General features: G+C 30.4%; 2 protein-coding genes across 2 annotated transcripts in view; both read left to right on the forward strand.

Annotated features, from left to right (window-relative positions):
* The first annotated feature begins 1,536 nt into the window (after nt 1-1,536).
* Nucleotides 1,537-46,684, forward strand: Xpd (general transcription and DNA repair factor IIH helicase subunit Xpd). The gene is made up of 15 exons (XM_075357203.1): nt 1,537-2,065; nt 4,657-4,756; nt 10,808-11,059; nt 15,131-15,364; nt 17,252-17,375; nt 20,862-20,958; nt 23,075-23,208; nt 24,926-25,109; nt 28,781-28,954; nt 31,064-31,235; nt 33,556-33,834; nt 35,250-35,426; nt 38,763-38,873; nt 40,452-40,550; nt 46,454-46,684. Exons 1-15 carry the CDS (start codon nt 2,061-2,063, stop codon nt 46,577-46,579), a joined length of 2,268 nt encoding a protein of 755 aa, XP_075213318.1. The 5' UTR covers nt 1,537-2,060; the 3' UTR covers nt 46,580-46,684.
* Nucleotides 46,685-68,974: 22,290 nt separating this feature from the next.
* The window catches only part of LOC142319660 (pleckstrin homology-like domain family B member 1), a 615,345-nt gene continuing 612,230 nt past the window's right edge, over nt 68,975-72,089 (forward strand). Inside the window, exon 1 of the mRNA XM_075357205.1 lies at nt 68,975-68,993. The gene's annotated coding sequence lies outside the window, so the exon portion shown is untranslated. The remainder of the gene's footprint in view (nt 68,994-72,089) is intronic.

Here is a 72,089-nt window from a genome sequence, read left to right on the forward strand (position 1 = left end):
TAAACAAAAATATAACTAAATTGCGGATAATAATTGACTTACCCTCGTGAGTGTGTGTGTGTGTATATATATATACACGTGAATAAAAAATGAAAGTACAAAAAGTAATTAAGTTTTATAATATGTACTTGATATAAGTTTGTGGAATATTAGGTGTGAAGAATGAATTGATTAAAGTATAATTTAATTAACTAAGTTAAAAAATAAACTTATTAAAGATAAATAAAAATCGAGAAAAATAAAAGGAATTATAACAAGTCCCTTTGTTAAGCGCAAATTAAGTTTAACGGGGTTGTCCCATGAAGAATTATTTAAGGTCTTAACCCTCGGGTTTTAAAGTTAAGTACCATGATGACTTATAGAATAAATTATAATAAAAATAAAAAAAACCATGGAACTTCATATTTAGCATAAGCAGAAACTTTGTAATATCTCTAGTTATAAGAAGTAATTACTATCTGCTGATTAAAACTTAGTAAATTTTTTTTTAATTAACAAAATGTATTAATTAGGACTACATGGATGCATAGCTTAATTTGCTGGTATAAATCAATCTATCTTTGTCGTTATATGCTGGAATTATTTTTAAATTGGTAAAGGTTCAATAAAACCTTTTTTTTAAAGATGTATTTTTCCTTTACAAAAATGATAATTTTTAGCTATGAAGGGTGATACGCAATTATGAACAGTCTCTTATTTTTAGTTAAGTAACCCCTTTATTGTGCCGGTTGATTCACTTTTCTTTTTTCTTGTTTTTAAATAAAATAATTATAAAAAATTGTTATTTCAAAATATTTAATAAAAAATTATATAGCTATTGCATAAACATGCAATTCAGTTATCTAATTTAAAAGTAGAAAAACAGCTTAATAAGACAGGCTGTTTTTATTCATTTATCTTTTGATAAATGAATAGGGGCTCTTCTTCAGCCAAGTTTAGTGGTTCATCTCTTCATACTGCTGTTCGACTCAACTGGTGCATATATAATAAATGTCTTCGATTCTTCTCTTTTCAACTTTATTCGACTCTTAAGTAAACATCTGATTCTTTTTCAGTTGAATACGATTTTTAGTAGTCTATCACTTCTAATACGCATGCTCTGTTCCCTTCATCTACCCAACGATTCTCCTTATTTCACCTCTTATTCGATTCCTTTACGAAAACAAGGTTATATTAACAAATCTCATTTCTAAACAGAGAAGAGAAATTTTAAACTGTTACGCACACATTCTATGACATCATTATTCTTTTTTCTTTTAATTTCATTCGGGCGACAATAAATAAATAAAACAAAGGCAAGCTAGAATTTGGTATGGTAGGAGGATCCCCCACTACAAGCTATGCGTAAGAAAGATTGCTATGAATCGAATCGTAATTGAGAAAGATTTGGTTTCCCGTCGCCTATCCAATTGATTGTTAAGAATCGTAAAAAGAATCCGTTTCTCCTGCAAACCGATTCTCGATTCTTTCGTTCAGTATAAAGAATCGAATCGAAGTAACGACTCAAAAACGATTCTTCCCATTACTAATAGGTAGGGCTAGTATTAAAGTTTTTAGTAGTTGATAATTGCCCACAATTCGATGTTGTAAAGTTGTCTAATAGTTTGTTGATATTGTGTCTGTTGTTAATAATTGCTCTAATATTTTGCAGTTTTTTGGTGGTAAAGTAATAGAGTTTTAACACGGTTATAAAAATTAGTTTTGGGTTTGTTTTACTACTTTATTACGGGATTAAAAAATGATTGAACGAAACTGTTAAGGTTATGTACCGGCTTCATTGTGTTGTTTACTTTAGTGCACGTGTTGCTTGTAACGCATTAACTGAATGAAATTTATAACTTGACAGTTGTGTTATTCAAATTTACTGAATAAACATATAAATATTTCTGTAGTTCATAGAGAATTCTTAAACAAATTATCTTGAATTGTGCAATTATAAGTATGGATGTATCCAAGATGTAGGATTTGTTGTAAAAAAATTACATTTCCACTGTGTTGTTAAATAATAAAGTTTATTTTAATTATTTCGTTTGAAACAAGCAAAAACTGCCGCCGTAAAAATGAAGTAAGTTTTGCCGTATTAATATAAGGTTACATTTAAAGTAAAAGTGATTACCAAAAAAAATAGTCCAATATTTTTAAGAAGCTTTTTTTGCATGGTTCCTCCTTGCTACAGCATTTACCTTAGATCAAAACCGATTTTTGATATATTTATTGTTTTACCATTATATTTTAAAAATAAAACCAATTGATTATTGCTATTTTACATGTATTTGGTTTATGTGCAAAGTTGTGTAACACATTTTGGATATATTACTTTCATGCAGTTTCGGAGATATCGGGTTAACTTCAAAAATGTGTCAGATTATTATTATTGTTAGTCAGATTATTTAATTAGTCAAATTTTTACGTTTTTTAATAGTGTATTTGTAAATTTACTGCATTATTGATGAACTGGATTGTTTAGTTACTCCAGTATTATTAATATGAACCCACTGGGTTGGTCTAGTGGTGAAACGTGTCTTCCCTTATCAGCTGATTTGGAAGTCTAGAGTTCCAGCGTTCAAGTCTTAGGAAAGTCAGTTATTTTTACACAGATTTGAATACTAGATTGTGGATACTGCTGTTCTTTGGTGGTTTCAATTGACCACACATCTCAGGAACGGTTGAACTGAGACTATACAAGACTGCACTTCATTTACATTCATACATATCATCCTCTGAAGTATTATCTGAAAGGTACTTATCAGAGGCTAAACAGGAAAAAGAAAGAAAGAGTATTATTAATATGAAAGTGATTTAAATTACACTCACCAAAAAAATAATAAAAAATACTCCTAAAGGACAATAAACAAATATCTGTTCAAAAATTATTCATTGGATGGATGTCACCATCAAAATTGTAATGTAGATAAAACAATTGTCTTGTTCTTTTTATGTAAATGTAACAGACTAATTGCATGGATAGAATTCCCATTGATCATAATAATACTTTAGTTGTCCATAAAGTGAAATTCTGGATGCTTTATTAGATGACAATTTGTTGTTTTTTTTTGCAACAAAATCAATCTACTGTTTTACTCTGAAGCACCTGAATAAAACTAAGCATGTTATCATTATTAAATATTTGTTATTAACTATATTTAACTTATTGTCTAAAGTATAATATCTCTTAGGGCTCCCTCAAAAAGTCAGAATAAGTTTTCAAGGTAGAAAAGTTGGGATTAATTGTAATATTATTCTTTTTGTTATTTATTTGTATTATTGTTGTACGGCAATTCTTCAAGTATCTTATTATTTATATTATATGCTTGTATGAAATAAAAATAGAGATGTTTGTTTGATTTATTAGCTATGGATTTAATACATGGTAATGCAATTTTTTTTATCGATTTGTGTATTTTTATTATTTATTGCACAGAAATTTTTAAAATTATTTCACTTTTTCAAACTTGATGTAGAGTTGATGTAGAATTTGTTAAAAAATTTTATATCCACTGTGAAAGCAGCGCAGTGAAAGAATGAAGGGGTATTGGAAAACTAGCCAGAAGTTAAATATTCTGTGTAACCGTAGAATAAGCAGTGCCAAAAAAAAGAAGTGTCAAAATATAATGTCATTTCTTGGGGCTTTCAAAAAGTCTGAACAAATTTTGAAGATTCAAACATTGGCTGACATAATTTTTTGGTACCCATTAGTATGAATTATGTAGGAATAGTAAAATATTGTTTATTTATTATTGGGTTTATATTTATGAATATTTATAATATTTGCAAAAAAGAATAGTCCACTTATCCTTAAAAAATAATACCAGATCACAGAGATGATGTTATTTATATAATGTACCAATCAGAATAAAAAATTCTGATATGATATTTATCATATTATAGAAAGCTATTGTTTTTTGTTGATAAGGGTTATATGAATTATTATTTGTAGTTATAAATTGTATTTCTTTACAGTAAACATTAGTAATTTTTTTCTCTGTTTTTACCAAATTGTAAATTTCCACAATGAGACACTGAAGTATTTCTAACTATTACAGACAAATATTTTCGATACCTTCTATGATGAATGTAATTTTGTTGAAAATATTGTAATATAAATAAAAAAAGCCAGTTTAGAATTAAATTTGGTTCATTTTGTCATTAAAATAATCAATAATTTATTTTAATATTAAATATTATTTTGTTTTGGAGTAATTAATTTCTTGTTCAAGTTCTACTTTAGTAAAACTTAATAAACATTTTGCTTTAAATTCTAAAGACTTTAAAAGACAAATAGTATCCTTTAAAAAAGATATACATTAAATTTTATATGTAATGCTTGATCTTTAGGCCTATATGCAAAAGGCTATGTTATTTTTTTTGTTGAGTTAAATTGTGAAATGATAAAAGAGTGTAATGAAATATCATTTAATTGATATTTTATGTGTTGGTGTATGAAGATTTTGAACTAAGTAGTAATTTGTTCCTTCCATTACTAGTGAAAAAGACAATAAATCATTTGATCCAGTACTGGTATTTTGAATTTTATATATATGTATATATATATATATATATATATATATATATATATATATATATATATATATATCTTTTTTTTTTGAGTATGCAATTGCATAATATTAATAAAATAAATGTGATGTTTATTTTCAGGTTATATGTTGATGGTTTGGCAGTATATTTTCCATATGATTATATATATCCTGAACAGTATGCTTACATGATGGAATTGAAGAAAGCTATCGATGCAAAGGTACATCATTTAAGCAGATAAAAATAAATATTAATAACATTATTGATTTCAGTTAAACTGACCTTACCAGAAGGCCATTCAAGTTTGGCTGTCATAAAAAGTTTTGAGATGTGTGCACTCTGTAGTTGCTGGTAATGAAAATAACACTGGTTTAAAGAAAGATTATTTTGGTTATTTATTTTTATTTTTTTTCAGAAGGAAAGGTAATGTTACAAAATGTTTAATTTCCCATTGTTTATGAGAGTATTAGAGAAATTGAAATATTTTACTGTTGCTGATAACGTTTAGTATATATAATGTATCATGAAGTTCTCCTGGAACTTTCATAACCTATATTCTGCTCATGAAAATAGTGCAAAAAGTACATTTAACATATATCCTAAAATGCTTTATTTGCTAGTTACACTTAGTGAAAAATGTTTCACTTTGTTTTCAGCTACCCTTTTGAAATGAGGTCGAACTAAAATTTTTAGGACATTAATTAAAGGGCAGAATTAGTGAATTCCTATGGTTTATTGACCTGAAAAATTAAATAAAATATGTCCCAGAACCATATCAACAGTAGTTTTTGAAAAATCTGAAAACCAATAAATTTATGTTTGACATACAGTAACATTGTTAAATGGATAATAAACAAGTAAAACTTGTAGAGAATTTAATTCTGAACAAAATGGTATAAGATAGGCTGAATAAATAAATAGATGTGAGAAAAATTCAAATTTTTGTTTAGAAACACTACACTAGACCAAAGTGCATTATCCATACCAGTTTATTTATAAATGTTAAAAATTGAACCCTCCATTTTCAACATATGTTTTGCCACATTCCTGTATTGCTTTTTGTTGCTTTTCTTCAAAGCTGTCCTTAAGTTACTCAGCCATATCTATAATGTGAACAATTAATTTCTCACAAGAATGTATTTTTGTTCTGTATCCAATATTTTTAATCCATCCCCAGACACAAAAATTGAAAGGTGTGTGATCAGGAAATCTTGGTGGACCTCCATGACCAATCCATTTCTCAAGGAAATGATGATATGAGCAAGTGGAAATAGCAGAAGAGAAGTGGGGAGGCGCGTCATCATGCTGGAAGTATACTTTGCATCTCAACGCTGGAGTAACATCTTCAAGTAGCTGTGGTAGTTCTTAAAGAAACTTTAAGTAGACCCCACCATTCAAATGGCCAGATAATATGAACGGTCCAAACAACTGATTGTGAAGAAGGTCACACCATACATCGATGCTATTCAGAATTAGATTCTCTACATGTTGTGTTTAAAACAAAACACAAGTTTATGTGTTTGTTACCAATTTAACAAAGTTATTGTATGTCAAAGATAAAAAACAGGGTCTTTTACTTCAATTTATTTTGTTTCACTCCACATTTCTCAAAACCTACTGCAGATACAGTTGAGAGACCTACTTAATTCGATTTTTCAGGTCAAGATTCATAATTAATTACTCATTTTGCCCCTTAACATTCTAAAAATTTCACCGTGGTACTTGAAACCTAAGCGAAATCTTTCACTAGCTGCAACTCACAAACAAAGCATTTTATGACATGTTTAAAATGTAGTTTTTCCATTATTTGTATGAGTAGAATAGGTTATGAAAGTCCTGGGAGAACTTTTTGATTCATCTTGTATATTTAAGATGTAAATCCCTGTATGATAAAAACATTATAATTATTACAATTTCTGTTATTATTAATTTAATTTTCCTAGTACCGTTTTAATTTAATGTTAATTAAAAAATCATCCATTACAAATCTTGATCAAAAAATACAAGTTTTTTAAATTTTAAAGATAAATCCAATTATCACAATTTTTTTGTTGTGTTGGTACACCTGTTATTAAGGTATGTTTACATTGGTAGCCATATTGAATGCTTAGTTTACTGTTAGCTGTTGAAAAGGTTACAGTTTTTTTGGTACGGTTTTTTTGGTCGGCAATTGGGGAAAAAAGGATTTGCATTAAATTTTGCTTTAAAAATGGAATAAAGTGCAGCATCGCTCTGGAGATGTTGAATGTTGCTTTTGGTGATTCTTCTATGAGTACTTTCAAGAGGGCTGCAAAGACATTGAAGATGATGAGTGCCCTGGACACAAACAACAATCGATGATAATATTGACTAAGTGAAGAAAATAATTGTGGACAACCACTGAATCACTATCAGAAGTCAATAAAGATTACTACATGTAAGTTCTACGCTGTTTGCATGAAGAAAATTCCCAGATTTGTGGCAAAACAATCCATGGCAATGCACCATCATAAGTACCTTCTCGCACTTCACTGCTTATTCGTGAATTTTTGGTCAAAAACAACACTTTTTTGATGCCTCAGCCTCCTCATTTGTTAGATATGGATCCATGTAACTTCTTCCTATTCCTCAAGCAGGAAAAAACCATGAAAGGTGATGTTTGGCCAGTATCGAAGTGTTAAAGTCAGTTGCTGAAGGAGCTAAAAACCATATCAGAAATTGCGTTCAGAAGTGCTTCAAAGATTGGAAAAAGTGCTGGTACAAACGTCTTATGTCTGAAAAGGATTGTCTGAAGGTGAGAAAATCAATATTGATGAATAAGTAAAGATTTTAAAAAAATATTTAATATTAATATTTTAAAAAAACTTCATATTTAAAAAATATCTGCTTGAAACACTTGTTGATTATGTTGGTTAATTTTATAAAATTAAACTAAAAATGCTTTTTATGTTAAAGGGAATGGCGTTGTGCAAGTCATTAGTTTTGTATTTAATCTTCAGCATAAACTAACAAAAATATTTTTTGTATTTCCTAAAACATAGTAGAGGTAATTCTTTAAGATTGTAATACCAAAATTTCATAATTTTTTCTGCTTAAATTTTAAATCCTAATTATTTATATGGCATTTTGTATCCTGAATTAATTCACTTAAATGTATCATCACTTTTAAATAAAATTGAACACCAATGTTTGGTCATTAACCATATTGAAAAAAGCCAGCCAGTTATTGTTTGTTAGCCTGATGTCTATATTCTCAAAAAAATTTAGGAAGTTTGTGAAGTACAATTTATTTTTTTTATAATCAGTTTGGTTTTTGTTTGAGAAATATGTAGTATAAAGTGCCTTTATTTATTATTAAATAAACAATCATGTTATTTTTATGTAAGAATATTTAAATTGTACTTAATTTTGTTTGACTAAAGCATTTGATGTTTCTCCCTGTCATCTGCTTCAACTAATGATGTAGATTTGGTATGCTTGAAGTTGTTTCCTTTATCTTAATTAAAAAAACAAACTTTGTGAAATTATGTTTATTCTTATTTAAAGATGTAAGATACTGCTTCTTATGTGCAGTCTGATGTTTAGCAGGGCTCCATATGGAGCTCTTTTTGTTTTTTGTAATGATTTATGAATATTTCTGTATAGCTTTCCCCTGAACCAGTTTTATATGTTAGTTGTACAACTTTGGTAACTGTTCATAATTATATCTCAGAGCTCCAGACTGTAGTTTTCAAAAGAGTGTTTTTTTCTTTAATGAGAATAAAATCCAGGTAATATCTTCTTTTGGCAAAAAAAAAGATGTTTCAAGGGTACAGTTTGACTCCACCTTTATCCGAAAAACACGTTAACATTTGTATCTCAAACTTTATTGTTTTATTTATTTTTAAGAACATTAAAGCCACATATTTCATTAGAAGCTTTGCACATTGTTAATTTAACCTTTTCAGCTTAATGTAGTTTATGATACGTGTGTGCGAACTATGATCACATCATAGTTCTGACATTGTATAGATTCAGAAAAGGGCTATGTGGAATATACCATATAAGGGTCTCAAGGAGCATTGTAATTTGTTGATTAGCAGCTTGAAATTTATTACTGCAATATTAATCTCTGCATTTCTTATACAAAATGGATTTCTTCAACAGGCTTCCTCATCAGTTTAGAGATAGTTCATTTAATTTGTTTAAAAAACTTAAGCAGTTGGATAATTTAACTCATTTTATAAATATTTTGAGTTTCTTTAGTGCGAAGTAAATATTAATATTTGATATGATTCCAAGGTTTGTTAACTTGTTTAATCTTTCACATTTAACATTTTATGCACAAGGCTCATTCAAATATAAACTGGAATTTTGCTGTACGGATTGAAGAAGAGCAGTGAATTAGGTGGGGAAATGCAGATAGTTAGTTGGATGTGTGTGGAGGGGAGCAATTGGCCAGCCACACCTGTAGATCACATTTCCATATCAGTAGCAGAAGGTCAGCTGAAGGTGTAGATGGCTGTAGAAGGTTGTCTGTTGCACAACAAATTATCTGATTTCTTGTCAACAAAGGTGTTTAATCCTCTGAAATTTTGACTTGACTCCAGGTACAGATGCTCTCCGTCAAAAACCAAAAACTCAAGTGTTTGATTGGGTCAAAAATTTTGAAGTGGCTGTGATGCAGCGTAGAATGAAAGTCATGAACATCGCCCACAGACCAGCGTCAATAATGACAATATTCAGGCTGTTTGTGACCTTATGGAAGGAGACCACCATATAACCGTTGCTGAAATTGCATCAAAGGTGGACATAAGTGTTGGTAGTGTGCATACAATGTTGTCAGACACTCTTGGATCCGCTACGTGTCTGTAAGGTAGGTTCCACATCTTCTCATTGAGGCTTAGAAAAATGTTTGGAAAGACATTTGTGAATCACTTTTTAAGAATCTCAGAAAGCAAGAGAACAAGTATGGAGTGTTGGAGAAGTGGGGGAGGCCACCGATCAAGGCAAAGAAACCTTTGACAGCTATAAAAGTACTGGCAACTATGTTTCGGGATTCAAAAGGTATGCTGCTGCTTGAGTCCCTACTTGAACAAAAGATGGTAAATGCAGCCAGTTGTTGGATGATGTCAGATCTGCTTACCGCAGCAAATGATACTGACAATCAATTTTCAGTGTCCTTCACAACAACATACAATGGCTCAGACTCACAATAAACTTGCTAAAATTCATTGGACACCTCTTAAACACCCACTGTACAGTTCAGACTTGCTGTCTGTGTGATTTCTGCATTAGGTTTGCTGAAAGAAGATTTAGGAGGGGAAAGATTTGAAGACAATGCTGCAGTCAAGCACATGTGCACAATTGGTTATTGGGGCAGGCATCTTGTTTTTTTGCTGAGTGGATCAGGAAGATACCCAACTAATGGAGAAAATGTATTTCTGTTGAAGGAAACTATGTAAAAAACTAAGTTAATTGATCTGTAATTTTTCCCATTATCAATAGAACTATTGATAACAAATTTCAGTTTATATTTGAATGACTGTCTTTTTTTTATCATTAAATAATATTTTTATTTTATTTTTTGTGTAGATTTATTAGGCATATTTATTATCAACTCTTTTGGTAAGTAAATAAAGCCATTCTAGGGACTTAGTTAATGCTTGTGTCTTAGTATTGTTCTGCTTGATACTAGCCAGTGAAGATTATCCAAAATATTTAATCATTTGACCAGTAATGTAAGTTTAATTACAAGTTTTCGATGTTCATGTAAGAAATAAATATTTAATGATAACAGTTTTTTCATGCAATTTTGAAATCAGATTCCTTTGTTTATGGAATGAAAAAACCAATGACAGGATTTAAGCATTTTATTCTTGCTATAGATTTAAAAAAAAAATTTGGTGAAAGATTAATTCATATTTATAATTATGTGTATAAATTGACATATTACCTGATTTATCTCAAATAAATGAAATAAAATTAACTGAGGCTCTGAATCTGTTGGATGGTTATTTATGTAATAAATGTGAAAATAAATAATTTATAATCTTAGGAGTTAAATTTCGCTCTGTTTAAGTAAAAAAAAGTAATTGCCATGATTATTATGGCCTATTTTCAGTTAGCTAGATATTTGATATTACAACAAAAATAGTTTTTTAATTACATTTTAAAATTATTTTTAAAAATAAAGTTTTACATTTAAAAAAATAATTAAATTACATTAACACTAGAATTTTGTGTTTAAATAATAATAATGATAATAAAAATATTTGTACTGTTTAATGATGTCTTCGAATTATTTTTCTAGGGTCATTGTTTATTAGAAATGCCTTCAGGGACTGGAAAAACTGTTTCTCTTTTGTCTCTTATTGTTGCATATTTACATTACAATCCTCTTGAAGTAACAAAATTGATATACTGTTCTCGAACTGTACCAGAAATAGAAAAGGTTGTTGAAGAATTGCGAAAATTATTTAAATATTATGAGAAGAATGAAACGCCCCTTAATATGTTGGGTCTTGTTTTAAGTTCCAGAAAAAATTTATGTATTCATCCACAAGTAAGTTACACTTTTTATTTTAAAATATTGCCTTTTTTTCTATATATCTTTATAGTTAATTTTGATTTGTCTTTTGAACATTAAGAAGTCTTAAAAATTATAAGAAATCTTAGAATTGCTAAGTTGTTGAATTATTGACATGTTTATTTAAATTATCTGTTTAATCAAATTTTTTTTTTAATTTTTATTACATTCATGTAAAAATAATATTAAAAGGTATAAAACATTTTTTCTAAAATCTTAATCAATATAGGCCTTTTATCTATTAAACCTTTACAAACATTTTATTTGACTTGATTCATTGATAATTACAAGAGTTGTGTAAAGTAATTTTTGCTAAAATTATTTAACTCATTTTAATAATGATTTGGGTTTGTCAAAATGTCATCCTTTACAATGCAGGTTTTTTTTTAGTTATAATAAATTAATGAACCTGTTTATAGCCTCCTAATTATATAATTTCTATGAAGATTATTAGACCATGATTAAAATTTATATATATTTTTTTTTATCGTAACTATACCTTATTCATATGGCAATTGTAAACTGTGCCCTCATATTTGTGTGGTTGTAGAAATGATTGAAAAACCCTTCTGTTTATTTATAATTAACACTAATCTAAAGAAGCCAACGAAGAGTTGCATAGAAATTACTCAAATTACAGTGATAAATTTGTATTTTTTTGTAACGTTAGATTGATTATTAAATGCTCTGCTCATTAATTATCACAAAGCAGTATGCACAGTTGAGTGTATAAAAATAAAAACAATTTAAATGAGCTAAAAGTAAGTTTAAACAAATTTAGAAATGTATTGTATAGACCAATTAAATTAAAAGATCAAAACTGGTCAAATGCAGTTTTTCTGAAAATACTTTTAATTTACTATTACATAATGCATATTTGATATATTGGTTAGATCTGCCACATCTTTGAATTCATGAACAAAATATTCTGTAAAAAGTTCCAAGACCATAAAATACATCTTATAAATTGAGATTTGAGTAAAATTTATATGCATGCAATGTACATATATTGAACAAGTTGATAAATAAGGCAAATTAGTTTTTTTTTCATTATTGTTTGTCATATATGAGCTATGTTTAAATGGTCTCAGTTGTAAAAATTGTTAAAAGATATTGAATATATCTAGATTAAGATTTATCAATGATTATTTTAAGTATAGTGAATTTGTCATAATTTTTAGTGTAGTTTACTTAAGAAAAGTTGAAAGAATAGGATTTTTAACTAGAAAAGTATGCATTTTATGATATGATAAGTTCAAATAATTATATATTTATTTTAAAATGTTAAAAATAACTTAAAATTGCATCACTTAATTTAAATTAGATACCTAATATTAAGTTTATATAATGAAAAAAGAAAGTATAAATTTAGATTATCTCCAGGTATAAATGAAATTGATTTCTTGATTTTTTAGTTAAATCTTCCTTCTGGCATAGTCATATAAGAACAACATACAAAGCAGGCTGCACAAGCTGCATCACCTAGTTAACCAAACTTTTGACCTATCTGGTCAAAATATATAATTTTAATCTAGTCACTAGATGTGTATAAAAACATTTGTAAATTATTGTTAAAAAATTCTTACTACATAAGCCAAAAAAGGAAAGGAACAATATTCAGTATAGTTAAAAGCTGAAAAGTGAACTGGAACTGATGTAATCTTTTGGTAAACAAACTAAGTTTTTAAAGAAAAGTGTCTAATATAATGCCATACTAATTAATATTAATTTATTGTTAATGTTTGTTTCGTGTGTGTGCGCACATGTTTTTTAAAGATTGTTTTTATTATGTTTCAACTTGTATTCTTATATGCCTCATTCTCTGTTGATATGCATTTTTAACTAGTAAAACAATTTACCAACTGAAAAATAATAAATACATTTTTCAAAAATTGTGATACAGATAATTTTATAAAAGTGTAGTCACTGTGTATATATCTTATAGCATTAGCTTGACTACAAACTTATGTTTATAGTCAAGCTACTATAGGATTTTTACTATATTTTTATTTAATATGGCTTATTCAGGCTTACATCTCTGGTCAGTACACCATCAAACATCTAAAAAAAAATCCTCCAGTTGCTGTTTTATAAAAACTTAGTGTTGTCAACTTAGAAAGAATTATTGTTTCATAATGGGAAAAATTAAGAAATAAACTAAAAATGAATTAAATTTTCAGGAAAAATAATTGTTAATGTTTAATCTTCTAACAGATATTTTACATGCTGCTGTATGTTACTAAAATATCTTAAATATAGCATTTTATTGTTTAAAAATGTAAAAATAACTTTATTACCAATGAATGATTTGAAACATTAAGTCAATTATGATTTAAAATTAAAAATTTTAATATATAATTTTACATATTAGTTGCTACAGTGGAATTTTACGTGATGACAGATAATTTAATTAGACAGTTACAGCATTGAAGAGAAAAGTGATTAGATTCACTTTCGTTCTGGTGTCAGTTATTTATATACTAACAGGAAGAAAATATTTCATTCATAGAAGGCATGTTTTTAAAGTAAGGTTCATTTTGAATTTGCCACCTATATACGTGATTAAACAGATGACACTTACGTAGCTCACTTGTTTCAATCAATAGTCAGCTGATTCCGACAATAATAATTTAGTCATTTTGTTAGTTTATTCAATTTTTATGGCAAAATAACGATTCTGTGGCTAAAAGTCACTGGCAAATTTGTGATGTTTATGGACCAAATACTATGAATGATGCTAAAATAAGACAGTGATGCCATTCATTTCAAGAAAGGTAAACAAACAGTCATGATGAAGAATGTAGATGCTGGCTGTCAGTGATAGTTGGTGATTTGATTGAAAAAGTTGACAAAAAAATTCAAGAAAACTAGTGCTTCATCTTGTAACATTTGTCTGTGTTGTTTCCTGATGTTTCATAATCTTTGATTTATGAAATTTTGACTTAAAAATTGGGCTTTAAAAATTGTGTTCCAGATGGGCGTCAAAGATGTTAACTGACTTGTGCAAGGGAAAACATTGTGCTGTAGCACATGAATTACTGTGGCATTATGAAAATGAAGGTTTGAACATATTGCTACTAGAGATGAAATCTGAATTTATTATTTGTATTTGAGACAAAAGTAGCAGTCATCAAAGGCAGCATCATCACCTCATACATTGAAAAAATTCAAACAAAAAAAGTTTGGTAAAGAAGTTTATGACTACTGCTTTTTGGGAAAAAAAGATGTCTTACTTGACAAATTTAGTGATGCAGAACCACTGTGACTTGCAATACATATTGCAAAATGTTAAAAATCATAGAAGAGCTATAAAAAACAAATTATGTGGGATGCTATCTGCAGGATTTTATGTACGTATGACAAAATTTTGTTGGAAAATCTTCAATCATCTACTCTATAACCGTGACTTAGCTCCCAGTGACTATTTTATTTTTCTTTACCTTAAACAGAGTCTTGCATCACAAAGGTTTGACAATGATGACAAATTGAAAAATGGCATTACTGCATAGGTCATTACTGCACTGACAATGTAATTTTTTGAAGAGGGAATGAAGAAGTTAGTGAAACGCTATGAAAAATATGTTGATGTTGTAGGCAGCAATGAAGAAAACTAGTAAATAAATGTAGTTTTTATATGCATAAGTAATAAAGTTTGTTCATATTTCTCTCGTGTTTTTATTTCAAGATGGACCTTACTTTAATAATAATTTATAATAATCAATAACTAACCTTTAGTTAATTATTGTTATTTATCTCTAAAATCAGGCTTCTGATTTTTAGTTTTGAGTTTGGTTAAAAAGTGTGTAATAATTGAAAAGAGGGGTGAATAAGTCGAATAGTGATGAAAACTGGTCTTAAACTAGATGTTTGAAAGAGTTTCAGCTTGCTGACTGCTTCACTAACCAGCTGGATAGTTGTAGAGTTAAAATATTGTAAAATTTGTATACTTGCATCTGAATTGAAATTAGGTTTAAATATGTACTTTTAAGTTAATAAATTGTTTCTTAATATATATTTTTAATGCAATCTTAATTATTTATTGTGCAGGTTAGTAAAGAACGAGATGGTAAAATAGTAGACGGTCGTTGTCACAGTCTAACTGCTTCATATGTTCGTGAAAGACATGAACATGATGATTCTATTCCTATTTGCTCATTTTATGAATATTTTGATCGATTTGGTCGTGAAGCTCCAATTGCTCCAGGAGTTTACAGTATAGATGATTTAAAACAATATGGTAGAGAAATGAATTATTGTCCATACTTTCTTGCTCGTTATACTGTAAGTCATTTAAAATTATATTGTTTTACTGTAAGATTTTGATTTTGTAAAGAAATCTTATTATAGTTATCTAGAAAGGATCCAATTAAATTAAGTATTTAAAAACAAAAAGTGCTTGGTTTTCTATTAATTAGTTTTGTAGTAACTATCGCTAAATATTTAATCACGTTACTCTTGTGTTTTATTTTGTTATGATACTTGTGTTTTTGCATCAAACTCCTTTATTTTTTATTTTTGAACATTTCATGACCACTTAACAAATCATCTTCATCAGACCTTTTTTCCTTCACACTTCAAAAAACCATATAGAAAGATTTTTACTGGCTTCTTCAATAAAAATCCTATAATAAAGCTTTATTAAAAATTGGTCCTTTTAAAATTTGTTATTTTTATAAAATGCATTTTGTTACTGTATTTTAGACAGTTGCATTCTAACCCCCCGAGTTGGTCTAGTGGTGAACACGTCTTCCCAAATCAGCTGATTTGGAAGTCGAGAGTTCCAGCGTTCAAGTCCTAGTAAAGCCAGTATTTTTACACGGACTTTAATACTAGATCGTGGATACCGGAGTTCTTTGGTGGTTGGGTTTCAATTAACCACACATCTCAGGTATGGTCGAACTGAGAATGTACAAGACTACACTTCATTCACACTCATACATATCATCCTCATTCATCCTCCGAAGTATTGTAGTTCACAATAAGATCTACTGAGAGAGTTTTTCCCAAAACAGTAGTAGTCTTAAAGAAACATGCCTTAAGATACCAGTTAATAATAACTATTTATACTGGACTCTTCAGATTTAGAATAAGGCTTTTATTTTGATCAATCTGTAAGCCCAGACCATGGGTGTGTAAGATACCATTAATAAACAAATAAATTTTTATTCTGATTGGTACATAATAATACATTATATAGATCATGTCAATATAAGGTAAATTATTAACATAAAAATAAATTATAAGATTAAAAAATAGATGTGTTTAAGGTCCATATTAATTATTTAAATACAAATGTATAAAATAATATTAAGGTACAGATATATATGAAATATAAAAAGTAATTCATAATTCAGAAGTCCCTATTAATTATTCAAAAACTGCTTTATACACTACTTGTAGGTAACACAAAGACAAGCCCCATTCTTGATATGATTATGCACTTTAACTTTGTGCATTGTCATGGTTGCATTTCTAACTGTCTGCTTCCTATGATTAATAAATCGCAATCTACCATGAAATACTTCCCATGTCACGGACCCTGTTTCCACTTATTGTAGTTCTTTATATTTTATGCAAGGATTCCAATGAAACTTAATTTTGCCTTTCTAAACCATATACTCCAACTTAGGCACAGATATATTTCAGTTTTGGTAGTCCATCCATCCCTGCAAGACAACCAGTCTATCTGTGTTATGTTCTGTGGATGTGAATTACCATGCAAAAATAAATTAGTAGTCATCTGCAACAGCTTCGATGATAGTGCCCTTTGGGGCTATAAGCTCCAAAAGTCTTTGAACACCTTGTTCCAGAACAGAGGGTCCAATCTACATGACAGATATTTGGACAATTTGGTATGTATGAAAAGTAAGTTAGTTAATCTGGAGCTACAGTGCCACAACGTATACACATTCATACATCATACGTGTACATTGTTCTCTGTCAGCACATTACCTATGTACTGCATCAGCTAAAATATATCTTTATTAACTGATCATAAATGTGGAATCCATAGTTATACTATATGTGCATTTACTTTATGAAATCTTGTAATTTAAATTAAATAATATGATATTGCTATTTTACTCTTTAGAGTTTTAAAACAAATTTATTCTACTAACCATTGATCTTAAAATTATAAACCTTCTTTCAAATTTCTTTTTGTTACAGATCCAGCATGCAAACATTGTCATTTACAGTTATCATTATTTATTGGATCCAAAAATTGCAGATGTTGTATCAAAAGAACTTTCAAAGTCAGCTATTGTTGTTTTTGATGAAGCACATAACATTGGTAAAACACTTAATTGGTTTTTCTGTTTTACTTTAATCTTTTGATGAACCTATTGTTAATATTATTACTTATTTATTAATAAGTTTCACGATTTTTAACAAATTACTTTTTAAGAGCGTGTACCTATTCAAAATCATCAAAAAGGATATAAACTGTAAACATTAACAATATGAAAAACAAACATACTAACCATTGTAGAGTGAATGTTATATATGAAACAGAGTTCAAATTGAGACATTATCTTTAAATTCATGTCAAGTTTTTGGTTCCTTGTCAAAACCTAGAATCTTTTTCACTAGTTGATTCCATCAGTATAGTGTTGTTGTCGAAACAAGTCTTTGAAGGTTATATATATCATGTTCTGGATTGAAAAAGTTAAATTTTATTAAATATTAAAATTTTCCCTTTTCTATATTAATGATCTGAAATTCAGATCATTTTTTATTGTTTTTTTTTTTGAAACTAAGTAGAGTTACTTATATAGAGTAGTACTGTCCTTATTGCTTATTTTCCTGGTCATGCAGTTTCAGCATTCCACTATGAAATTTAAAAAAAAAAAAATTTAATTATATTTAAAAATACAATTAAGTATTAAAATACCTGTTTAAGTATTTAAAATGAAATTTTGTAATGTTAGTTTCAATAAGGTGATAAGTTTCTTTTAAACTTTCTCTTTCAACTCTCAGTTAAGATAGGCATTTTTTTTATTGAACTGTATTTTCTAAGTCAATATTAAGTAGTATATTATACATTGTTTTGTAATTGTCATTAACGTGGGATATAAAACTGATTGTGAAGAAATAAAGGATTTCTATTAAAATCGATTTGGGAATGTTGGCTGTCTGTTATAAAAGAATACTGTCCCTTCACAGTGTTCAAAAAGGTTTGACAAAAAAGATGTAAAAGTCCTGTACTTTATTCTATACTTGCATGAAAGCAATTCTATTCTAATCGTTGGTTGTGATTACTGTAATAATGTTGTTAATACACATGATTTACTACAAAAAAGCCCTATCTTTACTAAGCACCAAAATGGCAGTTTAAAAATTTGCACCACATTGAAATTGACCATTAGAATTTATTTTTTAAATACTTATTTAAAAAATGTTATAACAATTGTTAAAGCTTTGTTCTTATATATACTGAAATTCTATTTTTTTTTTTTTTTTTATTATCTCTTGATCCTCTATTTATCTGTGAAATATTGAAATACCATTATAGGGAAAAATTAAGATAACCTTAGTAAATTAAATAATTTTCATATGAATTTTTCCATAATTTCTACATTTGTACTTTAAATAATTTAAAACAAAAAACATTAATGTAATAACTAATAACAATTTTAAAAGGCAAATTTTTCTTTTGTGATGCTTATGAAAACAGTTGGTGGTAAAGATTTTCATAAAAGTCAAAAGATAATTTTAGAGGTAAGATATAAGCAATATTATTTATGGGTGGGATGGGGGTTTGTGGGTGAAAAACACTTTTGTGTTATCATCGCCCGGAATAAAATTTTATACGAGAAAAAAAAATAAACAGCTAAAAAAAAAAACTAGAACTAAAACTAAAAACGTAAAAATTTAACTAAATAAAAAGAATGTAATAAAGTCCAAGAGGGGTGTAAGGGTCCCAACTCGGATGATGGAAAGACAAAAATTAGCATAAAAAACTAAACCTAGGTTAAAAACTAAAACATTAAAAAGCCAAAACATAACAACTAATAACAGATAAAATATCACTAAAAAAACTTTACTAATATCACTAAAAAAATTAAATATAACTACTATCATAGATAAAAAACTTAAAAATAAATAAAATCAACTCTATATATAATATATATATATATATATATAAATAAAATAAATTTAACGAATTCCGAGAGGAATATAAAAGGCTCCTTCTCAGATAACAGAAGAAAATAAGGATTTAAAATGAAACACATATTAGTAAAAAAACACCTAACACTATTAAAAGGTATGTAAAATACTAATAGTTCTAAGAAATAAAAATACCTGGTCCAAAACTTCTGTATCATTCTCCAGGATTGATATAAGCAATGAGCATAGTACTACTTTATACAAGTAATTTTGCTTAGTTTCTACAAACTTCCTTAAAAAAAATTGAATTTGTTAATGTAAACTAATGTTTGTCATAATTCTTAACAGTTTTTTTTTGTCTTCAGTCATTTGACTGGTTTGATGCAGCTCTCCAAGATTCCCTATCTAGTGCTAGTCGTTTCATTTCGGTATACTCCCTACATACTATGTCCCTAACAATTTGTTTTACATATTCCAAACATTGCCTGCCTGCAAACTTTTTCCCTTCTACCTGTCCCTCCAATATTAAAGGGACTATTCCAGGATGCCTTAATATATGGCCTATAAGTCTGTCTCTTCTTTTAATTATATTTTTCCAAATGCTTCTTTCTTCATCAATTTTCCGCAACACCTCTTCATTTGTCACTTTATCCACCCATCTGATTTTTAACATTATCCTATAGCACCACATTTCAAAAGCTCTTAATCTTTTCTTCTCCAGTATTCCAATCGTCTTTGGAATAAGTTTCACCAACATATAAGGCTATGCTCCGAACATATACTTTCAAAAATCTGACGTTTAAATTAATTTTTGGAGTAAAATTATATTTCTGACTGAAGGCTCGTTTTACCTGTGCTATTCAGCATTTTGTATCGCTCCTGCATCATCTATCTTTAGTAATTCTACCTTCCAAATAACAAAATTCCCTACCTCCATAATCTTTTTTCTTCCCATTTTTATATTCAGTGGTTCACATACATTATTTCTACTATATTTCATTACTTTTTTTTTGTTATTATTGAATTATTATTCATTGTAAAAATTTTTTTATAATGAGAGGTTAATAATTATTAATAAATCAATATATTTAAATTAAAAAAAAAATGTAAATGAAGTCGGATTTGAATCGATTTGCCTTCCCCTTGTAAGATCCAAATATTTCATTAATTAAAATTTTATGTGGCTATAACTCTGAAACCAATGAAAATAAGTACTATTTATGATATGTTGTTGAAAAGCTCTCAGTGAGGACTTATTACTGTAGTTAAGAAAAAGTCCAAAATCCAAATTCTTTGAGATTTTGGGCTTTTATGGACACTTTCGGTTCAGTTGGTCGCAATCAAAAGGGGAGGTGCACAACTAGACGTTATAACAGTCCTAAATCCAAAATTTCCGCTGGGGGGTGGATACCCAAACCTTCTGGTAAGTTCCTCAGTGTAACGGGGGCACCACGCCTACATTATTTGTTGGAGTTTTAGTAAGAGAAGTTATGAGAATGCTTTTATCTGAATTCTTATATTGCCATCACTCCCATTCACCAGAGCCAGAGCCATTCCCATGTAAGCTCCTGAGGGTCTTAATTCTCAATAAATAATTTATTACATATAACATCATTAAATATATTTTCAGGTATTATTTATAATGTTTGATTTACTGTATTTTTTCCAGATAATGTATGTGTAGATTCAATGAGTGTTAAAATAAACCGGAAAATTTTGGACAAAGCTGGAAATAATGTACAGATACTTGAAAAAACTGTTTCAGAGTAAGTTTTTAAATTAGTGAAGTATATAATTCGATCATTAAAATTTTTACTGGTTCATTTATGATGTATAAATTAGATATTTACCATTTCCAAAATTTCATTTAATATATTCAGTGATTTGATATTGTATTGTTGTATCTCTAAATTATTATTATAAGCAAAAATAAAGAATGAACCGGACTGGCATTCAGGCTTAAATAAGGAAATCAATCAATTTACACATTGGCTACCATGAGGATCACCGGTGATCCTCACAAAATTTAACTAGCAAGCCATGAGATCCATGGTGGTTACTCAGTCAATATCTAATTGTACGTGTTATAACTATTAAGTGACCTTTTTGGAAAGATTAGAAAAAGTTTCACAGTACATGGGAAAAGTCAATTAATGTCCCTATTCACTGTTGCCAAATGCTAATAGGTTATAGGGTAAATCACTTATAGAGTAGAACCTGAAAATCTATGGCATATAATATTGACACTGCAAAACTACCCTTGAACATTAGGTTTTGTGGAAAAGAATGTTGTAATAATAAAAATTATCTTTATGATAAAGACAGAATTATTGTTCTTGATGTGCAAGAGCTATCCAGAAAGTAACTTACATTTTGAAATAAAAAACCAGCCAAATAAAAAAAAAAGAAATTTATATACATTTGAATGGGACAATCTTAAACTATTTTTCTATATGTCGCCATTTAAATTGATGTACTTATCATAACGACGCACAAGCTTTTAATTCCTTCTTTGTAGAAATCTACCACCTTAAAATTTTGGCACCCATCTTGCACAAAACTTGTGACAACCAAGCTTTCCCAATACAATTTCATGCAGTAAACTTCCAAGTGAGAGTTCCATAATCGAATTTTATCGCTGATTTTCATGTCAGTTCATCAGTCATAAGGCTAGACTGACTATTGCGATCCTTATCATGAACATTGATGCGGCCATGTTTAAACTAAATGCAGCACTGCCTCACTCCACCTTCACTCGTTCCATCTCTGTACACCTCACAAAGTTGCTAATGAATTTTAATTGGTTTGAGGCTTTTTGCCAGTAAAAACCTAATTACTGAATGCACCCCACAAGTTGCGAGATTTTCTATTGAAGCGCACATTTCAATAATTCATAACAAACAAAGTAGAAAAATCAGTCCACATGCTACAACAGCTTGATGCGTACTGAGTGTAGAAATGTTTTGACACCAAGATGGCGGCTCTATCCCCACCTATCTCCTTGCTAGGCACAAACATAAGTGCTTTCTGGACCCCCCTCATAAATAAGAGGTTTATGGACAATGATGTCTGAAACTTATTGTGCTACAGATAAATACAAATTATGTTAATATTGTTTTACAAAACAAAATGGGAAGTTCATATAGAGTCAGCAAATGGGTTGATACAACTGAGTCTGAAATGAAAAAGTTTTTTGTACTCATAATTTGTATGGGTTTGGTAAAATATCTAAAAATCAGTGATTATGGAACATTAATATACTGTACAGACATTCTCTTGCTCCTAACGAAATGAGTTGCAACAGGTTCCAGTCATTACTGAGACTTATACATTTTGCTGATAATGATTTGGCAAATAGAGATGATAGATTTTATAAAGTTAGCGACTTCGTTTTATGAAAAATAAAAAAAGTTTTACGTTCTACGGAATGTAGGTAAAAATATTGTAATAGAGTTACCAGAATCTCCGTGCAGAAACAATTATAGTAACAGATAATTCTTATACATCTGTTCCATTAGCCATTAAATTACTACAATGAAACGCATGTTTATTGGGAACTTTACATAAAAATAGAAAATACTTACCCGAAGGTATAATGCAACTTTTCTACAGACTCTTACATACTGTTGTGAGTTGTGGACCCTGCTGAGAAGTTCATCAAAAGCGCAGGATTCAGGTAAACGAAATGAAATTTTTAAGAAGGATTTTGGTAAAGACAAGAAGGAACAGACTGCAGAATAACTTTATAAGGAAGGTGATGCCTACTGTCAAGAGTGTGAAATATATAGTAATAGTTGATTGTCACTGTGCTTCATATGTAAAAATTTGTTAAAAATAAACAATTTTAATGAGTAATGTAACAGGATTTTTTGCACAATGCAGTATGAAAGAGGTCGATGCACAAAAACTGAGAGAAGAGTATAATCGTTTAGTTGAAGGTCTTAGAGATGCTAGCGTAGCTCGAGAAACAGATGTCATTCTTGCCAATCCTGTTCTTCCAGATCAAGTTCTTAAAGGTACGTTGCCATTTACTTTTTTATTTTTTCATAAAATTGTTTATACATTCTATTATAATGTTTTATTTTTAAGGAATTTTTTAAAATTTAGTTTTTTAATAGTTATTTTGTGACTGCTGTTAGATATAAAACTCATTAAGCGGTTTGGTGTTGGATAGTGAAATATTGTTATTATGTTTTATCACTTCCTATGATGATTTTATGTGTTTTTTGTTATATGCTATTTTTTTTTGTAATTTTAATAAAAATGAAATAGAAAAATTAATACAAAAGAAGAAAAACTTATTTTTTTTATTTATGCATTTATATTTTGATTATCAACTTGCACAGTTAAACATTAAAAAAATATTTAATTAAATTCTTTACTATTCATTCATATCCTAAATATTCTTGTAATAAAACTAGTTTATTTATATTTTGCAGTTAAATTTATTTGATAAGCAGATTTCAAGGTAATTAGATTTAAATAATCAAATTATTTTAGTAGTGGAGTGGTAGCTTTCAGCTGAAGGTCCCGATTAGGCATGACATTTTTCATTCACTGCAAAATTCCATTTCCATCTCCTACACACAAGCATAAAAAAAATGACGATACTGATACTTAACCTTGAATTAATACAAATTATATTGAAATTTATAGTCTGTTCTTTTAATGAAGAAAGTGAAGTAAATATCTGCTTAAAAGAATATATTGGTTTTAAAAGAAGTTTAGCATTAGAGGTGTGATCTATTTAGAATTTGATTGTTTGAATTGTTTTTCTAAATTTTATACTCAAACTAAATTTATATATAATTAATTATTACTCTGAATTGATTACTAGTGGCATTTATCAGAATTTCTTTTTCTAAAAGTAAGGATGTTAATTATACAGTCAGTCCCTGTGGTTAAAAGAGTAAAGCTGACTATTGTGAAGCTATATATTACACCTGCTGAATATTGACCACATTTCTGCGAGCTTGGCATGCTGTTATGAAATAATGTATCTGGCTCGTCAAAGAAAATGAGCTTTCTACAACATACCTCCTCATTTTCATAAGTGTGGCAGGGGGATGTTTGTTATTCTTGGAATTGACTTCCATGTTTGGGATCTACTTTGTGTCAGTTGCTCACATCATTATGGTTATTGTGCTTAAATACCTATATTTATATCTGTTGTATGATTAAAATAAAATAAATGTAAAAATAAGAGATTTTTTTAATAGAGTATTTAATTTAATCTCTTAATGTGCATAAATACACAGAGAAAAATAATTTTAGAATTCTCATTTGCTAAATATTTTCTTGATAATTTTTCAAAGTATTTATAATATATATTATTTCAAATTGTGGTAAAATGTTTGAGTCGAGTTCATTTTTTGTATTAAATTTATGTTTGTGGAGGTTTTGTTTAAAGGAATTTTGCTTTACCTAATTGTCATCTTACCCAGTTGGCCTATTTTGTAGCCAGCAGACAGGAAAAGGATCCCAGTCTGCAGGTAGCTCTACTTGTAGATAATATCAAAGATGTATTGGCTCTGTCATTGTGGTCCCAGTATTCTCAGCACAAAGGCTCTAGCAGGTTTCAGCCTACACCCACAGAACCAATAATGAGAAAGAAAGTGATGGGCAAAAGAAGAAGAACAATCAAATTAGTTAACTGTCTTGTCCAGGATCCATTGCAGCAGGGTGTACAAATGTTTTAAAATGCTTTAGAAATTATTTTTTACTTTTTTTTAGAGGTTGTACCTGGTAATATTAGAACTGCTGAACATTTTATTAGCTTCTTGAAACGGTTTCTGGAATATTTAAAAACAAGATTACGTGTACAACATGTTATTCAGGAATCTCCAGCCGGATTTTTAAAGGATGTTGCACAAAGAGTCTGTATTGAAAGGAAACCTTTACGTTTTTGTGCTGAACGGTAAGAATTTTTATTTGTTCTTATATATTAAATTTTAATTAAAACTTAATATGTTTTAAATTCTAATCAGGTTTATATACTTTTATGTTACGTGAAGTTTGGTTATGTTTGTGTATATATATAAAGTTTGGTTATGTTTGTAAACTATTAATTTAGAATAAACATGGTCTACATCCATTGTGTAATTCTGCATGTAAGTTTATAGGTCAATATAATGTGTAAAAGAAATTGACAATTTTTTAATCAAATTTATATAATTTTAAAATTTATTATATAGTAATAAATTTTTTTATTTTTGTAATGGGAAATTTCCAATTTGTTTAGTGAAATGTATATAGTTTTAGTACTGTTTTATTTGATGAATTATGTATATAAGACCTGAATTGTGTGGTTTTTATTTTATTTAAATTCACAAGACCCAACTTTCCTTTTTCCTGTTTAGCTTCTAGGAATTACTGTTCAGGCATTATTTCAGAGGATGATATGTATGAGTGTAAATGAAGTGTACCTTATACAGTCTCAGTTCAACCATTCCTGAGATGTGTGGTTAATTGAAACCTAACCACCAGAGAACACCGGTATCCACGATCTAGTATTCAAATCCGTATAAAAGTAATTACCTTTACTAGGACTTGAACGCTGGAACTCTCGACTTCCAAATCAGCTGATTTGATATCTACCACTAGACCAACCCAGTGGGTTACACAAGACCTAACTGAAACTTATGAAATGGTTTGTGTTTGTGACACCAGTAAAGACAATGTTTTTATTTTGTTTATAACAATTTATACATTTTAAAACAAATCATTCCTAAAGGTTTTTTTTTTTTTTATAATAAAGATAATTTTTATCAGAGTCCTTAGTGTTGGATGTTTGTACTTACAGTATTTAATGCACTGCCATTTTCATAAATTTTTAGGAAAAAGGAGAATTCATTCTTCTTTTAATTCAAAAAATTTTAATTAAAAAATTAATTAAACACATCACTTTTTACTAAATGAGTCTTAATTAATATACTAATAATGTAATATCAAATATTTGCATGAACTTGAAATTTACAAACTCATAGGTAGTGTTCTTCAAGTAGCCTGGCCCTCCATTTCAGGGCTCATGTGCACACACATATATTTTGTTGAAAAAAATTGTGAAAGCTCAATATTACCTGCTGTAGTAAAATCATTTCCTGAAATGTTTTTAAGTTCTTTCTTACATGATGTATTTGTTGAGTTCATTCAGTTGTACTGGTTTTCTAATGTACTCAACATTTTTTTATTTTTAATAGCATGACTAAAAAAAGTCTGGAGATGAAGGTTAGAAGAACAGGATTACTCGTTCACACCTTTAAATTATGAAATAAGCCATTCAGAAAGATCATACATGCTCACAACCGTTATTTTGTTGTAATCTTATCTTGCTTTTATTTGAAGATAACATAATTTAGATTCCAGTTTATATAATATATTTCTTAGATGAGATTTAAAAGAAAAAAGAAATCAATGATGTTTGAGAAAAATTTCTATTTAGGAAAGAGTCAAATAAAGCTGAAAGTCTTAAACAAAAATGAGGGATTAGGACTAAATGATTAGTGATCTAAATTTTTGACATCAAAAAGGAATACAGAACTGAAGAGAATATATAGATATAAGAATATATATAAGAGAATATATAAGTAGAGTTTATGAAAATGGAGATGTACTCACAGATCTAAAAAAAAATACTAGTATACCAAAGAAAGTGAAAGCAGATAAGTGCAAAATTTGAGAGTGCCATACTTATCAGAGAAAAAAAAATGTTAAGATTTTCTAATGATATTACTCTTTTGGCAGAAACCAAAAATAAGTTATAAGAAATTTTCAGGGGGATTTATTTATTACTTGGAAAAAAATTCATTTTTGAAAATAAACTAGAATAAAACAAAGCTAATAAAATGTGTCAGAAAGGAGGTCATTATTCTTCCCTCTTTAGAATTAAATATTAAGAGAGGGGAACATAATATACCATAAATTACAGAATTATATTATTTCAGTCATATAATAACAAACGATGCATAGAGTGTTAGGTAGAGATCAAAGGCAGACATCAATCTACCTTTAACCACTTGAAGAGCTGTTGTACTGATAATAAGCCAGTCAGTATCAAATATAGATATAAGATTAGAAAGATATTCATAAAAGTACGTACATGAAGTACAGCAATAAATAATAATGAAACATGGAAAACATAAAGGAATAAAAGAAGCCATTGAAATGTTATGTTACTGGAGGATTTTAGAAAGTTTGATAAATGTTAAAGTACAAAAAATGAGTTGAAGAGGACAGAAATTTACAATAGAATCTAATAAAGAAATGAACTGGATTGCTTAGATTGACTGAATATTACGATATCAATGTTTAGTTTATATGATATTAGAAGGTAAAAATATGACAAAAAAGTTGTAATACTTTCCTGGGATTAGTTATTTATTTTTTGTATAGTAGAAAAATATAATGATACATGAAAAAAGGTTACCTTAAAATATCTTTTCTGGGGTATGAGTAATTTATAATGAAATTATATTGTAAGATTGTTAGTATGTTTTTAAGTAAATGAAAAAAAAATGTTTAACAAATTCAAAAAAAAGTATTTTTTTCTGCCCTTCCTCACCTTCCAAGAAGATGTTTTAGTTTTTCTACATTTACCATTTTAAATGGAAGAAACTAAAAAAATTCCTCTGAAAAACCAATAAAAAGTTACTTAATGTTTATTATGATGAAATTTTATTATAATATTATTTAATATATTTACTTGCACTACTATTATCTCTGTGAAGACATAAAAAAAATGTGCAATAAATAAAGAGAAGCTTTTTTCTGTTTCTAGGGAAGGGAAGAATTTTAAGGCAAACTTTGTTTTAAATGGTAAGATAAGTATGCACACATGTACTGAGCTTAATATAAAGTGAGGTGTTCAAATTTTGAGAAAATTGGCCCAAAAATTTTACATCAAATTGCCCCACATACATGAGTCTGTACAAAATTTCATCAAAATCAGTTTATTCAATCAAACATTTTTTAGCTTCAGATATGCCAACACACATGCAAGTACACTTGTACATACAAACATTGACTCTTCCCTTTTTTTGTTTTTTGGCATTTCTGGGTTATGAAACATCAAGAAATGAAAAACCCCATACCTCTATTGACTTATTATCATACTTTCCTTCTTGCAGCTCAGCTCTAAAGCTATAATGCCAGGAAAGTAAAAACTGAAGAGGAAAACAAAATATAAAACATAATGAGGATGTAAAATGTTATCAAAGTTAAAAGGTTGTCACAGTACAGAAATGAGTAGAGAAAAATATTAACTAATCAAATAATTGTCCAAAAAAAAACTGTCTTCATTAAATAAGCTGGATTGAACTGTTAGGTAATCAATACTGTTGTGATGTTGCCTTATAAATTACTATTTTTTGTTGAATGACTAAAAAACTAAGATGAGTGATTTTTATGAGTGAAATAGTTTTGTTTTCATCTAAGTTAACCACTCCAGGACTGTGTTGTAACAAATTTTAAGTTTGGTATATTTTTTTTTAATGTTTACTCTTAATTCCAAAATATCTAGGACTTATTTTTCTATCATATGTCTTATTCTTGATATTCTTTTTAAGTAATATGTTTTTTCTTTATTAACAGTTTAGCTTCTCTTTTGCGAACTCTTCAGATTGCAGATCAGACTGATTTTTCACCACTTATTCTTATAACACATTTGGCCACACTTGTTTCAACATATACCAGAGGATTTACAATAATTGTTGAGCCGTTTGAAGATAAAGCACCTACTGTTATAAACCCTATATTGCATTTCAGGTATGAATACATTTATCATTAAAATGTGAATTTGTTAGATCAGTTTGAGATTTAAGATATGAATCTAGAGATAATGTGATACCGGGTTTGAAATAAACTTGGCAGCTGATGTTAATCAGTATGTTTTGAGAGTTAGAGGTAAAGATAAACATGTTTTCGGGTGTCAGTTTATATAGATTCTGAATTTGGATTTTTTTTCCTATGACCACTGTAGTTATAAAAATAAGGGAAATGTCTATTATTGATATCAATCAGTTTGTCTAGTGATAAACAGTCTTGACTTCTTGTTCTCAGGTTCAGTTAACTGCAAGGATCCTGCATCTTTAGTTATCACATCATCCTTGTCATCCTCCTTGTTAAAATACAAGGAGATCTAAATATCATCCTCCTTGTATTTTGTCTGTTATCATAATAATAAAAATAGACAGTACAGGACACTTATTTATAACTAATCAAAAGGTTCTATGAAAATTAGTTGATCCACTATATCGGTCCCTTTTACAAGACTTAAATCATCAGTGTAGCAGCTCTTTCTAAATTAAAGTAGGTTTGTTGTAAATGCTGTGTGTGGGTTATCTTGATGTTTTCTCCAAGGATTGCATAAAGGACTAAAATTCTTGGTAAATTGCCCTTTAGTAATAACATGTCTTCTCCTATTATCCATTTTCTGCTAAAAGCCAGGTAATTTAGATGAAAAAAGTATATATACAAGGGTCAGTCAAATAAATATTAATTAAATTTTTGTTACAAATTTTTATTCAATGAATATTTATTTATATGTATAAAACATTATGTATGTAATTTCTGTTAACATTTTAACATTTCTGTCAGTAAATAGGTAATTTTTTTATATTTTGCAGTAAAAAATAGTGAAGGGTATTTGAAGACAATTATGCATAGTTTTCATCTTTTCACTCCTTTCTTATCACTGAACTCCCATTGCATTTTGAATGCATCAAACGCTTGTGGATTGTTACTTAGTAGTCACATCATGATGCTAAGTCAGAAGTGATCATGGTGCTAATATGGTGTCAATTAGCAGGAGAACAATTATCACTTTTCACTTTATCGTAGACAACAGAGCATCTGCTTATTTATTAGAGATCATAGGGAGGCATTTCTGCCCATAGTATTGTCCAGTGACTTTTTCCTGTCTAAGGGTTGCACAAAATCTAAACTGTTTCGATTGGCTGTGGTTTCTATCAGTTAAGCAAGATATCCTTCTCCTAAAATCTTTTTACAAGCAGAGTTTCTTGATCTAATCTACATGACATTCATAAAGTAAGGGCCATTTGGTCATTAAACAAAATTAACTCATGAGAAAAGGTTTTTACTTACGGATTTAGTTTACTACATATCTACTTCACTTTTTCACATAATCACCATTCAGTTCTAAGCACTTTTCGTAATGCCGCTGCACCAGTTTCTTTAACCCCTCTGCCTAGAAGTTTGCTGCCTGGGAATTGAAGCAGTTGACAACAGCAGTCTATAGTTTCTCCTTGTTTATCACTGTTCAACCAGTGTCCACCAAGCCACTTTTTCAAATGCAAGAAGAGGAAGTAGTCGCTAGGTGCAAGGTCAAAACTATATGAAGGGAAGTTAAAAGGTTTCCAATGAAAATCTTGTATCTTCTTCTTGGTTAAGGCAGTTGTGTGAGAACACGCGTTATCATGAAGGAGGATTACACTTTTTCCCATGTCATCAGTTTTGGATCACATGTTTCAGTTTGGTTAGTGTTTTGCAGTACATTTCAGCTGTAATTACTGATCCACGTTGTTCCATGAAATCAACCAAAATGATGCCCTTTTTGTCCCAAAAATGGTAGCCAACATTTTTCAACTCATTACAGAGATTGCTTAAACTTTTTTGGTTTTGGGGAACTTGAATGGCACCACTGCATTGATTGTTGTTTCAATTCTGCATTTGTGTAGGATATCCACGTCTCGTCACCCGTAACAATGTGGGAAAACAAATCATCTCCAGCTTGTCGATAGCGATCCAAAAATACTTGTCCACAGTTTTGGACAATAAATCAAATATTATTTATTCTTGATTTTGTTTGTTATTTTATAATTTCATTTTCTTGATTATTTGTTATTTTTCTTTCAGCTGTCTAGATTCATCAATTGCAATCAAGCCAGTATTTGACAGATTTCAAACTGTTGTGATTACGTCAGGTACATTATCACCTCTTGATATGTACCCAAAAATTCTTGATTTTAATCCAGTTATAATGAACTCATTTACAATGACGCTAGCCAGACCTTGCCTCCTACCTATGGTACGTATTAATCTAAATTTATCATCATTATTATACCGTTCTGGAATTATTAATTTCCAATTTCAAGAAAGATTATTTTTTATTTCATATCATCATAAGAAAGACTTATTTTTAGCCTTATTTGTTTTAGTTTTAATGAAGTTACGTTTGTAAGTTTGTTAATATTTTTTTGCCAGATAATAGATAACATTCCATGATTACTGAAATTGATAATTACTGTTTTTGATCATCCTATTTAGCTAAAATTTAAATAAAATGAAGGTATTGACTTCATTTATTTGTGTCTTATCTACAGTATATGTTTTTCTCCTGTTTCTCTAATATCCAAGGAAATTTTTAGAGATTTGATTTAAGTAAATGCAACATTCTACTAACAAAAATTAAATATATTCTTTGTAAGTATGTCTGTACAAGAGGATACCTAAAAATAAGCAATTTGCTAAAAAAAATTACCTTTATATTTTTTATTTAATGAATCTTTAACTCCTTCAAAGTACTTTCATGGGATTGAATTTTCTTGTTCTAAGAGTTGTGAAAACATTTTTGGAATCTGAAGAACATTATCAAAGGCCTGCAGTGATTTTTCATATTCAGAAAAGAATAAGTTGGGGCAAGTAGGAAGAGTGAGAGGTAATGGTCTCCTTGCTTTTAACAAAAATTGTTTGATACATTGGTTGCTATAGAGGAGGACACTGTCATGGTACAGAAGAAAATCTCCACATTAGCAGGTATTTTCATCTCGCACTCATGTAATCCTCTTAACACAACCAGGTAGAAATGCTGATTTACCATCTGTCCTGGAGAAACAAACTCTCTGTGACAATCTGTTCACAACAAAAAGCAGATCAACATTTTCTTTACATTTGATTTAACTTACTGTCCTTTTTTTGGCCTCTGTGATTTCAAAGTTCTTGTGATCATTTTGAAGTTGTTTAAAATCATGGTACCCAATGCACAACTGGTTTTCTGATTTGTGAGCAATGGAGATAAAAATTTTGCAGCAAAGCATTTTTTGTTCAAATAATCTGTTAAAATTTGTTGGTAAGAATTCACAATTCAAAATTCAAAAATTTCTTCAATTGTCCAGTGACAGTCTTCATATTTATTGCAACTTTTTCTTATTCCTAATTCTAGCTGATTGGCCAGATTGTGGTTGGTCTTCAAGTGAGTTTCCCTTCATTTAAAATGTGAAAACTACTTGTGGACCTGTGTTTTACTTAGTATCCTTTTTAAAAAGCATTCAACAGTCATTTGTGATGATGATTCTTCAAAATGACCATCACATCACCACTCAGGTAGGCATTAGGCATATCAAAAAACAAGTTGGACACACTACTGCATATTGGACTACCATAAAATCTGTTCACTGCAGGTGCCACAAAAACTCATAGAAAAGAACAATCAACAATGAAAGAAATGCTGTGAACAGCCTCTGAAATTTAATCATAACAAGGGAGATGACTTCCTTTTCAATATTGTGACAGGAGACAAAACTTGGGTGCATCATATGAGTCAGAAGAAAAACAGCATAGCATGGAATTTTGGCACTATGGTTCACCATAATCAAAAAAATTAAAAAAAAAGCAATCATGCAAAAGAATTCTCTTGAGTGTTCTAGAATTCTAAACACATGTATGTGGCTGACAACCTCAAAGCTGGGTTGACCAAATACGTACATATGTGGTACATAGTGACATTAAACACCGTAGGAGATGTATGTATTTGTTTAACAATCCACTGAGGTAAATAAATCTTAAGCATTCACCAACGTTCTCATGAAGTTGCAATTTGAACCTATTCCACTCCTCTATAAGCACCAGATTTGGCACCATGTGATTTTCACTTTCTGAAATTAAAGAGGGGTATAAGGGATAGGAATAGGGATAAAAAGGGAAATTAGTGAGATATTAAGACATTTCACCACAGATGATGAACTGAAGGATACAGTGAGGTCATGGATTAAAACAAGACTGCCAACATTCTTTATTTATTGAATGAGAAAACTGTTTCAGTCTGTGGGGAGAAACAGTATTTGTAAATATTGATAACATGGAAAAATAAATGTAAGATTTTGTAGCAAATTAAATTTATTTTTATGCGATATTTATTCTATTTGTCTGTCTTTTCATTTGCAAGTTATGAGCGGCTATCCATTCCTTTTCACCCATCCCTCATGGTATGGTTTATTTCATCAGATTTTTATAAATTCTTGTATTATAATTAGACATATAAAGCATTGAATATGATCTGTATTTCTTTGAATATGACCTGTATATGATTTTTGAGACATTGTATATTGACAAATACATTTTTTTTTCAGATAGTAGCAAAAGGAAGTGATCAGGTTGCAATTTCCTCCAAGTTTGAAACTAGAGAAGATGTATCTGTTGTAAGAAATTATGGACAACTTCTTGTTGAAATTAGCTCAATTGTTCCTGATGGAGTTGTTTGTTTTTTTACTTCATATTTATATTTAGAATCTGTAGTAGCCAGTTGGTATGATCAAGGTGTCATTGATTCACTACAGAGACGAAAATTACTTTTTATTGAAACACAAGATGCAGCTGAAACAAGCCTTGCCCTTTTAAATTATATAAAGGTAAGTAATTTTTTTTTTTTTTTTTTTTTAATTACTGCTGTTTTCTCTTGTTTTTAATTTTTTGGACATTGTTTGAAACTCCTTAATTATATGCTATGCTAAATGATTATTATCTTTTATGACCGCAAAGGATCACTTTAGTCAGTCTATTATCCAAAGAAACCTATTCTCCTCTTATGCATGTTATCAGTGATAGGTTCTAACTCTTTGTACATGACATTTTTGGGTACAATTCGCCATTGCCTATCGTTCTAGTACTTTTTATTGATGCAGATTCTTCCAATTCTTCTTTCGATTTTCTGGAGTCTGTCTGTCTGTCTGTCTTTGATTGTTCGTTCAAATGGAAGAGTGTTTCTCCTGCATTATTGGCTTCTGGTTTTATAACTCTTGTAGTGTCTTATTTTTGCATTTATAGATAAGAATTTTTTATTGTAAGCAAAAAGTGTTTTTATTTTGTTCAAAATTTTGATCTTATTTTAAACTCAGTCTTTCTGGAATTATTTTTTTTTTTAGAAACAACACAACCTTATATCTACGAATGTATATGCTAGTATTCTAAAATTTGTAATATTACTTAATTTTATGGTAAGTTGTTTACTGCTTAAATGTTGTTTTTCCATCACAAAAACTTTCTTTCTTTGTTATAGACTCTCTTCTCTTGCAGATCTCCTGCATTCTTTCTATAAATTCTTTGCCCCCATGTATTCCTAGAAAGTTCTCCCTTTCTCCTTTTGATTGGAACCTGATTCCATATGCTCAGTAGAAGTCTTCCTTCAATAATTTTTCTCATATAACCATACTATTGAAGCAATCTCTTTCTTATGTTATCTACAGTATAAGTCATTCCATAAAAAATTTGCATAACTTATTCCATAAAAATGTTAATTGATGGCACTGCCTCTGTATACTCATCTACACTATATTTAAACACTTAACTCTTAATAATGAATTTGAATAATCTATCCTTGTATACTCTTATTCAGTACCAAAGTGTGAACCCTCTGTATCAACCATTCACATCTAATCTCTTCCACTTCATAACATACTTATGCCTATGTATACTCTTAATGTACGACTCTCTTAATGATTCTTTTCATATCAAAATATGTCGACTCTCTTGATCACATGATACTTCACCTTATTCAGAAAAACTCCATTAATGGAACACATCAATTAGTCTTCTCATCTTCTACCAGTTTTCAGCTGTGATTAATTGATTATTAACATACAAGAAAATGAAAATTTTAAGTTAAAGTTGTTATGATTATTTTAGGTTTATTATTGATCAAATAAGCTACAAAGAAATAAAAACAGAATTTTACAAAAATGTTCTGAACAGTCTATATTTTAGTGTTTTATTTATGAAATGTTTTAATTATTATTATTTTGATTGTTTTTGTTATTGCAATCTATAGGCATGTGAAAATGGTAGAGGTGCTGTTCTGTTGTCAGTTGCTCGTGGTAAGGTATCTGAAGGTGTAGATTTTGATCATCATCTTGGAAGAGCAGTTCTTATGTTGGGAATTCCTTATGTCTACACGCAGTCAAGAATTCTTCGAGCTCGTCTTGATTATCTTAGAGACCAGTTTCAGGTAACTAAATATACCATGAGATAATTAAGAGATAATGTTTTCTATATTCATTTCTTTATCTGCTTTAAAACATAAAACTTTCTTATTAACAGATACATACCATGCTGATACTATGCTTTGTATACTTGCATGTATTTCACAAATGTACTTTGCATGCATTTCTGCAATAATGTGATTCACGTTTTGTAATCTAACAAAGGATTTTATAAACACATAACATGTATGCAATACATGAAATTTCATGTGAAAATTGGGTACTCAACAACTGAAACACTAAAATTATTCATTAAGGTGTTGAAGTTGAAACAATCGTTGTCGGTTTAGGTTTTGATTTTATCCTTATTACAATAATTGTATCGCTATGCGTCTTGAAATACTCCACTCTCCTCCCTATCTTCTTGTTCATCACGAAACCTACTCCTGCCTGCCCATTATTTGACGCTGAGTTAATTACTCTAAAATCACCTGACCAAAAGTCGCCTTCCTCTTCCCACCGAACCTCACTAATTCCTACTATACCCACATTTGTCCTACTCATTTCCCTTTTTAAATTTTCTAGCCTACCAACCTTTTTTAAGCTTCTAACATTCCACGCTCCGACTCGTAGAATGTTATTTTTTAATTTTCTGGTGACCCCTTCCTTAGTAGTCCCCACCCGGAGATGCGAACGGGGGACTATTTTACCTCCGGAATATTTATCAAGGAAGGAGCCTCCATTATTGCTATGTGAAAATGCAGAGAGCCACATTTTCTTGGAAAAAAAGCAGCTGTAGTTTTCCATTGCTTTCAGCTGCGCAGTACTCAGAGATCTGAGTGATGTTGATACGGCCATTTAAGTCATTGTGACTCACGCCCCTAACAACTACTGAAAGAGCTGCTGCCCTCTTTCAGGAATCATTCCTTAGTCTGGCTCTCAACAGATACCTCTCCGATATGGTTGCACCTTCGGTCCAGCTACTCTATATCCCTGAGCACTCAAGCCCCCTCACCAACGGCAAGGTCTCATGATTCATAGAGGAGGGGTCTGACACTGAGATGACAATATATGACCAAATGATTATGATATTTGTCAAATATTATCCTTTAGATTGCTTTCTTCAGAGTTTCAGAGAAATGCATTTAATTGCTTGTTTATGGCAGTTGCGTTTGTAATTGAAAGAAAAAGATTGACATTTTTAGATTGAAGTTCAAGCTGTTGTAAAGGACCTTTTAAAAGGTTAACCTGCAACAGATGTACAAAAAGAGTTAGATTCCTCTGTAAAGGATTCTTCCACTTTGTCTTTGGTGGTAAAAAAGTGGGCTGCTAAATTTAAATATTATCCATTTAAGATGATGAATTCTCAGAATGTCCAAAAACCATTATTGCCAATATAATGTCACAAAAATCCATAGTGTCCATTATGATTGCCAATTGAAGGTACACAAACTTACTTGCATTGCAAACATCTTGATAGGTTGTACCCATTTTACATGTTTTCATATTAAAAGTTTTCCACTCTGTGGGTGTTACATTTATTAATAGTCAACCAAAATTGCATTCAATTGAACACTTCTCAAGGGTGTGTAGACTTATTTAAACACAATTCCATTGAGTTTCTTCAATGTTCTATAACAATGGATTAAATATTTATTCACCATTACACGCCAGAGACTGAGCAGCAGTCCAAACAGTGGGTGGGAGCAGGTGAAAGTACACCAAAGGTGAAAAATGGTCCCATCTTAGGAAAAAGTCATGGCTGCAGCTTTTTTTAGAATTCTTGTAGTGTGATCTCATAAAATACCTGGAAAAAAGCAGGACCATGGCTGGAGAGTGTTACACTTCACTATTGCACTGATTGAAGAGTCTATTTGGACTAAATGTCCAATGTAGCCAAAAAGAAAGCTCTCTTTTGCCATGGTAATGTGCCTGCATACACACCTCAGGTTGTTGCAAAACTCCACGAACAAGCTTGAGAGTGCTGCTGTATAAATGGATTTGGCTCCAAACAATTACTTCCTCTTCCCAAATGTGAGGAAATGGCTTGCTGGACAAAAATTCACTTCAAATGATGTCAAAGACAACTGCTTGTTTTTCTGAGTTGAATTAATCACATTACACTGAGTATATTAAAAAGTTAGTCATCGGTCTATAAACGTATTGAATTGCAAGTTAAACTTCATTGAAAGATAAAAAAAAAAATTCTGAAAAATCTTGTTTTCTGTGTCAAGCCGAGAACTTTCCAATTGGTTCTCATAAATGCTAAGTTCCAGAGTAATAGCGTGTGTTTGCGGTTCGACCAGGATATTGAGATACTTAAAAATTAAAAATGTCTTATAAATACAATTTATTACTCTAAAAACATAGTAATAATCAGTATATGATATATAAATAGTTATTCAAGTAAGGACTAGATTTGTTTAAACACAGTTAAATTATAAAAACCAGAATACAGTCTAATTTATGAAAAACATTATTATGACTGCTAGAACCTGATATTGCATTAACAAGGTAACATCAGAAAAGTCTAAAGTTCATACAATTCAATTCTCTGCAAATATTATTACTTTTAATGTTTACAATAGAATTACTCTACACATGAATAAATGTAATACTGTTACTTTCACTACTGTTTATCAATGCCTCATCAAACAACTTCCTGGATTCACCTACTTATCACTCACTTACTGATATCGCTATCAATGTAACTGTGTCAAATTCGATCTTACAAAACTACTCTGTCATCACATGTTATCACAACTACACCAAACACAGGCTTGCAGAACTACTGACCCTCTCCACTGTTCCCTGGCAGTATTTATATCCCTAGTGTGCAGAACCAGTACCCACCTCATCCCTTAACTGTTGAAGCATAATAGTTTTCATCGTCTGTGCCCTTACATTTTCCCATAAATTCTTATTCTGGTTTAGTAACCCTTCTGGTTGAACAACAGCTTTTGGAGATGGCATTGTCTGTATTACAAAGAACAGATTGTTAAACGGGCCTGTTAGTCTGAGAAAAGAATCCCCTTAGATCCTTCTGGATTCTTCTTTTCATTATTTTCTCATTCTTTCTTCTTAATTTGAAGAAATCTGTTACCCTGGTCTGTTATACTGGTTTTGTTACAATGCAGTGTTTAGAATCCAAAAACTGCATTCTAGAATATGTAATATCCAAATACTTACCATTACACACAATATTCAGATTTGAATATTGTAAAATTATGTGTGTAGTATCACTAATGAAGTTATTTAATTCTTAAATAAATCTCTGAATTACATTGCGGCTTTATATTTTTATAATAAAATATTTAATGAGAACTGTTGTAATTTTATAAATTTATTATTATTTGTTTTAGATTAGAGAAAATGATTTTTTAACATTTGATGCCATGAGGCATGCCGCTCAATGTGTTGGCCGTGCATTGAGAGGAAAAACTGATTATGGCATCATGATATTTGCTGATAAGGTAAAAACAAGATTTATAATTTTTACATTTTTTATCATCTTATTTCAGTTTTTATTTATACGTATAAACAGTATCATCATGTTTGATTGTTGTGATGATAAAAAAATTATTAATATTAGCTGTTAACATTTGATCAGTCAGTTTTTTCTAATGTTGTTTGATTTATGGAAATCAAGAATTTCAGCATTGCAGAATGCATATCATTAATTCAAGTGAACTTGTTAATCCAAATGAAACCTTAGTTTGTTTACAGGCTAAATATCAATGAAGAATTTTTTTTATTCTGCTGTGTTTTTAAGGCTAATACTTGAAATGCAAAAAAATTATTAAAAAGTAAAAACAAAATTTACTCAATATTTTTTTGATTGAGTAAAGGAACAGAACTGGACACAAAAATAGCAGGGGATACATATCCCCTATTAATCGCAAAACCTGGACAACAATCCCTTGCTGCTAGTTCTTTCTTATTATCGGTCGTATATTTGTTTGTTTAATGTCGATTATTTATTGGTTTTGTTTGTGAATGGAATTGTGGATTGCGTTCCAATTCTACACATCAGTTTGAAAATCAGTACTTGGGCTGACCTTGGGAGACTAGCAGTGATTTATGTCCTTCTCCTGGCACAATTCCCCTTCAGTCAATCTACTGAAGGCCTGTCAGTGTTAGTAGCTTTTAGTCTGGCCTGATGGGACCCTAGTTACTGGAGGATGTAATGCACTCCCTTTCCCGGAGGGAGCCGCATGTGTTGACAATAGGCCAAAATTGTAAGGTGGAGGAAGAAGGATGGTAGGTGAATTAAGGTTTTGTAGATAATTGATTAAAGAAATAATTGTTGAGTGTGTTTCATTACTGATACTACCTTGGAACATAAAACATTTTCCATTATGACATTGAAGTTTGTAGCCCTGGTAAATTTTAAGAGTTTAGGACATTAGCAGGTTTATTAGCTGTACTCGCATCCTATTTAAATTAACAATTTGTCTTATATTTCAAAATTTACATCTGTATGTTCCAGGTTTTTTTAGCCTGATGAATTAATTCACCACAAAAGCTTACAAAGAAGCTTGTGCATTTTTTAATATAAATATGGAAATTGTAGCATATGAAAAATGCCTTGCCTGACTGGAATTCGAACCTGGGACCTCTGGATGAAAGGCTGAAACATTATCATTCTGCCATGGAGATTGGCAATTAATATTGATTTAATATTATTGTAAGCTCATTCATCTAGCTTAAATTATGTCTCAGTCAGTGTGCTTAAGATGGTGTTAAGATGTCAATATAACAAAACAAACAGCATCAGTATGAAATATATTAACAGTAATTTCTGATTTCTTAGTCTACTCTTGTAAAATGAGAGTTTAAATTTAAATAGAAGCTTTTCAAAAAATGTTAAAATGTATTACAGAAATTTTAACCTTTCAGTAATCATTATATCTTACTTTTCCCATCAAATTTTTGATATGATGTATTTAATCCCATAAAAAATAAGCCTTTATAAATTAGAAAGAGTATTTAATGGAATAATATAATTTTTATGATTAAAGAATATATATATTACCTTTTTTTTATTTCAGAGATTTTCTCGCTCAGATAAACGAAGTAAATTACCAAAATGGATTCAAGAGCATTTGAAAGATGCTTTTTGCAACCTTTCTACTGAGGAAGCTGTACAAGTATGTAGAAGTAGATATTTTTTAACATTTCAGTTGTATGGTTACTTTACGTGGTTTTTGTGTGTAACTTTTACTTTTTCCTCCATGCAAAGAAATCTGTAAATGAGATACATATTTCAATTCATTACTTTCTTCAGATTTCATGTAAATGTAACCTTGACATGTCCATGACAAGTATGTTTAAAGTGTATTTTTAAACAAACAGAAATTTGTCTCCAAATTTATTTTCAAAATTGGCGATCATTCTTTTTTTTTTACAAAAAAGATTATTTAGGAGCAAACATAACTGTCTACATGGAACTCTATAGACAATTCCATCTACAACTCTATACAAAAAATGAAATGAAAACACATTCTGTCAAGCTTAAACTTTCATTCGATCATTTTCATACTTCATGGAGTTTCTTTTATATTTCAATATAAGACTTTTTTTTTCTACATACAACTCTACGCCTAAACATATTTATGTTGAGCTGATATTTTTTGCAATCCATTTATACACTAGATCTTAACAAAAGAGATGTGATGAACAAAATGTATCAACTTATTTTTAAATAGTATTCTTAATAGTGTTTTGTATCTTACTAAATTCATCCTGTAGAATTTGTTGTAGGAGAAAAACAATGTGTCTCATATTTAAATGGGATCCCTATAGAAAAAATAGAATCAATCATGTAACCCGCATTGTTACTCGATTTATTTTCAATTGTAAACACTTAGGACTTTGACCATATATGACCAGTCCATCGAAAGAGATTGAAGCATCTAAAAATATAACTATCCAACTATGCTAAGAGATTTTTAATGAATTACTAATTTTCACTTTTATCTTTCATTTGAATAGTTCAAATTTCATACATAATCGGAATAAACGAGTTCTTCCACTAACACTGGTTCAGTATTTTAACTTAAGAAGATTGAGGTTCTATATTAGAAATGAACTCGCAGAAAAAATGCTTTTTACTCGGGTAATTTAGGTTGCTCAAGATCTTGTGTAGTTTAAATGGAGCTGAGGCAACCTAAAGTTAAAGAAAGGACAAATATTGGTCCAAGTGAGCATATATGAACTTTCATGCAATCTGAAATTAGCAGAGGTGACAAAATTAGTATTAGCTTGGAGTAGATACCATATGTTAGAATGATTTGAATCTAATTTTTTTCCCACATTTGTAAGTTATGTTTCTAAATGAAAATATAAAATATATACAAGAATTTTAAAGTTATACTGTACTAAAAAAAAACATTAAATATCCAATCAGCCCAATTACTTCCAAATAAGAATATAACATACTCTGAAATATCTTTAGATTGACCAGCCAAATATGGTCAAAGTCCCATATATTTTTGATTGAAAATAAATTGAGTAAAAATGTGGGTTATATGGTAGATCACTTCTATCTCTGTACTCACCCTTTACTTTACCCTTTGATCTTTCCTCCATAATAGTATTCTTTTGGAGCTATTTTACTAGAAGTATTTTTTTACTAGAAGCTATCAGCTCTGTGCTAAAGATGCGGGGACTTGCCTCAGCCTTTGGATCTATTCTTGAAAATATGTTTCCTATCCTATAAAGTTTAAATAATTAAAAAAAGTAAAAGTATTTCTTTATTTTTATTTTTTTTTTGTAACTATCTAGTACAAAAATTCCAATCTGGATCTGAGCTGTTTAATAAATTAACTGGGTCAGTAATAATAAGTTATAATACAATATTTTCTTTCACTTTGTGACTTAAGTTAAGTTAAGTTGGGTTTCACTTATTCACATTTTATGAAGTAAAATAAATAAAAATTTAATTTTGAAATCGAGAGTTACACAACTGTTGGTAAAAAGTAAACGCAAATTTCAATTGTTAACCATAATTAGTTAACGATTTATGATAGTATTTTAATAAACCGCTTGGCATAGCATGTAATAAAAGAATTAATTATAAAATTCTATAGACTTAAGTCAACAATTAAATATTGTAACAAACTGAATACGTGATTTATAAAAGGAAGAGTTATTTCCAGATTCATTCTATACTCATCAATTTTTGCTGATTTTAATTAATTTAATTTATTTTAATTAATTAGTTAAAGTTAATTTTTGCTTATGAGTTTTACACTATCAATGTTCAGCATATTTTCCAATAGGGAAAATATTAGAACTGTTAAAATTTGGTTTTCAAAAACTTTTTTCGACGTAAAATTTTTACTGTATGAATAACTATTTTTAAAATCTACCGTACTCAATAGTCATACATTAATGTAAAACTTACTATTCAGTAGTAATATGAATAACTAATTTATCATACTCTTGAATTATTTATTTTTATCTATTGTTAATATTTTTCTTAAATTTAATGAATGTTAAGTAATATTTATTTGCCTTAATTATTATGTCTTATAAAATTCATAAATATTGCTATTAAATTATGTTTATCTTAAATTAGTTTTGCTATGAAGTATATGTTATTTCATTATTTTATCTACAAATCATAATTTTTCTGTTATTAGAACTACCATATCCTTCCTGTTAGTATAATTAGGAACAGTTGTTTAAAGATATTAACCTCTGTGTAAATATGTTGTCGGTTAACCATATCAATCAAATTTTTTAGCAATAAATAAATATAGAAATTACATAATTAAAATATGTAATAATGACTTAAATTTAGCTCATAATTATTCATTAATTGAAGAAAAAAAAAATTAAGCAAGTCTGTACCATTAATTACGCTTGTATTCAATCAATATGAATTATGCTCAAAATTTTTCCCATTAATTACTGGCAGTAGTTTTTGAATGGAGTTTGAAAACATTTCGTGTTTATTCTTCAACTCTTCTCATTATTTGCCAAAGTATATTTTGTATTTGCATGTGATCTTGTTATAATAATATTTTTCTTAAAAGTTTAACTTAGCTTAAAAATTATTCTTAGAAACTCATGATTTAATTTTCATCTCTTAGGTTATATTTCTCTCAGATTTTGCAAATACAGTGTCATTCAAATATAAACCAGAATTTGTTTACATACCTTTATTTACCAATATTAGATAAAATTACAAATAAATTACCTTATTTTTCTACATATTTTTTCTTTCAGACAGGTAGCAGATTTCTCATCAAAAAAACAATCTTCAAATCTTTCTCCTCCCATAGCTTCTTTTAGCACAAACATGTGGAAATCACATGGAGGACAAGTCTGGACTGTATGGTGGGTGTTCAACAACAGATGTCCAATGAATTTTAGCAAGTTTATCATGAATCTGAGCTGCTGTATGCGGCCGTGCATTGTCATGAAGGAGAATGTTACGAATCAGTTGCCGGCATAATTTTTTGTGATAAGCAGCCTGAATATCATCCAAAAACTAGCAGTAGTATCCCGCATTTACTGTCCTTCATTTGCGCCAGAAATCAATCAGCAGCACACCTTTTGAGTCTCAAAACACAATTTCCAAAACTTTTCCAGCTAACAAGCATTTCGTGGCCTTGATCAGTGCCCCTACCACGCTTTTCCACCATTCCATACTTGTTCTCTTGCTTTCTGGGGTGTAGAGGTGGATCCATGTTTTGTTGCAGGCCATAACACGATTTTTGTTGCAGGTTCAATACAACTTTGAAGATGAGATGCCTCATCTTCAAAGTGATTCAGAAGCCACTGACTTATGTCTTTCTGGATATTTCTCTGTGCCTTAGTGAGAAGCATGGAACCCACCTTGCCAACACTATTGTATCCTTTTCTTTTTCCTTTAGCCTCCGGTAATTACCTTTCAGATAATTCTTCAGAGGATGATATGTATGAGTGTAAATGAAGTGTAGTCTTGTACAGTCTCAGTTTGACCACTCCTTAGATGTGTGATTAATTGAAACCAAACCAACAAAGAACACCAGTATCCACGATCTAGTATTCAAATTCGAGTAAAAATAAGTGACTTTACTAGGACTTGAATGCTCGAACTCTCGACTTCCAAATCAGCTGATTTGGGAAGACGTGTTCACCACTAGACCAAGCCAGTGGGTAATACTACTATATCCAAGAATATCTGACAACGTTGCATGCACATTCCCATCACTTATGCTCACCTCTGATGCAATTTCAGTGAAAGTTAATGTGGCAATCATCTTTTGCAAGGTCAGAACGACCAAATGTTGTCATCATTGATGCTGGTCCATGGACAATGATTGTGATTTATGTTCTCCATTGCATCACGACCACTTCAAAGTTTTTTGGCCCAATCAAATTAGTTTTTGACAGGGTAGTATCACCAAACTGAGCCTGGAGTTGAGTAAAAATTTCAGGGGTTTAGACTAGACACCTTTGTTGGCAAGAAATCAGATAATAATTTTTTGTGAAACGGACAGGGGTACCTCTTGCTCAGACATTCAGCTACAAATTGGAAACGTGACCTATGGGTATGACTGGCTGGTTACTCCCTTCACACATATCTAACACTACCTGCAGTGCCCCAGTTACTCCCTCCACACATATCTAACTCTACCTGCAGTGCCCCACCACATACATTGCCTTTTCTTAGTCCACACAGCAAAATCCCGGTTTATATTTGAATGGTCGTTGTAGAGGTGGTATCTTTGGTGTAATGTTTACATGCAGTCAAAACAGCTAAAAGAATTGTATACCAAGTTATTTTGTCTTTATTTCTCAATGGCTACTCTTGAAAATGTTATTTTATAAAGTACATTCTGAAAAATCAAAAACCTTTTAAAAAATAAAATAAGTTTTTCATCAAATTGTAAAGCTTTTCTATAAAACAACAACTTCCTAATTCCTTCTTTTCTCTGTTAACTCTTCACTTTACAACTTTCCACTCCAACATTTCAAATTTTTATTTAAAAAAAAAACCAAACAAAAAAAAAATGAAAAGTGAGAAATCAAAAATTAACAAGTACTTTCAAAAAACAAATTTTAAATAAAGCAACTTTTGTTATGGTTTTGGCAAAGTGAAAGTTATAATTAAATAGCTTTTTCATATTTTGTTATTAAAATTTTGTATTTAGTGGATTAAATCATATTTTACTACAAGAGCTTCTTAATACAAATCGTGGACACTACTTAAGACAGATTTGAGCAATCTTTAAGCGTTCCAAATGTGATGCCTACGCCAGATCATCACAGTCTCACTTCGTGATCACATTTGAAAGGAAGATATCTGCCATCACCAAGAACAACAGCCAACAATCAAGGAATAGATTCAAAAACGAAGACTGCAATGGTTTGGCCACGTCTACAGAATAAGCGGAAACTCCTCTGACATGAATGACCCACCCATTGTAGAGTTCAACGAACAGCTCCAAAGAAAACGTGGATCAAGCAGATCAATGATGATATAAAAAACCACAGGCTAAACCTTAATGAGGCAAGGACAATGGCCATGGATCACCACTCATATTAGCATCTTGTTAATGAAATCAGACAACCATTGGCACCCACAGCAGCGTACAGGCTTAGGAGTCGATCTAACCCAACTGCCAGCAAAAGATCAAAAAGAAAAAAAAAGAAGAATACAAAATGTTCATGAACATTCATTACATTTACAAAAAATATTTTCTCTATATATATATATATATATATATAATAATGTAGGTGCTTGGGATTGATTACATATGTATAAAAACTGAGCATCATCAATATGTCTCTAAATTTTGTCAGCATTTCTTAAAAAAACTTGTATACCATTTGTTAAAAACTTTATTTTTATTTTATTTTAAAGTTTATTCAAATTTTATTTTTCCCATTTTCAGTATTACCATTCACTCTGAAACTGAGATATTTTTTTTGTCATAAAACATATTAAAGTTACTGTTGAAAGGAAGTTTAAAGTAAGTACTGAAACCTAATTGGTCAAGTTTTATGCCATAAAATTCATTTATTTTAATGAAGTCATTTTACTTTAATCTTTCAGATAGCAAAGAGGTGGTTGAGGCAGATGGCACAACCATTTAGCCGAGAAGATCAGCTTGGAATATCATTACTTACTTTAGAGCAGTTAGAACAAGATGATATTGAAGAAAGAGCTCGTCAAGCTTAAGTTAGCTGAAGGTGTTTTTACAGTATTAATAATTTTGTAAATATGTATATACTGTTTTAATTTGGAATACATTTGTTATGCAGTGTTAAATAAAGTATTTCTTACAAGTAATTTTATTTATTTATTTTTACATTTTAATATTTTATATTTTCTGGTGATTATTCTTGCTTCTGGTTACAGTTAGACAAATTAATTTTAATTCAGTTGAGAATATTTCCACATCCCATACAATTGTGCTTTGGGTGAGGTTGCTTGTATCAGTTTACAGACTGTATGTGAACATTAGTTCATCTCTGCCTTACTTACTATCCATTTCTCTTTTCCTTGATACCTTCTTTCTCAGTACTATCTGAGGATTTTGACTAGAAGCCCACAGAATCTGTGTTTATGAATTATACCAGTTTGAACTAATATTTCCTTTGTGTTTTAAGCTAGTTGGTAGGGGTCAACTGTCATTAACCAATCCCTGCTTCCTATCAAATGCAAATAGCACTATCGATTTCATCCTGTAAGAACCTCCTGTCCTTTATCAGCTAAACCTGGGCCTCCTACTCTCTCACATTACATATACATAAACATCAAAATTTTGTTGTTATTGTTACTGAAAGCACAGTCTTACAAGTTTCCCTTGTACAGTGACAGTACGTCGTATGAAAAACTACCTAATCCTTTGAGAATAGTCTTGGATTGACTGTTGATTTATCTGTGTATCATTGAATCCAAGTTTGTACCAAATTTGCCACATTGTGTCAATATGTCTTGGTAAATTGACATTATATCTTGGTAAGTCACTGTCCATTTCTTACTCTTATTTTGTTATGAAATGCAGAAGAATAATTCATTTTGTTCACTAACTGATATTCCAGCTGTAAATCATCGACCATTAACATGCCTGTTCAAAAAACTCGAAACTACTATCACTTGCACCAATCCTCGTTTAAAGCAGTAGCTTTAGCCAAGTGTGTATTAGCAAGTCCAGTACTGGTTTCATTCAGGCTGACTCATTCCGTGATCCATTGCCAGATCATTCATAACAATTACCATAGGAACCTAACCGAGCCTGAGTTCAGCTGTAGCTTAGGAGTTCAGATCTGCGTAGTTGATATACTATTATACGTAGCCCGTGCAAAGATTCCATTTCGTCTACACATTATATCACCTTCATTCTTCTCTTTGGGGAATGACTAAAAAATAGACATCTATCTATAATCAATAGAGAAGGATACTCCAAATTACTAACTTGTGACTTTTACCTCAAATGTTTATTTGTGTCAAAGCTAATTAAGTGATTTGATAGGATAGAGTAAATCAATAAGTTTTTTTTTTATCATAAAATGGTGCATTACTTACACTTCCTGTATTCAATAGTGAGTAGTTTTATATCTATAATTACTTTAAAGTCAATATTGTGCTCATGCAATAATTTACATCAGTATATATTTTTTCCAGATAAAATAATTTGATTGATGACAATCAAAAACCTAAAGGTACTCCATCACTATCTGTTTTTAGATCTTATTGCTTTTTGTGATAGGTTGATTGATCAAGCTGTCTTTTTGGTTGATGTCTATATGTATAAAACTGTTTAATAATTTTTCTTTAAATTATAACTTGCAAATAAAAGAAGAATCTTATATATAATACTTTCTTTATTAAGTGTTATTAATTATATCATTAAGTGCCATAAGTATGCAATTAACCTACCAAATTTTATTTAACTTCACAGTTGGCATTTTATCTTCACTTTCCTGGATGTTTCCATAGGATCCGTTCCAGGATTTGTAGAACGACTGGGTTGTAAAGGAAGTCTGGACTGAATCTGAGGTTCCCTACAGCATAGTAGATAGGGAACAAGGTTCCAAAGTATACCTCTCTTTTTCTGTTTAGCCTCCGAAACCAGCGTAAGGTATTACTTCAGAGGATGATATGTATGAATGTAAATAAAGTGTAGTCTTGTATAGTCACAGGTTGACCATTCCTTAGATGTGTGGTTAATTGAAACTCAATCACCAAAGAGCACCGGTAACCACAATCTAGTATTCAAATCTGTATAAATGTAACTGCCTTTACTAGGCTTTGAACCTTAAGTAGTAAGAATATTTTTGAATTGGCCAAAAACATATGATTACAGAATAAATATTAAACAGATTATTCTGCTTTTAAAAAAAAAACTGTTATAGGTTGATTATGGGAGTTTTTCTACTCGCCCAGGATCCAAGTCGCAATTTAATCCTCAAGTAATCAGAATTGCATTTGCATGAAATCAGTTATAGAAGTTCATTCTGTTTGTAAACACAAACACATAGTTTATGATACTTAGTTTCAGATTCGATCCCAATCAAGCTTAACCTTTTTTTACACTTGCTGTTTCATTTCTCATATATAACTATAATTGACAACAATCAGTTGAAAAAGTTAATAATACTTTAAGGTTTTTTCATTTTGAGGTTTGAATCCTTTCACTTTTTAGTATTTATTTTTTTAAATTTGCCCAAGTTTTTATTAGGACGCTCTTTTTTATAAGAAGAAATTAATGTAAAGATAACACTTTACATATTGAATGTAGTGAATAAAAACAAATAGTATAGTTAAAAATAATAATTATTGTTTAAATAAAACATGCAATGCTATTATAAACAAAAGGCATATATATATATATATATATATAGCATTTAAGGTTGCTGCTCTACATCTATTGAAAACAAACATCTAATCCTCAGTTAACTTGAAAATTTCTTTTGAAATGTGCACTTCAGAAATATAGTGTAAGTTATCAGCAATTTTTTTTCATTTGTTAAGTGATACATTAATTATGAATAAAATATCTATCGGTTACTTAAGCACATAAATTATAGGAGCCAGTTAAATAGTTGAAAAAGGCTAACGAATCTTAGTGATAATTAATTTACAGTACATCCAGTTGAGGTTTCAATTCTAGCTGTGAAATCTCTTCTTGATGAACTTGTTTTTGGTTTGATGTAACTGAAGAAGTTGCTGAAAAAATATGTGTTCATTATCAGAGAATTTACTGATCATTAAAAAATAATAAACTTTCTATGTTGGGAACTGAAAGATTGTTTTTTTGAAGAAAGTAAATTTTTAGAAAGGACAATAAAATTAGAGACCTGAAAACATGATTAAGATAAAATTAAATTAAGTACATGGTATATACTGTTGACAAGCACACAGTCATGACTCTTTGTTCAGTTTAATGTTTGACTTTATTTTATTCTCCTGATGATGGTTTTGAAAGGTCTAGGGAGTGTCTACTTTAATTGCTGGTAAAGTGGATTTACGCCTTTTTAATTATTTTATTAATTCATATCAGTGGAAACCTGTTTAAGAAATTTCATGTAGTAAAGGTGTAAAAGCATCTTGAGTTCTCTAGTACATAAAAAATCCAACTGTCTGCCAGTACATTGATGATCATGATGTTTTAGAATGTTAAATATTGAATTTTTTAAAGAATATCAGTAGTCAACATTAGACTTATATTTCCAAAAGTTATGCTTATAATTTTTTTATAAAACAATTTTTCTTTTTGGAAAGCTAGTTTAAGACTAGTTGTAAAATTTGTAGCTTAAATTTACCATTCTTGATTAAACATAAGAATTTTAGGTGCATTTTTAAGAGCAAATGTAAAGAAAAGTATTTTACTTGTAAACAGAAGCTTTCAACTTCTATGAAAAAGTTTATATTTTTGTTGTAACTAGGTTGAAAAACGTTAATAACACTATTTTATGTAACTTGTTAGTATTTTTCATTTTGATAATAATAATAAAGTTAATTGTTTTGTTTGTTCATACTCTTGAAGATGGTTCAACCAGAAATTTTTTTCACATTTGCTGAGTATGAATGAAGACACTTTCTTTTGAAAGATTGTGATTTGAATTAGTAGTACCTTTTCCTATGTGTTTTTTTCTTAGATTAAAAGTTGTTAGGTACTTATTTTTCAGGTTTTTAGTCATTTAAGTACTGATATTTCATTAACTTAAATTTTAAAAAAATTAAAATAAATTTATTCATCTCCTGTAATTATAATTAGTTTTGTTTACTTGCATTGGATGAAAAATTATTTGAAAATAATTGTAATCATGTGATCTGTTTCCTTTAATGTCCTTTTTACATTTATCATGCAAATCACGCATACTGTCTAGTTATGACCCAAAGACATATTAGAGATAACCTTAAGAAAGTAAAGCAACTAAAAAAAAATTTGTTTTTGTAAAAATGTTTGTGCAATGATTCAGCACCCAATTTGTACCATCTACAATTCAAGAGTATCATTTAAAGAAAAAACCTGAGAAAACAGGATAGGAATAAAGGAACTACACAGGATTCCAAAAATAACATTTTTTTATGAAATGAAAACAAAAATGTAATTGGATTGGAAAATGTAAAAGATGGCAACAAATAAAAAGGACTAGAAAAATTTTATTAAGATGCAACATCATTAATCAGAAGAGAAAGGAGATCAAAAGAAACACACACATACAAAACTACGGTTGTAACAGTTTCAGATTAACTTGAAGATATTAACTAAAATAAAAATCTTCCTACTTCATGGGGGAAGGCTTTATATTCTTTTGTAGCAGTATAAAAGATTTTCAAGTAAATACATCTCAGGATATTTTCATGTATTAAGAAGTGAATAGGGTTTTTAAAAAAATAACATCTCTTGTCGTATTGTCCCAGAGTTTACAAAACTTGGATACAATTATAGTTGTGAAATATTTAATATGAGTATGTTTAGTTGTAAAATATTTTTGATTCAAAGTTATAAATTTCTAGAACATTTTATTTTATTATACTGATGTATGTTTATTTCTTAAGAATTTGCAGAAATAAAAAAAATTAATTTCCTTTATATAATTACAGAATAGTACACTGTTAATTAAATTAATTAACAGTGTAATGTATTTTTTTCTTTTTTCTACTTATGAAAAAATAGGAAATGTGTTGACAAAAATAGTATCCTTTATGTTAATATCATTTTTTTTTTTCAAAGGAAATATAAAGTTTGTAAATAGTATTATCCATTGAATTTATTCACGTATTAATTCTAATTATTAAACAACATAATGTTAAATACTATTACGAAATGCACCATAAATAAACGAAACTTAGTTAAACTTTCCAATATAAGTTTATTGTTGCAAATTAGCTACTCACCAATGGAAATTCAAAAATACGGTTCGTTCAAGAGTTGGCAGTTGACGCATGCGCAGTAGAGTTATTAGGATCGGTTCCATTTCCTGCTTTGATGCTGTAGTGGAGTTGTTTACCATTCAGAGTTTGTCGGTTGGGCGACGTTGGTGTTTGATGTTGATAGTGTTGGTTTGAGTTTGCCGTTACTAAGCATGGTATTGTTTACTTTCTTTTGAAAGTAACTTTTTATAAGTAATTCGTTCATTACTCGTTAAGGGACTAGTAGTGATGTATTTCTTAACAACTAAATAGTTTAGTAAAGTTAGTTTTGGATTCAGTGCTTCGTTTGATCGTTTATCTAAGCGGATTGGATTTTACAACAATTGTTTAAGGTAAATATTTTATTTTTTGTTTAAAAATGAAGAGTAATAGTTTTAAAGAGAAATATTTTTTAAATCCGTATTGTTCAATATTTAATATAGTGACTTTAATGAATGCATTGATACTGTATTCTAGGTTATAATTAGTTAACATAGTTTAAGAATATAACATTTTAGCACTTTTTCTATTTTATAATTACTACAGTATATGAAATAATATTGTTTTAAGAATATAATTTCGTATGTACGATTTTTGTTGATATTATAGTAACACGTGTTTTAAAACTTAGCACCGATCGCTAGGGTTTTTTTTTATTGGCTATGTAATTTTCTATCGCAGAAGAGGTCATGGGTTAAAAACCTGGCTCAACCGGGATTTTATCTCATGACCTTGTGTGTTTACATGTCTGTAAGGATTCTCATATTGGCTTATTACCTGCATAACATACCCGGTATATTATTTGGTAAATATGATAATAGTTTAAGAGAATTTTTGTTATTGTTTTATAAGCGACGAACCAATCGTATAAGCTTGTTTAGTGTTTATATTTAGCGTTGTAGACTAAACAATACTATAATTGTAAGTATTTAATCCACCGTGAAGAACAGTTCCATGATTTTTTTAAATTGATTTTTTTTCTTAAATCGTTAGTTAAATTTTTATTTTCTTGTTTTGTTACATTAAGAAGTTACTAGTTCAGTTGAAGAAGAAGGGAAAGCAAGTAAGATTCTCTACAGGGGGCGCGTCCGATTTAACGTTTCATATCTGATTAACATTAAAATAATCTATTTCCTAATGTTTTTTCGTTTGCTGAAATTTCTATTATACGTTTTGGTTAACCATTTTGTCACTATATTTTATTATGAACTTAGCATGTATAAAAATTTTTAAGTAATTACAAAATAATTTAATTTAACTTCTTTCAAATTTATAAAAGCTAATTAATTCGTCTCAGTTGTGATTTATCATCGAGTCAAATATCTGCACCTCTTCGTATTTCAAAATTAAATCCGTAAGATTTAATGGATATAATAAAAAATGTATATATATAAATTATTAAAACTTAATATTATTTATTCACTTTATGTCGTGTTGAGAATGATTAATAAAAATACCGGTGTGTTATTAAGATTCGAACGTAACGCTGAGCAATGTATTTTTGCAAGTATTTTCTTAAATGTTTCTACATTTTCCATATTTGCTAGATCATTTTTTAATTTATTTTCGGTGACACATTTTGAAATTTTTCAACTGTTTATAACAAAGTATTATTTCATTTCAAAGGTTTTTTCAAATTTAAAAATTCCCCAAATCGGCACCAAGTTTTGATTAACTCTTTTGAACGGGTTTGCGAGTGCAAGTCTTTAAGTTTTTTTTGTACGGATTACGAAAATCGCTTAATTAGATGCTAATTTGTTGCGTAAACTATGACTGATTTAGTTATTCGTAATTTTATCACTTTTTTTAATATTCTAGTCCTGGGTGTTATCATTTTTAACAAAAGCCAAGCTGCTGGCTATGTTTTTAGTTAAATAAATTTTTATTAATTAAAATAGTGTTCAGAATTTGAACCGTTTTATTTCACTATTAAAAAAATGTTAATAAAAAAAATTGTTGATTAAATTGCAAAGAACGCTGCTTTGAGCACGGGCACTAGTAACAACTCTTACACGACCATCCGGAAACATAATCCACCACATTCCATGTAATTTTTTAAAGTACACCGCATACACACGTTACGTCTTACACGTATGGTAATATAACATTTTTATGTGACAATTACAATATTAATCGACTTCAGAAACAACAGGCTGATGCCCAACTACAGTTTTACTTGATATTTAAGAATTTTGTGGCGAATGAAAACTGTCAAGTCTGACCGAGATTCGAATCCCAGTACCTTCCCGACGAAATACAAAGACTCTTCATCCTGCCACGGTATGCGGAGTGGTTACATTGCTCTTAGTAATTATAATATTAGCTTTCATTAAAATGGAATTCCTAAGCGGAATTAAATTAACATAATTTTTTTTTTTAATTTGGAAATTACTTGTTTATGATTTATTTGTTCTCTAAATAGCAACACTGTTTTATGTTGCACAGTGTTTTTATTTGTGCGAACAAAGCCTTGAAACTTATTCAGCGATTATTAATAATCATCAGAAAAGTTTATAAATAAATTCTTGAATTTCATAATTATGATTTGTACATATTATGTATAATCAACGCAGTGAAGTTTTATGTCGATTATCCTCCGACGTGCTTTTTCGGTTTACACAAAAACGTTGCCCATGTAAAACATTGGTAAAAGGGCAAAAGAAATTAGTTTCTGTTAAAAAGAAATATTCTAAAAGCATTTTCACTTTTACTCTAAACCATTCGTTCTCAAAGTGGGCGATAACACCCCCTTGTGGGCGCTGGAGGCCTTTAGGGGGGGGGCGGTAGAATGCTCACAGAAAATTGGGGGCTTTCAGGCGGTCTAGGAAGGCGATGGCTGATTTAAAAAAGGGCAAAAATTATGTTTTCTTGATATTTCAAACTAAATTACTTGACTAGTACAAAAAATTTAAGGGACAACTATATTTTATGATAAAAAATTATTGTACTCAAACTACTTTAACTTTGCAACAAAGAGGCTTAGAGACAAATAATACAGCTTGAATACTCTACTTGTTGACAGTATAATTCAGATTTCGTAGATACAATTGTAATTTTTTTGAAAGCAATTTTAATAAAAATATTTCCAAATATGATTAAATGTGCATTTTAATTACTCTCATTTAATACGTAAGTTTCAATTCAGAAATAGAATACGCCACGTTTAAAAACAGTAATTGCAACTACTGTTTTTAACAGCGGATCTTAAAAACAGAGCAATTGCAATTATTATTTTTAACAGATGGTACGTTAAAAAACTTTGGGGGCGCTAGAAAATATTTGATTCTCGATGTGGGTGGTGGGCGAGAAAGTTTGAGAATCATTGCGTCTAAACTATGTATTTTTTCTATACATTTTTTTTAAACACTAATGGTTTGGTTGTATATGTCTTGAGAAATAAAGGACCGTATTACCATAACTTTTAAACAAAAATACATCCTCAGTGCTTTCTAGGTTTTTTGTACCACCTGATGTCCATTAATTTAAATTTATCTTTGTATGCAGATCGGCAATATAATAAAATATGTAATAAATACAAATGATTAATTGGAAGCTAATATTTTTATTCTAAATAAATAGGTTAACAATGAGCGATTCAGCCGCACGTTTTTCTGACAAACTATTTTTTTATATATGCTTTAATTTACGAGGCATAATTATTTAACGATACGTTGACCGATTTTTATATTATTACCATTTGTGAAAGTTTTGACGTATTTTAATTATCTTCTTTATTCACTAACATTAATATTGATAAAACACGTTTTCTATAAGAAAAAATAGTACCGTTTATTTAGCTATACCGATAACAGGAATTATCATTACTGTATAATTACAGCAGTTAAAATCAATTGATTACTATTAATCGCTTTGAAATTATGCATACTACGGATGACGCGTAAATAAGAATAATGTATATGCATTATAAATTAATGACAATAAATACAGATCGGATTGTGTTTTATCTAAACGATTCTTTATTTGTCATTTACGTATACTTTACATGTAATTAAAATATTAATGCGAAGTTAGTGGAATGAGAAACATTCAAGTTTATTCGAAACGCCTTTAAATTTATAATTCATATTGTTTCGCTTAATTCGGGTTTAAAAATTCAAAAGAAATCGATCACAGTAACCGGTATTGTATTCTATTATTAATTTAAAAAACGTTTTACAGTGGATTCCAGATAATTAGACCACTTCGGAACAGAGACCATACGGCCCTATAAAACAGCTGGATTTAACGAAAAATGAGGAGGTGTACATAAGTACAGTGAATTATATTTTTATTATTAAACACGATTTAACGTCTTAGTCAGATTTTTATTTCTAAAACAAAAGGTAAACAAAGTTATTAAATTTTGTTTGTTGTCGCACATCATTAATAAAAAACAAAGCTTGAGATAATAAAATAAATAAAGTACAAATCAAAATGAGTTTTTTTTTATATTCGGTAAAATACGATCCAAAAAAATTACAATTAAATTGTAAACCGTATGGTAAGAGTCTCGCAGATCATTTCTTCCGCTCAAGAAACAAAAAAATTTCTGTAATATAAATAAAATTGTTTTTAAAAAAACGATACTTATATCAAAAAAGGTAAGATCTATATTTCTATTACCAAAAAATTCTGTTATTAGTTTAGAATTTTGTTTAAAAAAAAAATACATGTTAAATAACACTTACCGAATTTCGTTTATATGTAATATATATCACATTTACAGAAATAATACAATTCTTATGATTATTTGTTTTTTAATAATTGAAATCGGCCCAGTAAGAGTTTTATTTAACATGTATTTTTTTTAAAACAAAATTCTTAATTAATAACAGATTTTATTAATAGACATATAGGTCTTTTTTTGTCAAATACAGTTTTATTTATATTACAGAAATTTTTGTTTTTTGAGCGGAAGAAATTATATCTGCGAGATTCTTAGCATACGATTTATAATTTAATTGTAATTTTTTTTTGGATATCACTGCGTTTTGTTTGATTATTCTTTTATTTATTATTTTTTTTATGAATTACTGATTTTTATCTTATGGTTTTATTATTAAAATTTATTGTTTTCTAAAAAAACAAATATACATTTTTGGAATTTCTCGGCCAATTTTTTTTGTTGATAGTCATATCATTTACTTGATACCATAATTTTCCTTTTTTAATAAAACTAGTATAGACCTTCACGAATCGAAAACTCGTGATGTAATATTACACTTATTACTTTGTAAGTGTAACCCTCGTTTTTTATCGTTAAATTTGATTTTACCAATCGAATTTATTTCGATTGGTAACAATTCTTTGTTGCCACATTTGCAACACTTTCCTACTGTTCTTGTTTTTTTTTTGTATTTTATTAGCAGGTATAATCTCTTGTAAACTAATACTCTTATTTATTTTTTAATGAAGTGATGGCAATTAAAAAAAATTGTTTCATCTTTAGTACTTTCATTTACATAACAGCATTTACTATTAAAACAAGCGTAGTATATTTTCTTTTAAATTTTATTATTTCATGTACATATCAAGTTTTTGTACCTAGTAGGATCAAGTACTGCTGTATAGCAGTAAACTCTCCTTTTTGAGAAAAAGGGACATATTCGAGTCCCGCGGTTCATAAAATTGAAGAAAAAACGATGTCTAATAAAATTCGAGGTATTTTTTGAACGTATTCTTTATTACAAATCTAGTTGAACTGAAATATATTGTTTCGTGCTTATTTTTTTCCCCCTAATTTCATTTCGCTTTTAAGTTAGGTCATGTTTAGAACTGTATGAACATAATTCATTGACTTCGCCGTGCCGTCCAGTCCTGCGGACTCTTACCAGCGAAGTTCGAACGAACTTATAGAGATGTTCCCTTACTTGGTTAAATTTTTTTTAAATTCTTCTATTTTGCTTTATCATCTCTCTTTCATTATCCGGCGTTCTAACAATTTGGCACATACTCGCAGTTGTGTTAGCGGGCTTACTTCACTACTTTTTTGCGTAAAATACTGCTGAAGTCCGTCCATGAATTTTTATGCATCTTATACAGATATGCGTTTGACTTCCACACAGTTTGAAATAATTACGTAATATGCAGACATGTACTTACAAAATTTTCTCCTAATGGTTAAAGAAAAGTTTATTTTTCCTGTAAGTTTAAATAACTGTTAAATGACTTCCATTACTAATAAAATAGTGTTATTTTACTACTCGTAGTATAATAAAGAAACATACGAATTAGTGGACCTTATAAGCGGCATTTTGGGCTGTTAATCCCGAGTAACTTTACATGGATTATACAAATATGTTTCTGTTTCTACAAAACAACCCCAATTAAACGGCTGTTCCGAATAACCGATGGTTCTATTAACCGAAATTCACTATATTTCCATTACATATAATTAAAATTATGAAAATTCATTTTTTACATTGGCAGCTCGCGTATAGGCACTGTGGAACTGCAGCACCCCCTATTTCCACCTGATATTATCGATAACATTTGATTTCTTTTTTTTAATTCTTTCTTTATACTTTTACAATATATAATCCTTAAGCTTAATGTCAGTAGCCATCCCCCAATTTATGAAATAGATATAAAAATCTTTTTATGAAACTGTGCGCTTCACAGTTCCAACGACGTGGCGTTTGGCTGTTGTGCGCATGCGCACATAGAAAGCTGCACGCGAGGCTGCGAGGGAGAGAGAGCATTATCCCTCCCGCATTGCCGACCCTGACATGCTGATGGAAGGTAATTTTTATTCCGCGTGTGTATGGAACATTTCTTGTTTGTTCCCTTTTCTAGCTTTTGTCGGTGGAAGGAAAATGAAAGCGGTTTAGTTGTTTTTTCAGTAGTGATCAGAAGATGGCGGAAGCAAGGGTTCTTTGATTGCTAAATCTGTTCAAAAACTCGCTGGAATGGGTTAATATGAAATTATATTTTCTAGTGAGAGGATGTGAAATACGTTCCAGAAGAAAAACTATTTTTCTATAGTGAGATGGATGGATAAGTAAAAATTATAAAAATATTAACTTAGAACACATTTCAAAAAACTGTGTCCTGTTTGAGATATATATATATATATATATATATATAGTCTATATAGTAAAGATTTGATTTTTTTACTTTTTTTGATTCTATCGGTTATTAAACAAATTCCTACTTATTGAAAACATTTTCCGAAAATTGAAGAAATATTTTAATTTAAAATAATTTTATTAACTCAATAACTGAGAGGTAAAATAGTATATTAACAGACTTTTATAAGGGTAGAAATGTGGCGCCGTTTTGTCGAAATATATTTCTTCTTTTGCTCTTGTAGTTGGTCATTCCCCTCCTTAGTTTACGATGGCAGTTATGAAATCTGTTCCTTTATTATCTCTGGTATTTTGTTGACGTACAATATGATTTTTCTACCTGTGATCTTACTTTGTGTGTGAATTATTTGCAGCATAAGAATGGTCATGAGTTTTACGTACTTTTTATATATTTCGAAAAGTAGGCATATCCTAGTTATTTTAATGTGGTACAGTCACTTTAAAATAAGATGTATTTTTGTTTATCTTATGGAAAAATTTGCGTTCTATGTTAATTCATAAATATGATAATTATCTTTATTAAAATATTTATTTATTAATTGAAAAAATAATAAATATTTTACGGTAAACAATCAGAAAATTAAAATAGTAAAACAATTTAAATATCTAGGCGAAATTATAATTTAAATGAAAAGGTGACATGGCAAAACAGGACAAATAAAATGATTAAATCCCAAAAATTAACTTGGTCAACATATAACAAAAAATGCCTTTCGGCTAAAACAAAACTTAAACATTATAAAACTAGTTCAGCCAGAAGTCACCTACGGAAACGAACCCTTTTCAAAACCACTCAGAAAAACCGAATCGATAAAATTCTGAAAATAGAGAGGAGAATTGTCAGAACGTGTATCGATAAAAAACACCAAAAAGAAGGCCGATGGTGGATTGTGCCAAACGAGGTGGTGTATCGAGAAATAGAGCCTGTTACTGATACTATGCGGAAACAAAGAATCTTTTTCTTTGGTCATTTCATAAGGACACCGGAAACAAGACTGTCAAGAAATATCATTGAAAAGCTCTGGTTCCAAAAGCTAGAAGTAGGATGGATCAAAGAAATTAGAGAAAATATGAAAGAATTGGGAATTTCCCTGACTGACCTACAGAATAAAACTGGAAAAATTACAAAGCTAAAAGACAAAAACATCAAATTTAAACAAAAGATAGACAAACGACAAAATACAACGAAGAGGGTATTTACAGATGAAGAAAGGAAAGCAAGATCTGAACGGATGGAGAAATACTGGGCAGCTCGGAAGAGTAAAATAACACGCTTTTCTCAGAAAAGATCCAACTAAAATGACTTAAGTGCTCCCATGTTGGCCGTAAAAGCATAATAATAATTGAAAAAAAAAACCGTTTACTTTCCTGTTTAGATAACGCTATACTTCAGAGGGGAGAGTGTTGTAATCGGTCCTATTTGGTTATATCCGGTTTTCACGGGATCTTGACGTTTTAATTTAAAAAACCGGATGGAAATTTTCCGGATGTTAATATTCGTATGGACGGGTATTAAGTGTTGCCCTCTAAATCACCGTATATCTCCAGAACTACTGGACCGATTTTGAGCAAACTTGGTCTGATTACTTATATATATGGGGCATTGATGCCATTTAAATTTCAACTTTAAAAGTCAAGAAGGTGAGACTAGAGAAAGGCCACCCTCAGTGTCCCGAGATTTTGTTTAATTAAGTTCATATTTTTCTTACTCGTATTTGTTAATTAAAAAATAACAATATTTGAGCGGTAGAATGAAATAAATTAATAATATTTAAAGTGTAAAAACGTCATTCGGTCTGGCTGGATTTCAAACTCTATCGTCCGGTCGATTCTGTACTTGGTGTATTAAGCCTCGCGGCTATTCTACTCTGCCCATCGTTCAAGCGAAATTTGTTCAACGTAAGTTGTGAAATTACATTAGTTGTGTCGACTGTCGCCGCTAGTAGCGCCACACCCACGCGAATTAAATACGGTATGCGCGCGCTCTTTAGTTAGAATCGGTGAATTAAATAACGAAAAAATATTACATTTAAATAAAATGATAAAAATTATTAAGTTGTGTGTGTAAGCTGTGCATCAGAAACAACCCACAGTTGTAGGGACTTCCGTCACGCGGCTAAAGCATTTTTTCCTTTTCGGAAATCGAATCGGAGTCTACATAATCAGCGTATTTGGCTTCTAAATAGCAGATTTTTTTACATCTTTTGACATTTTTTTTTACTTAGGTTACTTCAGGTCAAGTATTATGAGGTAGTAGCCGTATCCTCTCCTTTCATTTTGAAGCTCATGTATCCAGAAAGTTGTGATGCCCTTGAAATTAATATATTCCATAAATTAATAATATATACTAACTAAAGGTTTTTATTAGACGTGAAGGTTACAATCCTTAGTTAAGAATAGTTAGAAGTTTAACTATCTTCTTAGTTAAGAAGTTTAACTTAGTTAAGAATCGTTCTTTCTGTACTAATTATCCAAACGTTTACATAAATATTAAGTATATTATCAATATTTTTATACTAATACTGCTAATAATTATTAGTATTTATGCTAATACTGTAATAGTGAATTACGTCCTTTCTAGGAATTTAGATTAGATTTCATGAAGAATGGAAAGATCAACTTCATCCAGTACGCACCTCATCTCCTATTTGCCTTTTTTTTTTCAAATCTTGAATATGAAAGAAACCCCTTGGATCGTTCTACGGATATAAAAAAGAGGTTCATCCCCCCATTGAACCCTAATATAAAAGTTGCTGCCCTGCCGGGTACTAAAAGGTATCTGAATAATACTACAATTGGAGTCAGGGGTGATAGCTTTACATATTCTCAGAGGGACCGGAAACAGTTCACCAAAAAAGGAATTTTCTTCGTATTTTTCCAGGATCGTTCTAGGGATTTATCTTCCTGTTTGTAATGTCCTTGTTTTGATTACATATATTATAAGATAATTAATTTCCATAAAGGGATTATTATTTTTTAATTAGTTGTATCTGTTATGTAAGGAAAAAAACGGTTTTTTTCCGGATCAGTATGTAGTTCGCTGTTATTATATCAGTAAAAAGTGAATAATATATTTTTTTTATTCAATAAATGTTAGCTTGATTTAAAATAATTTATAATTGTCAAATATTAAAGAGAATGATTAATTTTTGTATAATCTACCAAGTGAAAGTTCATTGTCTAAATGCGGTGTGTCGAGGTAGTCAACTTGTCTGGCCGGCTTCTCCACCGACTGATTACATTTATGCCATACGAGAATATTGTTTTCATATATAAAAACAAAAAAAAACCTAAGTATTATTATATACGGAAGACGCAAAAATACGAGGTGGTCGACTACAGCGAGGTTAACCGAACCTTTTTTTTTTAATTATTTCTATATCCATCTGTCTTTTAAAATGCTAATGAAAATAAACTAATTAAATTGTTTATATTTAACTATTTATTTCACGTATTGAATAGAGCAACCTCTTTTAAAATATTTATTTATTTATTATAAACCCCTGTTTAAGGATTAAAAATTCTTTATAAGTTATACTTTTCATTCGATTAAAATAATAATTATTATCACTATTTTTATCAGTTAAGTTGTTTTTTCTAATCAAAAATATTTAGTAAATGTTGAATGTACAGCGTATTTTATATCGCTTATATTGCAATTTGTATAACTTGGAATTATCTGTATTTATATTTTTGGAAAGTTAAGGAAGTTATTTCCTTTTGTAGCCGTCGGGTAAACTACACAGTGTGTCTGAAAAGTTCTCGAAGTAAATTAAATAAAAATACAGATTTAGAGATAAAGGAATTTACTCACATCGGCCCTCTACATAGAACCCTTCTCTAGTTACCCACTCGTTGCAGCACCGGAGCCTGTCAAACGTTCTGCACGAATCACTTTGTGGGATCGCCTTCAACTGTTCGGTGCAAGCCCTTTGGATGGCCGGAATGTCGTCGAAAAAGCGGCCTTTCATCTTCAACTTGAGTTTCAGGAACAGAAAATAGTCTACTGGAGTCAAGTCGGATGGGATAAGACGGTGATTTGATTTGCGGCGTAATAACGTGTCAAAACTGTTGCCATGTGTGCCGGGACATTGTACAAGAGTCCGGATTCCGGTACTCGGGCCGGATTCGACGAATGCGATGAATCAGGTGTTTCATTACTTCCAAATAGAATTTAGAATTCATGATTTGACCGGTTGGGACAAATTCATGATGAATCAGAGGCCTTTTGAGTCGAAGAATGCAGTCAACATCGTTTTCAATCTTGATTTTTGCTGCCTGACTTTTGCCGGTGTTTGTGCTCCAGGACTCGACCAAGCAGCGGATTAACGGTTCGTTTGCGGATCATACATGAAGCACCAGCTTTCATCCTCTGTTAGAATTGCTTGCCATAAATTCGGGTCTGTATCGGCAGTTTCAACGAAGTCTTGAGCGCAAGAAAGACGCGCCTGTTTTTGTTCTTCGGTCAAGTGTGAAACGAAATGAGAGCACACACTTTTTGGTGGTTCTTTTTTTCCTCTTATAATTGTTCTACCTCGTCTTTAACGATGTTTAGCTCTTCTGCTATGGCCCGAAGAGTATAATGAGGTTTTTCGAGCAGTAGCGCACGCACTTTCGCAACGTTTTCGTCGTGCACAGCTGTTGACGGCTTCCCGCTTCGTTCGTCTTCATCCAACGATTCTGTACCGTCTTTAAACCGCTTCCACCACGTGTATGTTGTAGTACGAGATGCGGCTTCATCACCGAATGCTTGCCATATCATATAATAAGTTTCAACGAAAGACCTTTGAAGTCGAATACAAAATTTTATCGCGTTTCTCTTTTCTTTCACATGAACACAACGTACGCAGCCGAATATAACTCGAGACCGCAGTGACGAAACGTGATGAAATTTTGTACACACACTCGTCAGACATCCGTACTACATAGTTCCCTGGTTGTCCGAGAGATGGCGCTACTTTTGTCGACTATAGAAATTTAGTTCGGGAACTTTTCAGACCGATTGTGTACTCGAGCTGATCGTTTTTCCTGTTTAGCCTCCGGTAATTATCGTGCATATATTACTTCAGAGGATGAATGAGGGTGATATGTATGAGTGTAAATGAAGTGTAGTTTTGTACGGTCTCAGTTCGGCCATTTCTGAAATGTGTGTGGTTAATTGAAACCCAACCGCCAAAGAACACCGGTATCCACGATCTAGTATTCAAATCCGTATAAAAATATGACTTTACTAGGACTTGAACGCTGGTACTCTCGACGCAACGCTACTTCAAAGATTTCAGAATTTATCATTAAAGTTAGATCAAAACCTTTAATTTCCATATTTATTTGTATCAATACGTTGCTTAGATCGGGAGATACACAGCATTAAAAACAAAAGTGGCCTTTTCTCTTTAAAGTGGAATATTTCGGTTCAGAAAAATCGTTGAGAGACATACTAAGGAAATAATTAAAGCTAAAGTCTTAAGCTTTTAAACGATTTTAATGCATTTTAACTGAAACAATTACACCATGCGCTCGATCAACCACGAAGAAAAACGTTCAAATTTTTAAAACGTTTCTTCTCACTGATATTTTTTTTAATTTGATGATTTTTGAAATCTGCCGTATACTGTCAAAAATTAGAGTATTCAAGCTTTAATATTTTTTTTATTCGTCTCTCTAAGCCTCTTGGTTGCAAAGTTAAAGTAGTTAGAATACAATAATTTTTTTTCCATAAAATAAGGTGTCCCTTTAATTTTTTGTACTAGTGTAGTAGGTATTTAATTTTAGATTGAAATATCAGGAAAACTTAATTTTTGCCTTTTTATTTTTTAATCAACCTTTCTAGACCGCCTGAACGACCACAATTTTTTGTGGGCCTTCTGCCGCTTCCCCCCTGAAGATCTCCAGCGCCCACAAGGGGGTTTTATCGCCTACTTTGAGAACGAGTGGTCTAATTGTACTACCTGAACTTTTAGTAGTTGATGAATGTAGTGTTTAAATATTGTTTATTAAATAGACCTTTTCTTTCTTTTTCGTGTTTAGCCTCCGGTAACTACCGTTTAGATAATACTTCAGAGGATGATATGTATGAATGTGAATGAAGTGTAGTCTTGTACATTCTCAGTTCGACCATTCCTTAGATGTGTGATTAATTGAAACCAAACCAACAAAGAACACCGGTATCCACGATCTAGTATTCAAATCCGAGTAATAATAAGTGACTTTACTAGGACTTGAATGCTCGAACTCTCGACTTCCAAATCAGCTGATTTGGGAAGACGCGTTCACCACTAGACCATCCCGGTGGGTTATTAAATAGACCTGTTTATTTTTTACAGTTGTATTTGAATATGAAGATTAATAGTGGATTGTGATGAATTATACCGTCCAGTGTTTTATTTAAGATTGTTGTTATTGTAGATAATAAAAAGAAAGTTTGTAATTATCATCTTACTACTTTTCATTATTTCAATTAATTATTTTTATTTGTTTATTATCACTTGAAAAGATAAACGAACAAATAATTGTCGGTGTTTTGTTTTCATTTTTAGTTTGGAATAAAGTAGGATTAAACCTAAATAAATACAGTTAGTTTTCGTAACCCATATTTAATTTACGTTTAAATAATTTAAATTTTGACAAGTTTGTATTTCATAACGTATGATTTAATGTAACTGTAATACGAATAAAGAATGTAATGATAGACACTAAAATAGTATATGACTACTTATTTAAAACTTGTTTGTAATGTTGCATTAACAGTTATATAATATATTTTTATTGACGATAGAATTTAGCATATTTCGTAAGACACTTATTTTGATTACTGAGATATATATATATATATTTATATTAGTTTAATGATTAGCTTTCTTATTATCAAGTAAATAGGTTTAATCCTTTAAGTTGACGTTTTACTTCCACAGCATATAACTATAACTTATTTTTATTCTTACGGCTTCTACAATCGTTGTTGAGATTCAGTTCGATAGAAATTTGAACTGCTCGTTTTTCTGTTTTTGTTTCATCCACCTCCATTAAGGAATGATAAAATTAAAAAAATAATTTGTATTTTAGAAGTATAACTTTAGCTGATAATCAGAGACTTATTGTATGGCCTCTGAACAAGAAATGAGTCTAACCGACCCACAGGCAACCTACCCGATAGGTTGTACAAAAAATACTCTAGCTCTAAGGATGATTAAATTTTTTTCATGTTATTGTTTCAGTATACTTGTTACATTTTTAGTTGAAAATGCATTTATAAAAATATTCTGTTCCATATAGACGAAATTTTTTCCATGAAAAAAAAGAAGAATTTCCATAAAATCGGCTTTCGTTAGAGAAGGAATGTTTTTGCCATAAGATTTTTTATGAAAAAAATAAATGTTTTTTATAAACATTTTACAAAATAATTAAATATATTTCTTGTGTGACGATTGATTTCAAAAAGATTATTTCAAGGGAGACTAAACTTTGTTGTACAAGAAATACCAACATCTGCATAGGGACAACATTTAAAAAAATATTTGTATTTTTTTGAGGGTTTTATTTAAATTTTCATCGAAAATATCTTAAAAAATGATTTTTAAAAATGTCCACATAAAATAAAACGGGTTTTAAAAGATCTTTAACGAAAGACCTCCGATAAATACCTTTGGATAATGAAAAAAAAAAATTAAAAACAAAGGGTGCAACCTTGTTTAGCCTTTCATACAAACATTTTTTTACACTTCCCCGATAATAAACACAATGAAAATTCGTTTTCGTAAAAAAAAAAGAATCTTTCCATTAAATGAGAAATATATTTCTATAGAAATATTTCCAAAAAAAGACATCTCAGTATATTTTCATTATGAAAAATCTTTTCTTTCTTTTTCCAGTTTAGCCTCCGGGAATTACCGTTCAGGTATTACTTCAGTGGATAAATGAGGATATGTATTAGTGTAGTCTTGTACAGTCTCAGTTCGATCATTCTTGAGATGTGTTGTTAATTGAAACTCAACCACCAAAAAAACCGGTATCCACGATCTAGTATTCAAATCCGTGTAAAAATAACTTTAACTGAACGCTGGAACTCTCGACTTCCAAATCAGCTGATTTGGGAAGACGCGTTCACTTGTAGACCAACCCGGTGGGTTTATTATTATGAAAGATCTATCTGGATTAAACTTAAACATCCATAGAACCCGTAACGGGGAAGAAGGAGTAACAGATAAGGAAAAAGGACGAGTGGTGAGGAAGGAATAATTATTTACCTTGAATGAACCGAGTAAGTTGTAAATATTTCACCCGAAGAACAACTGTAGATCTCCAGGTAACGGAAAAGTTTTTCAGCTTAATCGGTTTCGTTGGGTGGTATGCAATTCCGGGTACCTATGACTTCGCCCTCGGCAGACTAATATTTTGAAGGAAAATTATTAATAAGCCCTTAGCTTTATTAACCTTGTGGATTTGAAAAGGGAAAATTAATCAAGTCTAAGTAAAGTTTTGAGGAGAGGGATTCGTACAGGTGACCGTGAAATATTCTCACTTCTTTGGCCATTGTAAACGAAATTTTAATCGCTTCAATGATCCGTATTCAGAAGTCATCGAACAAGTTTAATAAAAAAATTTGTTTATCCAGTCTAAGAATACTAACAGAAAAATGAGGTGGCTTATTATCTCCTACCCCTGAATGAAATTAACTAAAAACATAAACAAAATGACATACTAATGTAATGGAATCACCTGATTAATACAAGGACTAGCTGCAGGGCGTGCCTACAGCACGCCTCCGTAGTTAGGCCCTCCGGGCGAATTACTCAGGCTCTTGTGTAAAAGTATTTTTTTTTTTTGAACGATGAAAATTGATATAACGAAAATTAAATTAGAAATTTAACTAAAGAATCGGAATTTCCGCTAGTGATCGGTACATTCCGGTGCCTACGTTTTGGTTATAGTTCATTATTTTATGAAGAAAAACAACCACGTAAATAAATAAAAAATGTGTAAGAAATTTTAAAACCACTCTTAAATGAAACCCACTAAAAGGTAAAATATAATTTCAGGACGGTATCTCAGAATGGATTTGACCATTGTTTGCACCCCCTCTCTTTAGGTCATTCATCACGCGTAAGAAAAAATTTGCAAAATCATGAAATTTTTAATTTGAAGCTATGACTTTCATATAATAAGATTATATGTGTAGTAAGACTACACATCACCATCAAATCTTGTTGTCAAATCCATTCTAAGATACCGTCCTAAAATTACTTTTTTCATTTTAGTGCGTTTAATTTAAGCGTTTTTAAAAAAAATATTTTTTACCTATTTTTATTTTCTACTCTTTAGCGCATTTAATGAGTGTTTTAAAAAAATGTATTTTTTACTTTTTAGTCTTCATAAGTTTATACTTTATAGCTGCACTAGCGCACAGGTTTCAGAGTGTTTAGCGAAAGATCTGATCGGTACGTTTTACGGTGGGTGAGTGCAATTAAAACAGGACTAAACGATTTAATTTCCGGATAACCTAGATCCGGTCGATCAGGAGTTTACCCATTGCGTTAACAGTTAGCGCTCGACTTATGCCGTTTGAATCGTGAAAATCGGACGAGCGGTTGCCGAGATATTACGATGACACCTCATCGCACGCCCTTCTCATTTTCCGAACGGCGCCCTGCGGGCTCTTGAAAATATTACCATCCGGTGGGTATCACCGAAAGCAGGTACGGTATCATCGAGGGGGGGGGGGTCGAAAACCCCCTTTTTCCTATTTAGCGTCCGGTAACTACCGTTTAGATAATTCTTCAGAGGATGAATGAGGATGATATGTATGAGTGTAAATGAAGTGTAGTCTTGTACATTCTCAGTTCGACTATTCCTGAGATGTGTGGTTAATTGAAACCCAACCACCAAAGAACACCGGTATCCACGATCTAGTATTCAAATCCATGTAAAAATATCTTTACTAGGACTAATATATATATATATATATTTTTTTTTTTTTTTTTTAAGGAGGTCATGAAACTCAAGATCTGCAAAAAACCCGACATGCAAAATTTTACCTTATTAGGATACTTTCTCCGTAAATTGTATGCTGTATTACTGTAAAGCCGGGAAAGGGAAAAAAGTAAAAACGTTCTTCTAGAAATATAAAAACCACCCTAAAACAGGTATAGTTCCGGAAGGAGTAATTGTCTCATAGTTAAAATTGTATGTCATGTAGTAATATTTAATTTTAACTATTAACATTTTGTCTGATCCCCACTAGTAGTAAAATACTAACGTACTATGAACAATTTTTAAAACTATTTTACGTTCATTTGATTTGTTTATGATAATGTTTAACTAAAGAGATTGCGTTACATGTTGAAATTTATTTCTGATTGGTATATTCAAGACCGGCAGAGTAGGAGAACCTTATTAGATTACCCGTACATACTCACGATTTCACTTCATATTCTTTTGATGACAGTGGTTAGTAAGCTTTGAGCGGACGAACATGCTTTATCCTAGGCTCAACGTGCGTTCATTGTTGAAAGTTATTTTAAATCTCGGTCGTTCTTTAAATGTCAGGAAGACTTTAGGGTAGGGTAGCTTTTCGTGAATCGCGAGTGCCTAATAAATCAACGATTTTACGCGTAGTAGCTCGTTTTAGAGAAACCCGTTATATAGATGAATGTAAATAGTCTACCTACGATTTTAAGTAATGCGTCCTCGGAAAGTATCCGCGTATTCTTCCTACGTTCACCTAGAACGTCGATACGAAAATCGTGTCGACAACCGGAATGTCTTAATGGAGAGTTCGCAGAGCCACAAAGAAGCTGAAACTCCGTCCGTATCTCATTCGCGTTGTACATGAGCTTCGAGAACCTGATAGCGGAAAAATACTACGGGGCTCGGCTGATAAATTTTGCATATATATGCGTAGCACGGGAATGAAAAGTGACCTTGGAATGAAATAAAAAGTGAATAAAAGAATACCTTAGCTACAAAATGCAATATTTATTTTTTAATATAATCCCCGTTTAGACTGATGCACTTTTCCCAACGTGTGACAAGTCACACGTCTTAAGTCATTCCGTCACTGAAACATTCTGGTGGTCTTTCTCAAATCCAAGTGACCACAGCTTCCTTCACCTCATCGTCGGTGGTGTAGTGATTACTTTTGACATTCCTCTTTAGATGAGGGAAGAAGTGGAAGTCGCACGGAGTCAAATCAGGCGAGTATGACGGATGCGGAATATGCTCAAACTTCAGCTTGCAGAGTGCCATCAGCGAGTTTGCGCGTGCATAGATTTTACGGTAACCTACTTGCTCGATAATATGGCCTACTCGTTCTTTAGATACGCCTAACTGAATAACGATGCGTTGCTGGATGATTCGCCGGTCCCGTTGAAGCAAATCGTGCACCTTCTTTCGATGTTTCTAGTCAGTACCAGAAACTGGTCGTCCGCTGCGAGGTGCGTCCACAATTTTCACTTTACCAGCTTCACATTCGTGAAATTTCAACGCCCACCTATTCACAGTACTCCTGTCAACAGTTTCACTACTATAAACCGCTTTTAAACAAAGAGAAATATTCGTAGGTTTCACATTTTCTGTTGTTAAAAATTCGATCACTGTGCGCTGTTTTAACCGTGTTGACATATTGGCCGTACGCGACTCCATTTTAACCGCTACTGAAAACAAACCGGTAAACGGATTTCAACACATTATCGCAGGTTTGTAGAGGGGGATTTTAGCTATCATGTACTGCCACGTCCAACTTGATAGTACCTTTTGTCTCCGTGTAGCTGCTAAAGTGCAAAATTTATCAGCCTCGTACATTACTGTCAATGGTTTTTGCGTTTTATTCGCAGCAGTGTTCGGATGTTGGGTTATGTTTTATACTCTGATGAAGCAAGATTTCACCTAAGCGGCTACGTAAACATCCAGAACATCAGGTATTGGAGTTTAACCTACCGGGTTGGTCTAGTGGTGAACGCGTCTTCCCAAATCAGCTAATTTGGAAGTCGAGAGTTCCAGCGTTCAAGTCCTAGTAAAGCCAGATATTTTTACACGGATTTGAATACTAGATCGTGGATACCGGAGTTCTTTGGTGGTTGGGTTTCAATTAACCACACATCTCAGGAACGGTCGAACTGAGAATGTACAAGACTACATTTCATTTACACTCATACATATCATCCTCATTCATCCTCTGAAGAATTATCTTAACGGTAGTTACCTGAGGCTAAACAGGAAAAAGAAAAGGTATTGGAGTTCAGAAAACCTTCACATTTTCCATGTAGGCCAGTTTCATTCACAGAAGGGTGGAATTTGGTGTGCGATTTCGCGGAAAAGAATTGTAGGTCCAATTTTTTTCACGGAAACGTTAATAGCTGAACGTTACCAGGTCATCATCATGTAATTAATTCATGGCACTGTTAAAGGCTGATAAACGAGACTGCTGGCTGCAGCAAGACGGTGCAACGGCACGACAGCGAATAGCACAGTGATAATATTGTGTGAGTTCTTTGAAAAACACATCGTTTTTCGTGGACTGTGGCCGCCTAGGTCACCGGTTTTAACTCCCCCCGAATTTTTATTTGAGGATATCTGAAGGATAATGTTTATAACAACCCTCACACAATCGACCGACTCAAGCACAACATCGAAGACGAAATATCCCGCATAAGGGCAGCGATCATCCGAATAGTAGCAACTAACATGAAACGTGTTGAGGCGTGTGTAATAAAGATTTTTTTAAGAATGTTAATTTTTGGGTTGCGTATCTTTTGGCTCACTCTGTATAAATTCTTTGTTTTATAATATTATTAATGAAATAGTTACCTAATTTCAGTTACGATTTCTACTCGTACTGTATAATGATTGTTTATCACTTTAAATCTTATTATCAGGAATGTTTTGGATATTAGTTATGGTGATAAAAATTGTTTCACGAACTTAATTCTGCAATGTTTATTTGATTTTGTTTCTTATCTTTCAAACTTATGGATTTCAAATGATATTTTACTTAGTCTCTTATCTCTTTAATTATACAAATATATAATTATACACCTCGTTATTTGTATGAACCTATCTCTATTTGTATTTTTTTTTTCACAAAGAAAAACATTAAAAATTTTATTGTTTGTTGTTATCATATTTTTATAAAACAGATATAATTATTACCTCCGTTCTTCGAATATGTTTACTTGTTTTTATAATATAATTGATTTGTTCATATTTCTTACATGATTTACATAATTTATAATAATACTAAA

The sequence above is a fragment of the Lycorma delicatula genome, chromosome 2 (genome assembly GCF_047948215.1).
Source record: "Lycorma delicatula isolate Av1 chromosome 2, ASM4794821v1, whole genome shotgun sequence".
In the NCBI taxonomy this organism is placed as follows: domain Eukaryota; kingdom Metazoa; phylum Arthropoda; class Insecta; order Hemiptera; family Fulgoridae; genus Lycorma; species Lycorma delicatula.

Bases quoted from the DNA above. Each gene is read 5' to 3' on its own strand.
- Xpd (XM_075357203.1), top strand. The intron at 35,427-38,762 runs GTAACTAAATAT...TATTTGTTTTAG, and splicing joins ATCTTAGAGACCAGTTTCAG to ATTAGAGAAAATGATTTTTT. The intron at 40,551-46,453 runs GTATGTAGAAGT...TTAATCTTTCAG, and splicing joins CTACTGAGGAAGCTGTACAA to ATAGCAAAGAGGTGGTTGAG.